We start from the raw sequence: 72,089 nt of genomic DNA on the forward strand, positions 1-72,089 counted from the left end.
TCCATGATTAAATGAAAATACTCGATAGCTTCAATGAATCCCCGAATCCAAACAGGCCCTGAGCTACACTCCACAACCCATAAGCCACCTAAAAAGAGTACAATCCCCGAATGATTGACAGTTAAGCAAAATTGTTCTGTACCAGTTTACAGAATAGACTGCTCACAGTTAACAAAAAACATGAAATAAAGCAAGTAGATTATGATCCAAGTTTATAGAAATTACAATATATAGGGAAATGACGGTGCTACAGAGAACATTAAGGAAATCAAACAGTTTTAAAGTCTGTACTGAAACCCAACCAAAATCCTAGTTTTCAGAAAACACAGATTATAGTTAACATGGAGCAGAACATGAGGCAGTAACATGAGAACATAAGTTAATAGAAAATGCTTGAATTAAAAGATGAATCACATCAAAATCCTTGAAAATGAAAATCCTGGGGAATATACATTGAAATGTCAGAGTTAAAGCATGAACATGAACTGTGTCATCCTCTGTTTATCTGACAAACATGAGGGTAATCCCATTCCATGTCAACAAGCTCATCATCTAAGAAGCACAAAACACATGAAGATGAAAATGAACCAGTTATATGGGGCATTGAAATGAAACAATTACTTAAACTAAATGAACTGACACAGAAATTCATATGATGTTCTAGACTAGATTATAGAATATATATACATCTGTTTCAGAGATTTATAGGAATCCCTGGGAAGTAACACATGTAGATTAAAAACAGAGGGAAGCTCATGATTTTCACGCAAGTAACAGATATTGGCTTCAGTAACCACATGCATGTAACCCATCCATATCCCATTTGCAAGCTCATGATTTCCATACACGGATAAAATATAGTCATAGAAAGCATCCCACCAAGATTTACAAGAACATGTCAATCTTGAAAATCCAGTGAACTATCATGCACATCATCTAGGTAGCAAACCCCCAATTTTAAAGAAAAATTTATCAGGGTTGTTTAACGAACTCGGGATACATTGATACAAATGCATCTAATACACGATGAAAGTGGCGGCTAACGGTTTCACCTGATCGAATAAATCTGTGTCATATTACCCAATTGTGAACGTTATGGCTTACAATGTGTAGGAAAATAACTAATTGTTCTTCAAGACTCACACTACGAGTATCGCGCAAATGTGTCTTCTCACGTAGTTTAGAACATAAATTTTTTTTTAAAAAGCATCTCAAGTCATCCTGACTTAAGTTACACAATCTCTGTCAGTGGCCCGAATGATAGAGTTGATGAACATCGCCTGCTCATCATCCCGGTGTCATGCCGGTTGTTTGAACATGTATACGCGACAGTATTTCCCAACAGCTGATACACGAGCTGTCATCACTTGAACGACAACAGACCTTTCCATATCTTCGTCCTCTTTAGTATCCATCACTAATTGTTCACCTACACGTGTATGTAGGAGTGTGTTTTTAATATCAATCTTAAATCTCTCGCTTACTCTATTTCCCAAACTGGTAATCTTACCATGGGGATTATCTGATCAAATTGATTTAAAGGTGAGCTATCTTGAGGGATAAACATGACTTAGAGGTGATTACATATAGCTACGTCATTTTTTTATACAAGATTTTAATTCCAACAATTAAATATATATCAGAGCCTCAAAGCATTTTGACAAATGAAACTGCTATATTTACAACATATATCCAAACATTTTTCTAAAACTGATATGAAATTACGATGTGTTTGGAAAAGTGATAATAGAGAGTGGAAGTAAAAACAATTCAGTCATTAGTAGAGATGTAGATGCCAGAATACATATCCGAAATTTCGCTGAACGTGGCCAATGCGAAATAAATTCCTAAGAACCACACAATAAAACCTCGTAGTGTCACGCCCCAAACTCAGAAATCAGGCTCACAAAATTTTTGATTGCCCAATCTAGTGCCGACAGCCTCCGTAGTACCCCATTCTCGGCACCTAGCGTCCATATGCCAGATTCCGATCCTAGAATCCTACAGGGAGGATTTTTATTTTTATTTTGTTTTTCACAGAGCACGTCCAGACGTGCTTTATACACCCCACTGTCTGTGCATACTTCGCTGGTCCACGTCCAGCGTCCAGGGATGCTGGACGGATGATGAATACGTTTCATTAAGGTGGGTCCCACATGGATGTGGCCCACTTGATAGGATCAACTCGATATGCGTGTTTTCCCATCATCCAGACTCTCCAAGAAGGGTAGCAAAGCGGTTTGGTCCCCATGTTTGGACAGCCGTGGGGTCCATTTAATGGACGGTTTGGACACCACCTACACTCATTGAATGGGCCAAAAAATAAAGGAAGGAGAGAGAGAGAGAGAGAGAAGCACCCACATCAAGATCTTCCCCTTCAACTTCTACCCTTATGCTCCAACGCCCTTACGAAGCTTCCTCAACGGTGGAGATAATTATATAAAGGTTGGATTGGTGAGGATCTAAGGTGGAAGATGGTTGGAATTTTGGAATGGGTTAGACGTTCATGGTTCTTGTGAAGGAGAATGAGGAAGAAAGAGGGAGGGAGAGAGATAAGAGAGAGAGATAGAAGTTATGGCTTGAATTAATGATGTAAGGCCATCATTAATTGCTTGGTAAGGGAGAGTGTTGACTTTTGAAAAAAGGAAAGGAAATGATTACATAACACATCACCCCATGGTGGCTTAGAAAATTGTGCTATTGCAATTGGTGGGTCACGCAACGTGCAGTCTACAGTCATTACAATGTGCGGGCCACAACTTATGATCTAAGCGTCGCATTGACGCACGAGACGCGACGTTGGAACCGCGGCGACAATGCAGTCATGACGGTACAAGTTTCGAGTTGAGCCAACTCAGATATACTGGACAAGTGTCAAGATCGCGCGCAAATACTGATAACAGATCGCAGGTTCCCGGATTTAGACCGACAGGACCGCGGAAGCTTATGGAACGATATAATATAAGATACGGGTCTTACAACTCTCACCACCTAATAAAAATTATCCTCGAAATTTACTATCACATAGGACGAGGCAAGGGGAGAGGAAGCATCGATATAAACATATACAAGGCATAATCAATCTACAAAAGGATAAAGATAACGCTCTCTATTCTCAGCCTTGTGCTCGCAAGATGCCTCCTTAACAGAATGGTGAACCATACTAATCTTCGGATCCCGGATCAGAAATGATTAAAACAGGAATACTATGCAGCCTCATAATCTAAACAGCTGGGAGCTATATCAGAAAATCTCTAAGTTATTCGAATCTCGAGGATCTAGCCATTCTAAGTTCTCAACAATCATAGAGTGAATGGTAACTATTAGTAGATATGTGATGTTATCTTCAGGTATTCCCAAGTTATGCTTTGATACCAACTTCTGTCATGCCCCATACTCAGAAACCGGGCTCACAAAATTTTCAATCGCCGAACCCGGTGCCGACAGCCTCCATAGTACCCCATTCTCAGCACCTAACGTCCATACGCCAGATTCTGAACTTGAAATCCTACAAGGATGATTTTTTAATTTTTATACTTTTCATAGAGCACGTCCAGACGTGCTTTATACACCCCACTATCTGTGCATACTTCACTGACGGTGAATACGTTTCATCAAGGTGGGTCCCACATGGACGTGGCCCACTTGATTGGATCAACTCGATATGCATGTTTTCCCATCATCCAGACTCTCCAAGAGGGGTAGCAAAGTGGTTTGGTCCCCATGTTTAGACAGTTGTGGGGTCCATTTAATGGACGGTTTGGACACCACCAACACTCATTGAATGGGCCACAAAATAAAGGAAGGAGAGAGAGAGAGAGAGAGAGAGAGAGAGAGAGAGAGAGAAGCACCCACATCAAGATCTTCCCCTTCAACTTCTACCCTTATGCCCTAACGCCCTTACGAAGCTTCCTCAACGGTGGAGATGATGATATAAAGGTTGGATTGGTGAGGATCTAAGGTGGAAGATGGTTGGATTTTTGGGATGGGTTGGACTTCCATGATTCTTGTGAAGGAGAATGAGGAAGAAAGAGGGAGGGAGAGAGATAAGAGAGAGAGAGATAGAAGTTATGGCTTGAATTAATGATGTAAGACCATCATTAATTGCTTGGTAAGGGAGGGTGTTGACTTTTGAGAAAAGGAGAGGAAATGATTACCTAACACATCACTTAATGATGGCTTAGAAAATTGTGCCATTGCAATTGGTGGGTCCCGCAACGTGTAGTCTACAGTCATTACAATGTGTGGGCTACAACTTATGATCTAAGCGTCGCATTGACACACGAGACGCAGCGTTGGAACCACGACGACAATGCGATCATGACGGTGCAAGTTTTGAGTCGAGCCGACTTAGATATACTGGACACGATTCAAGATCGTGCACAAATGCCGATAACATATTGCGGGTCGCCGGATTTCGACCGATAGGACCGTAGAAGCCTACGGAACGATACAGTATAGGATACGGGTCTTACACGTAGCCTGAACTTGATGAATTATGTCAGTTTATTTTGAATGGAATCACAAAATTTGGATATTGAAGATAGCGATTTCATTACATAAACATATCTTAATGACACAGTTACATTGAACTAGAAAAACTATAATTTATTCTCAAAGTTGTGTTTTTTTCAGAACCAGAAAATCATTTAAAATAGAAGATGCCTTTCAATACTCTACAGAAAATGCTTAAAACATAAGATAATTTAGATATAAATCATTGAAATTGAAAATCCTAGAGGGATATACATTGAAATGTCACAGTTGAAGCATGAACATGAAGGAGATCAGTATGAAACACATGGAGATAAAAAAGAACCAATTACATGGGGTAAGGGAATGAAAAAGTTACCTAGAATAAACGAAACAACACATAAATAACAAAATTGTTCTGGACCAATTTACATAATAGACTACTCACAGTTAACAAAAAACATGAAATAAAGCAAATAGATTAGGATCCAATTTTACAGAAATTACAATATACAGGGAAACGATAGTACTAAATAGAATATGAAGGAAATCAAACAGTTTCAAAGTTTGTACTGAAACTGTAAAAATCTTAGTTTTTAAAATACACTATTTATAATTAACATGGAGCAGAACATGAAGCAGTAACATGAGAACATAAGTTAATAGAAAATGCTTGAATCGGAAGATGAAACAGATCAAAATCCTTGAAAATGAAAATATAGGAAATGAAACAGTTACCTAGAATAAACGAAATGACATAGGGCAGTCTACTTGACTGTCACCAGTCTGCTTGTTAAAATAGATGAAGTACGACTCTTCATTCATCAGCTTTGGACATGACGCATATACCTGCTGCTTTTAAGATGGCTTCAACATTGGACTTGTAGACCGCATCTTGTTTCTTGCATTTCTAAGAAAATCAAATTGCTCAAATAAACTGCAAAATCCACTAATGAACCTAGAATCTGGAATCCTGGAGAGCTTGCTTGCTGGTCTTGGTATATGCACCAAGTTTCTTTGGAGAAGTCAATGAAAAGAAGATGGCATATGGTATTAGGGGAGTGAGGATAAAAAAACTAACCGGCCCAATTATTGGCCTCGGTCAAGCTAAGAGCCTGTTTGGGATCAGGAAAACGGGAATATAGATTTGTAAATCCATGCCTTTGAAAAATTTATTGATTTGCTTGGGAAAGGGATTTGGCAAATCCTAAGGCCCGTTGTTTAGTAACCAAGCTACAAATCTATGGGATTTGGTGAGGATTTATTCAAGAGGAGCTTTTATTGCTTTTGGGAGTCTCAATCATTTTGATGATTCAGTAAATAACTTTTGGAGGATTTTTCTTTCTTGGCAAATCCATGATTAAATGGAAATACTTGATAGCTTCAATGAATCCCTGAATCCAAACAGGCCCTGAGCTACACTCCACAACCCATAAGCCACCTAAAAAGAGTACAATCCCCAGCTAATTGACAGTCAAGCAAACTGCCCAGTTCATTAGAATAAACAAAATGACACAGAAATTCAAAATTGTTCTGTACCAGTTTACAGAATAGATTGCTCACAGTTAACAAAGAACACGAAATAAAGTAAGTAGATTAGGATCTAAGTTTACAGAAATTACAATATACAGGGAAATGACGGTGCTACATAGAACATTAAGGAAATCAAACAGTTTTAAAGTATGTACTGAAACCCAACCAAAATCCTAGCTTTCGGAAAACACGGATTATAGTTAACATGGAGCAGAACATGAGGCAATAACATGAGAACATAAGTTAACAAAAAATGCTTGAATTAGAAGATGAATCAGATCAAAATCCTCGAAAATGAAAATCCTGGGGGAATATACATTGAAATGTCAAAGTTAAAGCATGAACATGAATTGTGTCACCCTCTGTTTATCTCACAAACATGAGGGTAATCCCATTCCATGTCAACAAGCTCATCATCTAAGAAGCACGAAACACATGAAGATGAAAATGAACCAGTTACATGGGGCATCGAAATGAAACAGTTACTTAAACTAAAGGAACTGACACAGAAATTCACATGATGTTCTAGACCAGTTTATAGAATATATATACATCAGTTTCAGAGATTTATAGGAATCCATGGAAAGTAACACATGTAGATTAAAAACGGAGAGAAGCTCATGATTTTCACGCAAATAACACATATTGGCTTCAGTGACCACATGCATGTAATCCATCCATATCCCATTTGCAAGCTCATGATTTCCATACACGGATAAAATATAGTCATAGAAAGCATCCCACCAAGATTTACAAGAACATGTCAATCCTGAAAATCCAGTGAACTACCATGCACATCATCTACGCAGCAAACCCCCAATTTTAAAGAAAAAATCATACAGTCTCGAAAATCAAGTGAACTACCATGCACATCGTCTAGGCAGCAAACCCCCAAATTTTGAGAAAAAAATCCAAAGTTCCGAAAATCATGTGAACTACCATGCACATCGTCTAGACAATAAACCCCCATTTTTTAAAGAAAAAATCCATATAGTCCTGAAAATCAAGTGAACTACCAATCACATCATCTAGGCAGCAAACCCCCAATTTCTAAGAAAAATTCCATAAGTGTCAAAAATTAGAAAGCATCGCACCAAGAATCAGAGGAAGATATCAGTGCCGAGAAAACCATAAATCAGACAATGTTGGTTTCGGAAGAGAAGAATGAGACTTACCTCTGCTATATTAGGGTTTGGTGTTGTCGTTACTCACCTCTTCTCCACCGAAGCACGTCTGAGGATGACCATAAATCACAAACATCTCTATAAATAAACCTTATTTTGGCGCCAACATTTCCACTCCCGCCATCTCGCCCAGCCACCTCTACCTAAAACCTCTCATCGCGTCGATCTGTACGATGGGTCGAGGAAGATTGTGGGATGAGCTCGATGCTGGCAGCAGTCCGGGCATTGAATCCAAGGAGGGATTTTGCAATTCCTCCATTTACACCGAAATTCCCAAACGTTTTGAGATGGATTGATATCCACCCGCCCAAATAGGCACTATAATAGGTTAGGAGGGATATTACAATACTATCCCTCTTAATCCTGTTGAATTCCGCAGGTTGAACACGCCTTAAGGAATTTTATAGAGAATGAAAGATCTTGCATTTTTGTAAAGAAACATTTTCTAAAAATATATCTGAAACCATTCACAACAGTCAATTATTTAAGAAGAAATGTGGCTTAACTCACAATGGCCAAAGTAATCATTTATTATAATGGTTGGATCTTGACAGCCGAACTATCACAACATTTAAAATCTATTAATCGATCAGTGTGTTGGTTGGAATCCACCAGCCGTTCCTGACAGCGGAAACACCCAACTGACCGAAACATAGTAACGATCGAAATCCATTAGTTGATTGACGACTATCATCATGCTCTTCGAGCACATAAGCACTTATCTGTTTAGTATATTTTAATTATCTAGCAAATGAACCATACTATATTAAGGGCATACTTCGTTTTTCAAAATACAATATAAATACATCGTAATTAAGTCATTGTTACTTACATATGTAATTACGACAACAACTCTAAAGCTGATATTGAGAGCTATCGTATTTAGGCGGTTTTCAACTCTAAAAGAGACAAAAAATAAAATAAATGAGTACACAAAAATTGTGAGGCCCATTGTGATTTATATGTTATAACTATGCCATTCATTAGTTCTATGAGCTAATTTTAGGGAATGAGCGAAGAAAAAGGCAGATCCAAAGCTTAAGTGAACCACACCACAGTAAACAATGGGAATTAAATGCCTAGCATTGATAACTTCTTAGGGACTATAAGAGCTTTGGATCAAACTAATATTTGTGTTTTACAACCTTGTAAACAAGTTTGATGAGAAATAAATATCATTGTAAGCCTTAGAAAGGTTTTATCTTTCAAGGATTGATATCTGTTAAGGTCATTATTTCCTTTGGTGGAGTCCACTTGAGCAATGGATCTACTCCTGCCTTAAAATAAGTTGGCGGCAATGTTGTCAAAATCATTATCATATTGCAAATTGTAATAGAGGTCGAATCATATCATAAATCGTAAGATTTTTTTAAATGATTTTCTTAAAATATGAAAAATCTAAATAAATTAGGAAAAGTTAAAAAACATAATAATTATCTTGTTGCCATCAAGCCACTCCGAGTTTATACCATGTCATGATAGTAATAAAGATTATTATCTTTCCTTTTAAAAATATCATTCAAGAAACTTTCCTTACAAACATACAGAAATCCCTTAATAATTTATATTCTTATTACCTTTCTCATGTGTATACATTGGAAAAATAATATTTGATTTTATAGATCGACAAAAAAAAATTATATTTTTTAATTTTTAACCATCATTCCATAGTACATAAGTCAATATGCCTGTAACCATCCATAAAACTATTCCAAATAAGTCGTACATCAATTTGATATTTTTGACCAGTTAGAAATCAAGTGTTTTTTTTTTTAAAAAAAACTACTTGGACCAATAAGATGTCTCTATATGTCATCATTACGAGCTTAATAATAACAAAATCATACTCGTGTGCGAAGATATCTTTTACTTATTTTCCTTCAGCAATACACCTTATGTCATAAACATGTTGGCGCAGAACCGTAGGCATGCTTTTAGAGGAATGAAACATCGAATGATATGTAGCCATAATTCGTATAAACACGTGACCAATGAACCGTACCTAACGTATCTATAAAAAAAATCTACCGAACTAAGGATCCTATCACAAATCCTAATATGCTTGATAAGACCGTCTCTTACAATCCTTTTAAAATGGGAAATCTTCTCAGAGATGTTTGGAACTCTCATGACAATTATGAAAATTTTGATTATATGAAGATTGAATTAATATTTGGGGAGATTGAAACCAATGGATTGGGGCCCGATATGGATATGGTGGGACCAGTTCCACAAATATTTATGGTCACAATAAGGGATCTCCGAAGATGGCTCTGATTGAGCCACATTTCTTGAAAATAATTTTTGATATACAAAAATCATAGTAGCCACACTGGTAAAAGATTTGAAAACTGGTTTCATATTTATGGAGATCTCTTGTGAGAGATCACATGAAAAGCCATGGCTACGAAGGAACCTAAAACGATAAGGAAACCAAACGAGAATTTTACTGCCTCCATAAGCTATAAAAGGAGAACGCAATGAAGAGCTCCAGGTGCACGCCAAACACAATCTATCTACATAGACTTTATCTTTATATTTCTTAACACAAGCTTTGCCTAGTCATGACTTATGTGGTTACTCTTTAGTGTCATCATTGCAAACACGACAGGAGTAGAGTAAATGCATGTAACCATTCGTTGTCAGATTCTGATTAACTGAGTTTTTGCTTAGAAGCTCAAATACCCAGGTCACATCCTTCTGACCATTTACTTGTATTGCTTCCTCATACGGGTGGGTAAGATATTTATCTTTCATTCTGTTGTATTCTCTAGATTATTTGACACTGCTGATTGCAATGAGCATCACCTATGAATCAACAAAATTAACATTGACTTAACATCTTTCTATTTTATTTGTCCATATTTACTCCTATGAGAAATATATTGCCTATAATTACCAGTGAAAGAATAAGCTGTTAAGACACGCGGTAAAAAGAATCCGTAAAAAATGACTAACCCATATCCATCCACAAATCACCTATCGTTGTTATAACTAGTGGTTGATGAGGGTGGTTGGATTCTAGAATATGGTCTTGATCGGTTCATCTCAGCGCGGAGGCACTGGTGTTCAATTAAACATAGTCAAGTACAACTCTTGCATTATAATCACATGCGTAAACTGAATATAAGCCCCTGTTTACACGGGTGGCCTCGTGTTTGATTGAATCGTGCAAATAATAAGAAATCATAAAAACAAATCTACGGTTTAATATTAAATACAAAAAATTAGTTGTTATAAATGAATATTTTTTTAAAGGTTTTTTTTTTTTTTTTCCTTAAATGATTATTAAAGCTCTCACTAATTCAAAAACATAAAATGAAAGCTAAATGAAGCTTTTTAAAAAACAAGGATAATTTAAATCGTAAACCGGGAGATTTAAATAATAAATTGTAAGATTTAAACCATAAAATCATAAATTCATATAAAAATGAACTTAAATGTGGGATTCAAATAGTTTTGTTTAAGATTCGACACAAATTGTATATCATAAGATTTTGACAACATTGGCCGACAGAACAAATGAATGACATGGATATAATATATACATCACGATGGGTCTTACAACTTTTATCAATACAGAAACACATGGAATTCGCTAACACGGATGTTGGGCTAGAATTTGGCCATGTAGTGCAAGCGTATAGTTTGCGAGTGTGTCAAAATTAATTGTGGTCCAATTTAAACTGAACTCCATTGACTCCCAATGTTAAGATAGAGCGGTGGAATTAAATTGCGGTATACCAACCACCTATTATACCAACCGTCAAGTGCGTTATCAAGCGATTTGTGGAAGATGAGGCTTTTCCTTCAATGGGCTCTTTTTTGTATTAAAAATCAATGACTTTTGAAAGTGCAACAAGTATTGCTCAAACATAAATTAACAACCAAGCTTGAAGTCAAAAATAAAACTCACCACTATTTAAGGATTGCTGTCCAAACTAAGAATAGCGGGGTGCTTAATTGAGCACTGCGCTGATGAGTAAGGAATAGGTGATACCAATATCATATACTATTATCGACATCATATACTATTATCGACTAAATGTATGAGTGTAGGCGAACGATTCATAAGACTGAGGTTTTCTTTCGGATTTCGGACATAGGCACACATGGAAGGGAATTACAATTACGAGCTACAACTAAGTCGATTATGTGTAGAGTGAGGATGGGTGAGACTATTCTTAAATACTAAGGGGTCCACGTTGAAGAGTGTTGGAGAGGATAAGTGTCCCAAGGGACGCAGGAATTGATTTATTTAATTGAAGTTTTTTATTAATGATTTGATTCATTCTCTAATGCGATCTCCTTTGTTATTTATATATTTTCCAATGACATTGTGAGAATATCCACTGCTAGGTAGCGATGTTCTATACTATCAACTATAAAGTGTTGTCTTTAGTCATTTGTGTTTTGCCTTCGTCGAATATTTACTTATCAAGAGGTAATCTTAATAATTCCTCGTTCTTATCCACGGGTTATTCGTATGATTCTCTAAAACCTGGTCGTAAACGAGCCTTCCTTTGCACTATGCAAAGATCTCACGCATGCCATATGGTTGCATTTGCATCGTCAGATTCCGCGTTGCCAGATATTTGCCTCAATATAGTTTTCAAGGAAACATTTTCTCCCTTGAAGAAGCAAACTCTAGTAGAGAGAACATAATTTTCAAGGTAACATTTTGTCCCAAGGGGGTGTTTGGAGCATAGTTTTAGATGAGTTTAAGTGGGATAGAATTACCAAAATGTAATGATTACATTGTGTAAGGGATTGTCTCTTAAACCCATGGATTGAGGCCATCCCGCTCAATGTTTGGGAAACGGATTTGCATCTCATCTTGCTAATATCGGTCGGTGCTCTGTGGGCCCCACCATGATGTATGTGTTTCATCCGTGCCATCCACCCGTTCTTCCATGTCATTTTATGGTATAAGCCCAAAAATAAGTTTGATACAAATCTCAAGTGGACCGCACAGTTAGCCCTACGAGGTTTTTAATGGTGTAATTCAATCACTACTGTTTTCCCATGGTGTGGTCGACCTTAGATTTATATCTACGTCATTTTTGGGGTGAAGCCCAAAAATTATATTTCAAAATAGATGGATGGCATGGATAAAACACATATATCATGCTAGGGTCCACATAACATCGACCACTAGCTATACGAAATCCAAAATATGGTGGTAGAAACTCTTTGATTCCAAGAAGGGCTTCACAACCCATACCGTGTGTGATTCCCAGACACACCTTGCAATGATCTGTTGGATCCTGAAACCCACTTCCACCACATCCCACATAAACCCATGCCCCAAACGCCCCCTCAAGGAAGCAAACCCTAGTAAGAAATAATTAAACCAAAGAAGCCCCGAGCCCAATGGATCTAACAGGGCCCGTTTACACCACGTATCAAAGTGGCACGCTTCCGTACGATCTAATCCATCCATTTTGGTGGGACTGGCCATGTAAAATGCCATTACTTGACCAGGACCCAACCCGGCCCGCTCGAAATCAAGGTCCACAGACCCGATGGGTATCCGGAACGTGGTCGAATCGTGGGTTTATCTACTAAAAAATCAAGACCTTCAGCAGGGAATGCAGGAACTGTATCTTCCTTCCCAGACTCTCCCATTTCCACTTGCTATTAGTTTATCGTCTGGCAGGAAATTCACCCTCTCTTTTCGACCAAATTTCCAAAAATGACCCTATCCCTTCAAGCGACCGCTTCTTCCCATCTGCACTCTCTAAACGGGGACTCTCACCCTTCTTTGAGGTACCTTTCTTCATATATTCACACAATCTCAAGAAATCTCGATCGTCTGAATCTCAGTCCATCTTGTTTTTGCTGTTGTTGCAGCTGTATGAGCAAGGTCTTTGTCGGATTGAAACCTCAATCAACGGGTAGGATTTAATTCCCCTGCTCTGGAGTATCTTCCACCTGCGATTTCAACGATTCTGCAGCATTGTTCATTTATTTATGCTGTGCAGGTTCTTTTGGGTTTGGGAAACCTAACTTGACTGTTGAATTTCACGACAGAGTTCAGCAGAGCCTCAAATCCAGGTAATTGCTTGCCGCGCCATTGTTCTTTTTTCCTTTTCTTTTCAAAGAACCAACGGTCGTGATGATTCTTTGCGTACCGTTTTCCATTCCTTATTGTTTAGGGTGTGTTTGGATGCATTATTGAATTGAATTGGGATTATTAGTCTAATGGAATGGAGTAAAAACAATTTGGGATTTCCTTCCATCGCACTTACATTGAAGGCATGGGGTCTAGACTGTGTTATGTGACTTTCATGTTAGATGGAAAAGGGTGGGATAACTGGCCAATTCCTCCTCATGGATATTAGGAACTTAAGGGGACATTTGGATGCCTAGTTTTTAAGTTGTAAGAGACTTTCATATGAAAGTCACTAACATGCTGCCTGTTTGGATGTAAGCTGTAAGTCACACACACAGAAGGAGGGAGGGGGGCTTTTACAAGTTTTAAAAGCAAAATGGTAAATTTTTTAAAAAGCAATTTTGTGCACCATTCACGCAGTCAACAATAATCGCAATTCGATAACTATACATTTCCTGTGGGTTTGTGGTTTGGGGCTATGATTTGCATTTCATACATATACAATATGATTCAAATCATAAATCGTATGATTTTTACAACCTTCGTCTCACAGTATACCAGACCATGGCTGCTCTAGATTCTTTCAACAATGATGTTCAACTCTATTGCACTTGAACATGGTGTCGTTATGGTGAACTTCTAGTATGTTCTGAGGAAATGGTTCTTTGTTTAATCTTGCAGTATGTGAAGTTGAGAGAGGCAGTTTCATGAGTGTTAAGATATGGGTTTGAGTTTGTCTAGTCGTGATTTCTGTGTGTGAAAGAATTATCAGACCTATGAAGGAAGTGGTCAAGACCCAAGAAATTGCACTTGGGCATGATTTGAGTCATTTTTGCCTTGATGATATGAACAATAATAAGAACAAACACTAACCATATGGTCAAAGTGTTTAGGATTTTAATGAACAATATATTGTGTGACCAAATTCTTGTAACTTGCTATCTTGGTATGCCTGACATGCGAGTGTGTTTTGTCTGTAAATCCCCTTTTCCATCAGAAGTTATTGTAGCTAAGAAAAATCCCAGTGTGTTACCTATTCACCCTCCTCTCAAGGCCATCCTCCCTTTTTTCTGTCACTAAATCCATATATTCCTTGGTGGCTACATGACTGCTTAATTTTCTCGGTATTCTCTTGGAAAGGTTAAGGGCCTGTTTGGATGTATGCCAGAGTGGAAGTGATGGACCGAGGTTCAACCCATCAAATTTGTGGAGTTGGAGCTGTTTAGTTTGTCCCTCAAAATGTGGATGGCTGGATGTGCTAATTGTTTCCATCTGAAAAACCTTCACCGCAAAGGCAATGTAATAATAATGGGTGGGCTTGTTGACAGTGGAAGCAAGGATCTGCCTGTGTTTTTCGGCCCCAACCAGTGTTAAACTTTTGTCCTCCCATTCTAAACTTACCATCAATAGGGGTAAATCTAAGCGTCCCTCTAGCTTATTTGCCATTTATTCAGTAATATTCTTCTTCTTTTTTGAAAAATATAGTATTCTTCAGGATATGGGGCTCCACAAATAAAAATTCTCAAAACCAGGCAAAAGTGTGCATATTAATTTTTGTGAAGGAAAAAATTATCTGACTTTTGGATGCAGATAATACCAATTACTCTTCCTTGGTTTGTGTTTTATCGTCATCATCATCTAAGCCTTATACCAACTTATTGGGTTGGCTACACGAATCCTGTTCCACCATTCTACTCTATCAAGGACCATTTCCTCATTTAACCAAAGCCTTTTGGGTCTCTCCCTTTCCCTTTTAGGGCGTTCAACTTGGCTAACTCACTCCCAACCAGTGCAGTTCTTGGTCTCCATTGCACATGGCCAAACCATCTAAAGTCTACCTCCTTCATCTATTTATCTGTCAGTGCTACTCCTAAGTTCTCTCAAATGCATTCATTTCTATTTCTATCCTTTCTAGTCTTGTCCCTCATCCGACATCCTCATTTCAGCTACACTCATCGTATGAACATGAATCCATAAAACTCTAGAGATCATCTCCAGAGATCTTTGCTGGGTGTTTGCTTAAATAAAAATTTACAGTTAAAGTTAGGCACATCTTCAGGCACATAGGACATTTTTAATAATCCTTCAAACACGAAGATTCCTCATAGTTAAATTTCTGTATTGCTACTTTCAGCTTTGCATGGCTTAACCATTTTTTTCGGCTTTGTTTCAATCAGTCTGGATTAACTTGTTGCCAAATGAGTAACTTCCACTACATTTTACTGTTGAATTATTGGCACATATATGATACTTTGTAGAAAACTACACTTCCTTGTTCAAGGATTGGTACGTGTATCATATTACATGCATGATAGTCTGCAACTGCAGGCTTTTAAGCAAGAAAGCAACACGTGCACGGTTTGGAATGATGCCCATAGGTACGCCTAGAGTACCTTACAGAACTCCCGGTGAAGGGACTTGGCAATGGGTTGATCTGTGGAATGCTCTTGTAAGTTAAAGTCATAGTAATTTTGGATCAATTTCCATTGCATGAGTCAAGTTCCATTAGCTATTTTATTGTTCAAATACCTGCAAGAAATCCAACTGTGGGGCTCCTGATTTGCAGTACCGAGAACGTGTTATTTTTATCGGCCAACATATAGATGAGGAGTTTAGCAACCAGGTACTGGCGACCATGCTTTACCTTGATAGCATGGACTCTTCCAAAAAGCTATATCTTTACATCAATGGTCCAGGTGGAGATGTGAGTCCATTTTATATTATGTATTCGTCTTTCTTTCCTGCATTGCTGAATATACGAGGCCATTTTTTACCCAGATGGAATCTCATGTACTCAGCTATTTTTAAGTATAAAACTGCATGCTTTACAGCTTACTCCAAGCATGGCCATCTACGATACGATGCAAAGCTTGAAAAGTCCAGTTGCTACGCAATGTGTGGGTTTTGCATATAATCTAGCTGGGTTTCTTCTTGCTGCTGGAGAGAAGGTTTGTATGTTTGTTTGGAACTTTATAATACCCTTGTTCAGCATAATACCTTGATTTGTGTTATTATCCTTTTAGAATTGCTCCTTAGTTCTTTTACACCGTTTTTTGTGCCTTATTTAAGGGTAGCCGCGTTGCCATGCCTCTTTCAAGAATTGCGCTGCAGTCTCCTGCTGGGGCAGCTCGTGGCCAGGTTCCTCTTCAGCTCTCCTTATCATGGAATAGTAGCATGACAATGGGTCTTGTTCAAGCATTGTCATATTCTCATGCAAGATGATCTGAACTCGCTTCTTGAAACTGGTATTGACAGGCTGATGATATTCAAAACGAAGCAAAAGAACTCCTGAGAATTAAAGACTACCTGTTTGAAGAATTGGCAACAAAGACTGGTCAGTCTGTTGATAAGGTATTATCCCATCATCCTCGTTGAAAGATATTGGTTTTCTTTTTAGCCAAGCTTGATAAGTTGTTGCAGTGTTATATTTTTCTTTCGGTTGTTTATCATTCTTCTTTAGTGAATATTAACTAATGATAGTATTTAAGATAGAGTTCTAAGCTGCTGAAATGGTATGGTGCTGAATGCTGGCCATTTCATTGCTTGGTTCCATGAATTCTGCTATCCAGGTTTTTCTTGTGTGTTGTGTTGTGGTTGTTAGCTGTTAGCCTGCTAGTGTGTTAGAAGGGTGCATCTCATTTGCCTTCTTAGCTCCAACAGGTTGCTGAGAGGATCCAGGGAATTGAATATTCATACATTACAATTCGGTTAAGCTTCACCAATTCATCTTCCATCACATCAAATTGTGTTTCTAGTTCTCGAGCAAAATCTCTTCAGCAAATCTGTAATGGTTCTGGAGCCCTTAATCTCATCGGAGATGAAAGATGCATGGTGGCATGTATAGTTTATTATACTTCATATGCTTTAGAAAGTTTCTCCCTCAGGTCATCTTCTTCTAAGAGTGCATTTATCACTAATAGGCAGATTATCAATGGTGCTTTAATAGCTCATGAATGCATCGATTCTCAATTTTGGGCTGGCAAAAAAAAGGTTAGTCTGCAAGTTAGACCTTGAAAAGGCTTATGATCATGTTGATTGGCAGTTTCTGGACTATATGTTGCGACAGGTAGGGTGTGGGGAGAATTGGAGAACGTGGATGAGGTCATGTGTTAGTTCTGCACAATTTTCTATTCTCATTAATGGTTCTACAATCGGGTTCTTCAAAGCTTCTAGGGTTCTTCGGCAAGGAGATCCCCTTTCCCCTTTCCTTTTCCTGGTTGTCTCAGAAGCTCTCAACAAACTGCTCTCTAAGGGTCAGTTGGTGGGCCTGTTTGGGGGTTCAAAGTTGGCAGCGCCAATCAGCCTGTTTCTCATCCTTAGTTTGTGGATGACATGCTCATCTTCTGCGAAGTAGGGATGAGTCTAAGGTTGATAATTCGAGAAAAATCATCAGATGTTTTGAGGTTGTATCTAGTTAGAAAGTTAACCTCCTCAAGCGTGTCATTCTTGGGGTCCATATGTTGCCGGAGGAAGTGGCCAGCATGGCTGAGGTGTTCGGGTGTACCTCCAGATCGTTTCCTTCCTCTTATTTAGGCCTGCCCCTTTGTATCAGGAAGCCCGCTAAGCATCTCTGGAATGTAGTTTTGGAAAGAATGGAAAGAAAGCTCTCACCTTGGAAAAGTAAACTTCTCTTGCTTGGAGGTAGGTTAACCTTAATCAAGTTAGCCCTCTCCAATCTCCCCGTGTATTATGTCCCTATTTCACTGTCTTAAATTGGTAATCCTATGTATTGAGAAATTGCACAGAGATTTCCTATGGCAGGTTGGGGCATCTAAGGGCAAATTCCACTTGTTAGAGTGGGGAGAGGTCTTTAAGCCGGCTAGGGAAGGTGGAGTGGGCATTAGCAGTCTTGTAGAGGTTACTTCAACCCTCTTAGGGAAATGAGTTTGGAGTTTTGGTTACGAAGAAGAGAGCCTTTGGAGATTTGTTATCTTGGACAACTATGGCTTTTGTAGGAAGGGCTGGTAGACTAGGCAGTCCTCTCTCTATCGTGTTTCCTACTGTTGGAAGTCTATTGCTAAGTTGGCGCCTTGAGTCTTTGAGGGGATCGGGTTTTCTGTTGGAGATGGGGAAAGAATTTGTTTCTAGGATGATGTTTGGTGTGAGGATTCTTCCCTTCACTCAGATTTCCCCAATACTGCCAGTCTTTGCCCTGTTAAGGATAATTCTGCGTTGTGGTTCTTTTTAGATGGAGTTAGGCTGCCCTCTGCCAGTGACATCTTCGGGATGATGAAGTGCTGGAATTATCCACCTTCTTACCCATTTAGAAGGTTATCGCCCAGTGGCGGGATCCAAGGACTCCTTGTTCTGGCATTGCGACCGATCTGGGTGTTTCTTGGTGCGCTCCCTCCTGAGATTGCAGTCTCTACCTAGGCCTTCTCAGTCTAGAGATCATGTTGACAGCTTGGTGTTACGGCACCCTGCCTAAGGTGGTTGCGTTCGGGTGGCTAGCTGGCCATAGCAGGGTGCTAATCATAGACAATCTTTTGAAGAGAGGTTTGGTGTTGCTGAATTGCTGTCTCTTGTGTAAAGGGGACTTGGAATTGGCGGTGCACCTTTTTATCCTTTGCCTGTTTGCGTGGGAGGTGTGATCGGGCATTCTCTCATTCTTCAAGATTCTTTGGGTGATGCCCAATTCCATGGAGGGTCTCTTCCTTTTGTGGCACGAGGGCAGTCCTCACTCCATAGACAAGTCTAATTGGAGGTTGGTGCTGCTTTGGCCTATTTGGGGGAAAAGGAGTAGCCTATGCTTCTGTAATTGTAGCTATATGTCAGGCCAGGTGGTTTTGGAGGTGCTCTCCATGGTTAGGGAGTGGGAATGTTGAGTTTGCTGGGTGTTGGTTTGGCTAGTTAAATTTTTTTTTTTCCCCCTCAGCCTTTTTGTTTTTTGGCCTTTGTGCTTCTTAATAAAATCTTCATCTTAAAAAAGAAGAAGAAGAAGAAGAAGAAGCCAATCTGTGTTATTGTCATAAAAGCAATGAAAAAACCTTTATTTTCTAGTCAACTTGTCATATTTATTGTTATTGGATGACTCGACTCATCCCAAATGAATTACAGGATACTTGACCTGAGGCTTTGCACAATATCCTCAGCTTTTCAGTTCTGACCAATGGAGTGTATGGTTTATTGGTCTGCTGTTGCTTCCCATTGCCAATGGACCATGTGCCAAGTATCTACGTGATTGGAAGATCTTAGGCGCTCAGGACTGTTTTCCAGTTGAATGTGGACAGTTGATGTATTTCTTACACACACACATGCACATTCACAGAGGGAAGGAGGGAGGATCCAAATAGTGTCGACTGCATGTTAGCTTATCATGCAGTCAAGCTGTGTGGGGCTGGGGCAAAAAATAGGCTAATCTGTGAATCAGGTGGGCTCCACTGTGATGTGTGCATGGCATTGAATCTGACAATCACGTGCATCCCTCTGATTTAGGCTCAGGGCCACAAAATCAGGCCAATCTGTGAATCAGGTTGGCGAGAGAACGAAAGGGAAACAGTTGGGAGGGGATGCCTACCCTTGATTGCACCGGGGTTCACCTGAGTTCCAAATTGGCCTTCTTCTTCTTCTTTTTGGCGCGAGTCTTCATCCATTCCAGATGAACCGGTCGAGTGGCCTGGATTTCATATACACAATCACTGGAGGGCATCCCCCCCCCCAAAAACAACTGTTTCCCTTGGCGTGGCTGGTCCGAGTACCAGGCCAGCCTGATTTTTGGGCCCCTGGACTGCAATAACCAGGCATCTGAGATGGTCAGCCTGGATTTCGCTCGAACTTCCAGTGGGGGTCCACAGCACTCGACTACATGATAACTTACCATGTATTCGACTTCATATGATCATTCCCAATAGTCTATTTGTAGGTCACGAATCAAAAGGATAGTATCGTCCTATCAAGGAGATTTTTGAGACGGTCTATACACATTGGCAGCTGGCCCCAATTAGTTGGTATAAGGTTTAAGATGATGATGAGTCTAAACCCTAGAGACATTGGCATGCAATGGGGCAAGGTTCTGGATTACTAGACCATGGCCCCACTTTTTTCCTTTAACTGGCAACAGAAACTTTATTTAAAGAAGCAGAACTTACAACCATATCCATTAATGCAATGGATAATGGAAACCTATAAAGTGTCTGATTCGTAAGGCGTAGACCTTTGCAAGAGAATGTGCAATGGGATCGGCATCTTTCTGCAAATGACTGAACTCAACCATTAAGGATGCAAAACTGTTTAACATATCATTTACAAGAAAAGGCCACTTCCAAGGAGCCCAGCATTTTCTAGAAATCCAAGCTCTTAACATTCCTAGAGTCAGCTTCATAGATTATAGGACCTCAAAACGCCAACTTTTTCTCACCTTGATGGTCATGGAGACGATTCTAGGGTTTCATCAATCTGTATTCAACTTCAGTAGAAGGGATCCAAGCAAGGTATTTCATAACAGTAATGGTGGCCGTAACTGCCATATTATTATTATTATTATTATTTTCTTGAAAAAACCAATTTCGGCCCTGTAATAGACCGTTATAGGGCCATTACGGCCGTTTCCCCATAACACATAATGGTTACCACCATCCTATTTATGTAACTGTTTTGGAGTACCTTGGATCCAAGGAGTTGACCTCTTGATTGCATTCCAACCACTTTGGAAGTTGGCAAGTTTTCACGTCTTTGGATTCTCTTTTGTTAAACTAGATTTATTTGCAAGAACTTAACATGCTGTCCCAAAGACTAAGAAGGCCCAGAATGATCCTACAAAATTCTACAATTCCTTCCCTTTCACATGCCCGACATGATGAAAGAGGAAGCAATCTCCATAGCACACTTCCCCCATGCTTGAATGGAACCCAAACATGAACACTGCCACTGAGGATAGAAGCATCCAATACACGTGGGGTAAAAAAACAAAACAGATATCCCTGGTTGCTTCATGGTGACTAAAAATGCAACAAACTGACTTGACCTCTTTACATTACAACTCACAAAGAACAAATTCGGAAGGGAAAATTTCCTCCACTCTAGTTGGTCAGAAGTGAAGAATCTTGTTCACAGCCGCTGTTCAGCAGAAAGCTTCAACTTGAGGAGTGCAAGAGCCCAAGTCTCGGTGCAAGGGGGCTTGGAAGGGTCAAGGGTTTTCCATGATGAGGAGCCTTGCAAAGCTCTTTAGCCGAAAACTTCCCAGAAGGTGCATGGGCACAAATGCACTAATCTTCTTTCATAGGAAACTGGACCTCTTCAAGCACCCTGAGAAGGGTTCCAATCCCTCAAGCTCAAAATCCCTCAGGTGGTGAAAATCAAGCTCCACGCAGATCTCCTCCCCCATAGTAATATTTGACAAGGAACCTTTCTTTGGGAGGGAGTAGTCTTGGAAAGTGTGTTGCAAGCTTTAACATCTCCAACCCAAAGATCTCCCCAAAATCAAATTCTATAACCCAAACCAATCTTGTACCTCATTCCTTTGGGATTTTTTTTTTCCACCCTTCTTGGCCCATCCCCAAACTTGGAAATAGCTTTCCATACAACCGATGCTCTCCCTCTAAAGACACACCCCGGAGTTCAACGCCCTTTTGCCATGTTTACTAGTGATACTTTTCCTCCAAAGAGCTTCACCCCTAATACTGAATCTCAACCATTGCCCCACTTGTCAGAACTGAAAAAACAGGAGCACATTGTGCAAAGCTTCGGGTCAAGGATCCTACAATTCCTCTTTATCCCATTGGAAGTAGGACAAATAGCCTTCATTTAGATCAAATTACCTTCTCCAGGATATGACCAAATACCTGTATCTGTTAAGGTTTTTTTTTTTTTTTTCCAAGAGAAATTTTCTTTAAATGATTTCTATTTTCTCAGAACATTTTGCTCATAGGAAAAATTCTATTTACCTCCAATCTGTTTTAGACATTGACAACTTCGCACATTAGGTTTGTGGCCAAATTGTCTTTAACCAACTTGTAGCTATAATATTAGTACTGAAAAGGATGGGAAGCAAAACTAAAAAGGCCTTAGCTGGGATCTACTTTTACTTCTCAAAATTTAATATGCTAGCGTCTGCTTGCTTGTAGCCAATTTTCACTAGAGTCGCTGGTTGATCATGACTCTTTACAATGTTAGTCTTTTAACAAATTCATCAGTTATAGAAAAGATCATTACTATCTCTCTTGGGTGGTGATCGGAAGCACAAGGGAGTTAAAGAGTCTAGAATGCTTTGTTTAATCAAAGAGGAAATGTAAAAACTTAATGGTGTTTCCTAGTATCATGATAAAGATGTGGCCATTGTATTGCGATTTCGTTCCATTCATGACATACTGGAGCTCTGCCCCTCAATGTGAATGTGATTGGAGGACATACCAATTTGGTTATTTTCACCTTCAAGAGCAAAATACTAGCAATTCAGTTCTCTAGTTTGTCCAGATGCACATTCGATGTTATTTTTCTTTGTTGCCTTTTATTTTACAAATTTGGATAAAATGCACTTTGCATAGGAATGCATGCGTGTCTCCAATTTCCATGGTACTCTTCAAGCTGTTCTAGTTTCAAAAATGAAAGATCTGTTTGAATGTGGAAATGCACACAGCTAAAATAAACCTGTTGAGCGACAGAGGTTAATCTTTTCTATTGATTTTATTTGTGGGTGGTGCAGATCAACAAGGATCTGAGTCGAATGAAGCGCTTCAACGCGCAGGAGGCTCTTGAGTATGGGCTCATAGATCGTGTACTCAGGCCACCACGCATTAAGGCCGACGCTCCACGCAAGGAAAATTCAGGGGTGGGCCTTGGTTAGTTGCCTTCCTGCTCCCAACCAAACAGCGGACATTGTAGTATTTCAATTTCCAAGGTCTTTTTATAAAAAGGTGGAGGTGGTTACGATCATTCCAAAATCTTCAGGGGTAAAACAGGCTGATTTTATTTCATTTTGTTCATTTTCTTTTCCTAATGGCATGATTAGAAGACAAGGTTGCTTATGTTGAGGTGTAATATGATGAGCTCAATCGAAAGCAACGGTGGGATTTGCCCCATCCTCCAATCCTGCAACGCACATGCATCTGCTGGGACCTTATCATGAAATGGGGCACGCCCCAACATCTCTCCTATCAGATGATCCGATAGCCATCTCATTCGCGGCTTGCAAATGTATGCTCAGAGCCAGTGGGTAGCATTTAAAGAGGAAAAGGGCAGCCTTAATACCCTTAAAGATAAAAGGGGGCCCCATATTAGATGGTCGGGATTATCTTGAGGTTTTTTCGAGTTCTCTCATCCAAGGTATGGCCCACCATGTGACACGTTTGGTGAGCCACGCCTGTAGTTTGTTTACCCAAGCAAACCGTTCGCCCAGTGAGCATTATATATTTACTTCATTTACTCTGCCCCCAAATGTGTGAGGCATTAGCACTATCCGAAGTATCGGTATCGCTACAAGTTTTGCTGGACAGGGATACGGAAACAATATTGATATCGTCGATAATTGGAAATGTGGGGAAACATGAAAAAAACGGTGGAATTTTTAGTGAAAATTTAGGAGATGTTAAAATGTACATATTAGCATGTCTAGAAATAAAAAATTGTAAAAAAAAAAGAAAAAAGAAAAAGAAAAAGAAAAAAAGAAAAAGGCATACATAACAAGTTTCCATTTAATGGGTCTTAAAAGCATGTTTTGTTTTAAGAAATCAAACCAACCATCCCATCCGGCCTATTTAATCATCTAACTTTTCATCCAAACAACCATTGATTTTACAAAATATCAACAACACGTGATATTTCACCAAAAAATCATCAATAATTGAAAATGAAACGAAAAATTGTGGCTTCAATGTTGCACATGTGATATCGATAATATCAAGATATTATTAATATTTTCAATGACAAAATTGAACATCATATACAACCATGTATTTATGAAAAAAGTTTAAAATAATTTTTTTTTCTAATAAACAAAATTTTGATGATATTAGTATGTTGGCGATATTATTAAAATATCATCGATACACTTATGATATAAGCATTACCTAGAATTTACATAGTCAAAAATATTGATGAAACATTGGCGATATTGATGCATTTGCAATACAAGCGACACCTTGCATTTACATAGTTAAAAATATTAGTGATTACATTAGTGATATTGGCACTTTGAATTTACGTAGTTAAAAATATTACTGATTATATTAGCGATATTGACACCTTGAATTTACATAGTTAAAAATATTAGTGATTACATTAGCGATATTGATACGTTGGTAATACTTAACGATACATTACTAATACTTGAAATTTCTGATATTACCAGCGTAATCGGTATTACTACTAGTGTTATCAGTATTGCTAAGCTGGAGATAAAAATAATATTAGAGATATTTCAATAATATCGAAGATAATTCAAACACTGGGCTTTAGTGATAGTTTTCTCTATATTTGTGGTTTTGGACTAATGGAGGCCACTGCCTCTGCAAGTCATTGTAGAATAAGCTTACTCTACAAGGGTTGGGTGCATCCATGTTATCCAACCTGTCAAGAAGGGTCGCCCAATCATTAAAGTTGGACACCCGGAAAATCAGGCCGATCCAACGGTCATGTGGCCACCACGGGTATTTGGTGGTTGTCAGCAAGTGAATCACTTTGTATAATAAGCTTATTTCTACAAGGACTTGAATGGAAATTGTTGGCCATTCTATGATTTTAGTCGTTAACGGATCAAATGGCCAGGAATCTATGACAGCTTATACTTCGCCCGTGGCCCATTGGTGGTGAGACCTACCTCTTGAACGGTTCAACTAGGGACTGCCTCTGAGGATTTTAGGACTGACTCTATAAACCACGCGCCTATGGAAGATATGTGAAGTGAGACTGTATACAGCATACACAAGTGGGGCCCGGGGTTTGGCAACTCAGACCGTTGGTCTGTCATTTCCAAGTTCCTCCCTTGGAATTTTCTGGCCGCTAATCTTGGGACCTTTTTCAGTTGGATATGGACAATTGCTGTAAATGTATATTCTCAGCCTGCCTATTTGGAGACCAGATACTGAAGCTAGGTACACAGATGCTCAGAAATTGTACAAGTGGCACAGAAACTGAACGAACTACCTTGTAGGACCCACTGTAGCGATTTCAGAGTCCCAAAATCAGATTGCTTGAGCAATCCTAACCGTTAATTCGTAGGCAATTGTTTGTTGAAGTAGACAATTGGATATATATTTATTTTTTTTTCAGTTTGAACTGTCCAATGAATGTCTACCATTCACAAATCAATAATCAATTATACTTAGTATTATTATTTTTGTGTTTCATGATAAATCTTAAGTGCGACATATAAATGAGACAGTTTAATCTGAATTACATGTGTGCCATGTATTTAATTTCTACGTGGCGGTGTATCATCTATCACACAATACCAAAGTATCAAAGCTCTTCTCCAGAGATTTTTTGGGCCGGTCCATCTGGTAGGGTGCAATGCCTCATCTGTCTAGATTACCTGTCATTGTGACCCACATGTCAGAAGTGACGTGCACAAGTGGAGTCGGACGCGGATTAGCTACTGACAGGTTGAGTAGCAAGACCGGCTACTGAGGTGACGTCACTAAGTTTTGTGAGCCACCATGATGTATGTTTTGTATCCATACCGTCCATCCATCTGAAGAGATAATATGAGGGAATAATTCAAAGAATGAGTCAGATCCAAAGCTCGAGTGGACCCCACCACAAAACAATTGGGAGAATGACGCCCACCATTAGAAAAGTTCTAAGGGCCACGAAATCTTTCGATCAAGCTGATATTTGTGTTTTCCCTTCTTTCATGTCTTCTTTAACACATGAACAGGTTGGATCTCAAATAAACATCATGGTGGACCTTCGGAAGGTTTCAACGGTGGGCGTCACTCTCTCCACCGTTTTCTGTGGTGGGGTCCACTCCAGCTTTGGATCTGCCTCGTTCTTTGCATCATGCCCTAAAATGATATCTCAAAATGGATGGACGGTGTGGATACAACAAATACATCGCCCACGTAACTTGGTGACGTCACTTCAGTAGCCGGACTCGCTACTCAACCTGACCGAATCCAATCCGCATCCAGTGGAGTCCAGCAGGCAGCAGCACATGCTTGTGATAATTGACAAGAGTTCTCGCTTTGGTCTAGCATCAGTGAGGGCACCCCAGATTGTGACACGTGGTCCATCACCTTGGAGCTAATAGACATGGCGGTCAGATGATCCAGACCATTTATCTAGGGGGATCTTCCTTTCCTTTAACATCTCTTTGCGGGCTGAGAGGAATTACAACACAAGGGATTCTATGCATGTAGGATCACTTGTTGTTGATACCAACCGTTGCTTTGGTGGGATTCATTGTTGATTAGGATAGCCCGAAAGCATCCAAGATAAAAGATTCTTAAATTTTGATTATTCGACCGTTTACAGTCAACCGTTCATTTGGGAGGCCATTAGGTGTTAGGATCTTCCCATCTGGAAAATTTTGGAAGTGTCCCCCGTCTATGATACAGCCCATCAGATCAAGCGTTTGGATAACAGAACCATGATTGTAAGAATTCTGCAGTATCAGATCAGATACTGCTGGGCCCACCGTGGAAGAGCGCACAATTTCCCAAGGGCTCCTATTTTGGGAAAAGTTGGCGAATTATCACAGTATGTTCTACATATGTAGAGCCCATCGAGAATTCGTGAGTTCCATCTAATCCATCCAATAGATGCAGGCTCCCATTTTAGCCTAGAAATCAAAATTCCGGCCTGATCTATAAATCAGGTGGATCACACCAAAGGGAATAATGGAGGATATTGGGAGTGGTGATGACGACCGTTGAAACTTTCAGATGGAATGTGGGTCCCACAATATTCTCCAGGTATGCCCCAGCAGGATGAAGGCACAGCCAAAACCATTTCAAAAACTGGGTGGGCCACAACAAGTGAATATATAGATTTTTCAGGCGTGGCTGCACATTGATGCCCCTGGTGTGTACCACCTCCGTTTTGGATTTGGATGATTTTTGGGATGTAAGGTAAACATACGGAAGCACACCAGATGTACAATATGACACATGATAGGTGTGGACCCCACAAACTTCGAACGTACGTCACATTCCCTCCCTTAGCCAAGGCCTCGGTGGATCCCTGACCGTGGGTCCCACTCTAATGTATATGTCTTATATCCCACCGTCCATCCGTTTTGCCAGCTTATTTTACGGCATGATCCCAAGATAAAGCCGATCCAAATCTCGGGACCACCACACCACAGGAAAGAGTGGTGATTGAACGCTCACCGTTAAAAACTTCTTAGGGCCTGCAAATGTTTTAGATGTGTAGTCCATCCAGGTCTGCGTAACCTTATCAACACATTGGATGGCAAATAATGATAATGCTGGCCTCCGAGACGTTTTCAACGGTGGGTATTCACTCATCACTGTTTCCTGTGGTGTGGTCCTCCTGAGATTTGGATTGGTTTCATTTCTAGGCTTGCACCCTAAAATGAGCTGGAAAAAAGGATGGACAGCATGGATATAACACATACAACATGGAGGGCCCCACAGTCAGGGATCCACTCGAGGAAGCTGCATCTCCCTCCCTTTATCCCATATCGACTATAACAAGTACGTTTTTAAGTTTATATAAAGTGTACAGTCAAGTAACCGCGAGTCACGAGCGGAGCGGTTTGGCCGTGCCTTTTCCTAGGTAGGCTTAGGAAAGTCCCCGGGCCTCTCATCTGCAGAGATGCAGCCTCCGTAAGGAGGATATTCCGGGTGTGACGCCGGTCGCCTCGTGCGACGAGCTGAGACACGTGTGGAGCTTTGGAGTCCTACCGGAAGATCTTGGCCGATATTCACAGTTATCCGCTCAACCCGACGGGTTAACAGAACGGGGCTTATGATCTCGTGGCTCACCTTTTTTTTTAATTTTTTGGTAAATATAATCCGTCTGATTTTTGGTGATAGCCCATCTCATGCAGGTTAGATTGTCCTTTTTTTTTTTTTTTTTTAAATGTAAATATAATCCGTCTGATTTTTTGTGATAGCCCATCTCGTGGAGGTTAGATTGTCCTGTAGAGGATTTCTTGAGCATTGTCCATCCATGGTAGAAAGCGATAGGCAAGTGTTCTCTATTATCGAATTATGGGGCCCACTTCAAAGTCATGATGCATTGGTATCACTTACTTGGCAAGGTGAGATTTTGAGCTAAGTCAGCAGGAACTCGCTTGTAAGTTGGCTCAGTCAGGACTCATTGGGACAACTAGACCCAACTTCCAGAAACTAGAACCAAGTCATGTGGTTTAATGAAAACTTGGGTCAATGACCCAGTGTTCAAAGCATCAATACCGTAGTATTTCAATTTCCAAGGTCTTTTTATAAAAAGGTGGAGGTGGTTACGATCATTCCAAAATCTTCGGGGGTAAAAGAGGCTGATTTTATTTTATTTTTTTTCATTTTCTTTTCCTAATGGCACGATTAGAAGACAATGGTTGCTTATGTTGAGGCGTAATATGATGAGCTCAATCGAAAGCAACGGTGGGATTTCCCCCACCCTCCAATCCTGCAACGCACATGCATCTGCTGGGACCTTATCATGAAATGGGGCACGCCCCAACATCTCTCCTATCAGATGATCATATAGCTATCTCATTCACGGCTTGCAAATGTATGCTCAGAGCCAGTGGGTAGCATTTAACGAGGAAAAGGACAGCCTTAATACCCTTAAAGATAAAAGGGGGGCCCATATTGGATGGTTGGGATTATCTGGAGGTTTTTTTGGGTTCTCTCTCATCCAAGGTATGGCCCACCATGTGACAGGTTTGGTGAGCCATGCCTGTAGTTTGTTTAGCCAAGCAAACCGTTCGCTCAATCGAGCATTGTATATTTACTTCATTTACTCTGCCCTCAAATGTGTGAGGCTTTAGTGATGGTTTTCTCTGTATTTGTGGTTTTGAACTAATGGACGTCAGTCCCTCTGCGAGTCCTTTGTAGAGCTTATTCTATAAAGGTTGGGTGCATCCATGTTATCCAACCTGTCAAGAAGGGTCGCCCCACCATTAAGTTGGACACACGGAAAATCAGGCTGATCCAACCCATCATGTGGCCACCACGAGTATTTGGAAGTTTTTTGGTGGTTGTCAGTATAAAGGTTTGAGCAAAAACCATCACACACAATCGTGGTGAGTATTTCTTATATATATAGATAATTACAATGTGCATAAGAATAATTACAGATCAGAGTTATAAATGCTAATTACAATAAAAATGGAAAGAATGGATTATTCTATACAAATGAATCTCTCTAAGATTAAGGTCAATATGTCAAGCTGTGGATTAAGGTAACGTATCCTTGGATCGAGGTAGCGTATCCTTGACACCCCCCCGCATGCTGAGCATCGGATTTGAACGGACATGAAGCTTGGTACGAAGGAATTCAAAGAGAGGTCGAGAAACACTCTTGGTGAAGAGATTGGCAACCGGTAGATGAGAGGGCACATATTGAGTGCAAAGTTTACCGGCAACAACAAGATCCCGAAGAAAATGATAATCTAATTCAACATGCTTAACCCGTTTGTGGGAAATGGGATTGGAGCTTAAGAAGATCGCACTTTTGTTGTCAAATAAGAGAATAGGCTTCTAGGAAATAGGAACCTTGAGATCATGAAGTAGATAGGTGAGCCAAGTGAGTTCAGCTGCAATAGTTGCAAGGGTGCGATACTCAGACTCACAACTGGAACGGGAAACAGTGGGTTGCTTCTTGGCACTCCAAGAAACCAAATTATCGCCAAGATAAATGGAGTAGCCAGAGGTGGAACGGCGAGTATCGGGACAACCAGCCCAGTCAGCATCAAAGTAACCAGGGCACCAGAAGTAACAGAAGGACGAAAAATAAGACCAAAGTGAAGTGTGCCCTTGACATAGCGTAAAATGCACTTGACAGCAAGAAAGTGATCTGTAGTAGGGGCATGCAGGAACTGACTAATAGAGTTAACAGCATGAGCGATGTCAGGGCGAGTGATGGTTAAGTACTGAAGGGCACCAACTAGTGAATTGTAGAGAGTGGGGTCCGAGAAAGCAGGACCATCGCCAGTCAGATGCTGAGAGACGACCATAGGAGTGTGAACAGGCTTGTTGTGAAGTAATTGTGCTCGAGTCAGAATATCCTGAGCATATTTCAGCTGACTGATAAAGAGACCATCAATAGTGTATGTAGCCTCCAAACCAAGAAAGCAGATGAGGGAGCCCAAGTCCTTGATGGCAAACTCAGAATTGAGCTTGCGAGCGAAGCTGTCAAGGAGGGAAGAGTTGTTGCCAGTAATAATAATATCATCAACATATAAAAGCAGATAAATAATGTTAGACTGTTGATGAAAGACAGAGAGAGGTGTCTGCACGGCTGCAAGAAAACCCAAGGGGGAGAAGAAAGGAACTGAAACACTGAAACCAGGCACAAGGAGCTTGTTTGAGGCCATAGAGAGCTTTCTTCAGATGGCAAACATGATTCGGGTACCGAGGATCAATGTACCCAGGAGGCTGTTCCATATAAACATTTTCAGTGAGAGTGTCATTGAGAAATGCATTTTTCACATCAAGTTGGCGGAGAGGCCATCTGTTGGTAACAACAAGAGAGAGCACAACACGAACAGTAGTAGCCTTGATAACAGGACTGGAAGTGTCAGTGTAGTCAAGACCAGGTACTTGAGTGTAGCCTTTGGCCACAAGCTGAGCCTTGAGGCGTTCAATGGATCCATTAGGCAGGTATTTGGTTCGAAACACCCATTTGGAACAGACAATATTGGTGTTGGCAGGTCTAGGGACCAAAACCCAAGTGCGGTTATGTTGCAGAGCTTGAACTTCTTCATCCATGGCAATAAGCCATGCAGGATTCTTAGTAGCATATTTGAAACCTTTAGGTGCAGTGGAGGCAAGGAGAGCAGAGAGCAGTCCAGAGGATCCCAAAATACTGAGATTCACCGGATGATGAGTCTTGAAAATGCCAGCTTTGGCTCGTGTGAGCATGGGGATGAGAAATGAACTGAGAAGCTGGAGTAGGAGTGGGATCAGTGAGAAGCGGAGCAACATCAGAGTCAACAGGAGGTGGTTGAGGCTCCTGAGACGGTGGACCTGCAAGAGAGTCAGTAACCTGCAAAGACTCGTCCACTGGGTCAGTACAAATGACACACGGGTTAGATCCGGATGGAGTAATATGCAGAGAATGGTGCAGGGGAGACAGTGGAGGTGGGTCAGTATGGGGCATGCTTGGTTCGAGAAAATTCGAAAAATGGAGAGATGAAGGGGGTTGAGCCTGAGAGCGATCCCGAAAGGGAAAATGGTGTTCATCAAATTGGGCATGGCAGGTAATATAAAGTCTGGAGGTAGTGGGATCAAGACAACGAAATCTTTTATGAGAAGGACTGTATTCTTAAAAAATGCAAGGAATGCTGCGGGGAGAAAATTTGTGAGACATATAATCACGTAAACAAGGATAGACTCGACAACCAAAAGGATGAAAATTCTCATAATTTGGTGAAGAGCCATAAAGAAGCTCAAAAGGAGACATACCTCCAAGAAGCGGTGTGGGCAAGCGATTGATGATGTATGTTGCAGTGCTGAAGGCGTCAACCCAAAAATGAGGAGAAAGATGGGAATGGAAAAAAAGTGTCAATCCTGTCTCGATCACATGTCGGTGTTTTCTTTCAGCGCGGCCATTCTGGGCAGGTGTATATGGGCAAGAGAGTTGATGGTGAATACCCGAGGCGCTAAGGTGCGTTTTGAAGCGATTGCTTGTAAATTCAGCACCACCATCACTTTGGAAAATTTTGATGCGGGTGGAATATTGGTTTTCCACAAGTTTTTGAAAGTGAATAAAAATATCGTAAAATTCAGATTTTAATTTCAAAGGGTAAAGCCAAGTAAAATGAGAATAATCATTAATGAATAACACATAATAAATAAATCCCGAGTTTAACTTGACAGGGGAAGGACCCCAAATATTGCAATGAATAAGATCCAACACATTAGACGATTGACGATCATTACGAGAATAAGGCAATCGATGATTTTTGGCAATTTGACATGTGTAACATAAAGCTGGAGAAGGGAATAAAGAGGTAAGGTAGAGATGGCCATTTTTATTTAAAAAGAAAATAACAGAATGATTTACATGTCCCAGATGAGCATGCCATAAGTCATATGAAGCATGTAAAGCCTTATTTTTAAGAACAAAAATAAAAGCGGAGTTTCCGCGCTCCAGCACATATAGGCCGCCATCTCTCTTACCGGTTGCCACCACACTTCCCGTTTGACGATTCTGGATGAAAAAAAGGTTAGTAGTAAATGTAACAGAGAGAGGAAAATCAGATGTTAATTTACTAATGGACAGGAGATTTTTGGTTAGACGAAGAACAACTAATACATCCAATAAATCAAGTGTTGGGTTAGGAGAGATAGTACCAGTGTGGGTAATGGGTAGGGAAGCACCATTCCCTACAATTACATGATCTTTACTCGTATAATTACTTGCTTGATCCAAGTGGGAGAGGTCTGGTGTCATGTGTGCCGAAGCCCCTGTGTCCAGGTACCAATCACTAGTCTCGGGCCCATTAAGAGAGCAAGAGGCGTTAAAGGCCTCAGTGAGATAAGTTGTGTTGCCGACAACACCTCCTCCCCGTGCATACCTTTGGTTGCACTTATCGATATAGTGCCCTTCTTGCCGGCAGATTTGGCAACGCGGTGGACGGCGTCCCTGCCCTGAGTTTGGACGGCCATTGTTGTGGTTTGAAGAGGGATTTTGTCCCTGGTGGTTGCAATTTGAGTGCCTAGAGTTTGAGTGATGATTGCCGTGATTTATGACTGTGAAAGTAGCGTTTGGTGGAGTAGAGGATTCAAGAGACCGCTGAAAAAGTTCAAAGCTTTCGGCCTTGGAGACCAAATCAGAGAAGGAAGGCAGGGGCGTTTGGGCCATTTGGGCGGTGGAGAAGCTAGTGAACTTCGAACCCAGTCCTCGGAGGAACCAGTGAACCTTGTCGGTGTCGTCGATGGCTCTTCTGATGGCATGGAGTTGATCGCAAAAGGCTTTGAACGCTCGAGCATACTCTGTTATCCATCGAGTCCCACGTTTCATCAGTTGAAGATCGTCCTTGAGACAAATTTCTCTTGCCTTTGATCGGTGACTAAAGGTGTTTTCGAGTGATAACCAAACCTCGCGTGAGGTGGAGAGGCCCACAACCTCGGCCATGGCTTCCTCCGTGAGGGAGGAGAGCAGAAGACTCAAGAGGCGCTAGTCGGTGTTCTTTCACGCCAAGTGTTTGATGCTTGACGACTGAGAGCCAACAGGGTCAAAGCGTAGAGGAGGTTGAAGAGTTCCATCCACATGACCTAGTAGTTCTTGGCTTTCAAGTAGAGGAAGAAGCTGGCTCTTCCATAGGAGATAATTGGAGGATGATAATTTGATGGTTACCATTTGAATCATGGTGTTGAAGGGGAGAAGGGAGGGTGAGTTGTTTTTGGCAGCCTTTGAAGCAAGAGGGATCGATGGAGGCTAATCCTAGAGGGCTCTGATACCATATAAAGGTTTGAACAAAAACCACCACACACAATCATGGTGAGTATTTCTTATATATATAGATAATTACAATGTGCATAAGAATAATTACAGATCAGAGTTATAAATGCTAATTACAATAAAAATGGAAAGAATGGATTATTCTATACAAATGAATCTCTCTAAGATTAAGGCCAATATGTCAAGGCACGGATTGAGGTAACTATCCTTGGATTGAGGTAACGTATCCTTGACACTCAGCAAGTGAATCACTTGTATAATAAGTTTATTTCTATAAGGACTTGAATGGAAATTGTTGGCCATTCTACTATTTTAAGTTGTCAACGGATCAAATGGCGAGGAATCTATGACAGCTTACACTTCGCCCGTGGCCCATTCATGGTGGGATCTACCTCTTGAACGGTTCAACTAGGGGACTGCCTCTGAGGATTTTAGGACTGACTCTATAAACCACGCGCCTATGGAGAATATGTGAAGTGAGGCGGTATACAGCATGCACAAGCCCAGAGTTTGGCAACTCAGACCGTTGGTCTGTCATTTCCCCAAAGTTCCCCCTTGGAATTTTCTAGCCTCTAATCTTGGGACCTTTTTCAGTGGGAAATGGACAATTGCTGTATATGTATATTCTCAGCCTGCCTATTTGGAGACCACAGATACTGAGATAGTGAAGCTCGAGACACAGATACTCAGAAATTGCACAAGTGGCACAGAAACTGAACAAACTACACTGTGGGACCACTGTAGCGATTTCAGTCCCAAAATCAGATTGCTTGAGCAATCCTAACCGTTAATTCGTAGGCAATTGTTTGTTGAAGTAGACCATTGGATATATATATATATATATATATATATATATATATATATATATATATATATATATATATATATATATATATATATATATATATGAGTCCTGGTATCCCGTGCACGAGGCCGCACAGAGCTTTCATGCGAGCATTCATATGAGCTGTTAGATTACACTCACGGTTAGGATTCAACGACATTGAGAATAAGAGTTTCGGAAATTATGATTAGCCGAGACTCACTCGCGCTCACAGGAATGGCTTGCTGTAGGGTCCACTGTAGCGTTTATTTGTCATCAATCTGTTCCTTATGTCACACAGACTTGGATGACGAGAAAACAAAAAATATCCATTTCATCCAACCTGTTCCTTATGTGAATTCAATGTATATCATTGAAAAATAAATAGGGCCCACAAAAGTTATGTATCAAGCTAATATTTGTATCTTTCTTTGCATCCATATCTGTGTGATCTTATGAACAGTTTGGATGACAGATAAACATTATTGTGGGCCCTGGAAAAGTTTCAACGGTGGAAATCATTATTTTCATTGTTTCCTGTGGTATGGTCCACTTGAGCTTTGAATATGCTTCAATTTTGGGCTCAACCATTGAAATGAGATGAAAAATGGATGGACGGCATGGATAAACTACATATATTTATAGTGGTCCCAACCGAGTTTACTTAGTAGGATAAAAGTGTGCGAGTAACTCAGTAGGCAATCCAATTTCACCATGTATGCGAAGGAAGCGGATTGGCTGGTGTACCACACATCACCGATGTGGCTGGTTTGTTGACGTCACCAACTTACGTGGGTCCCATCATGAGGTATGAGTTATATCCAAACCTTACGTCAACTTGGTGATATAGTCTTAATACTTAGAGTCGAAAAGTAAGACATCCAAAAACTAAGTGGACCACAATGTAAAAAGTAGCGGGGGATTGAAGGCGTGCCATTGAAACCTTTTTCGTGGTCACAAAAATCATGGATTAATATGATATTTGTTTTTTTTTCTTCATCCAGGTCTGTATGACCTAATGAAGAGATTGGATGGAAAGTAAACGTCACGGTGGGCCCCACAAATCTTTTAACGATGAGATTCATTGGCCCACGGGTAAAAACTTCTTGAAGGCCACAAGTTTTGGAAGAATTGGATATTTTTATTTTCTCATCATCTATGTCTGTGTGACCTAATAAATAGGTTGGATGACAAATAAATATTATAGTGGGCCCTAGGAAGTTTTTGACGATGGGTGTTCAATCACAATTGTTTTCCTATGGTGAGGTCCATTTGAGATATGGATTTACTTTGTTTCTGAGCTCATGGTTGAAAATGATATGAAAAATTAGATTAATGACATAGATAAAACACATACATTATGATCGAACAAGAGAGTACCGTTCAATAGCTTTCCAAGTTACGCACAACATACAATCCTAATGAGAGAGCGAGTCATTATTTCGGAAGCTCTCTCGTTCTCACGGCTGCTGAATCCTAGCCGTGAGTATAATCTAATAGATCATATGAAAAGCTCGCATAAAATCTCCGCACGGCCTTGTGCACAGGAGACCATCTCTCTCTCTCTCTCTCTCTCTCTCTCTCTCTCTCTATGTGTATATATACGTGTGTGTGTGTGTGGGGGGGGGGGGGAAGGTTATATGCTGTCGAGCTCATGGGAACTTCCATGAGGTCGAGCTGTGTGTTGAACATCTACCCCATCAGCCAGATGCACCTCTCCATGGTGGGCCATGGGCTTAAAATCAAGTCAATCGATGACTTGTGGGCCACACCACATACAAAAGTTGAAAGGGGTTACCCTCCCATTAAAAAATTCATAATCATTTGTTGGGCCCATCAAGATGTGGTTTACAAATCCAGCCCATCCATTATGTGTGCCCCACTTGGATGAGGGGTCAGACCAAGTTTCAGATGCATCCAAATTTTAGGCGGTCCCTACCAAGTGCTTCTATAGATTTTAGGCATGTCTTCACGTGAATTTAGATAGTATAGCCCACTTGAGTTCAGGGCTGATTTTTTGAATATCCCATGATTTAAAGGGGATCCATCAATTGCACGGTGTTGATGTTCGACACACATCACGGTGGGGCCCACACAGCTCGACAGCATAGAATATATATATATATATATATATATATATATATATATACACACACACATGGAAACGCTCACCTGTGAACCAGTTCGTACGTACTACGTACGAACTTTTTTGAGAACCCATCATACATGATGTGGATCCAAAATCTGAACCGTTAATGTGAAGTAGAACCTCGTGAAACCCCCTGGGACCAAGTTTTACTTTGATCTAAAACTTTGATGGGCCATGAAAAATGAAAACAGTTTTCTCCCTTGATTTGCATTTCTCTTTGCTATGGCCCATCAGAATCTTAGATTAGGGCGAAAATTTGTCACAGGAGTTTTCATAGGATTCCGCATCACATGGACCGTTCAGATTAGACACCCATGACACGTGTGCAAAGGTGCGCACGTGCGTAGGTGCGCAGGGGAGCATGACTCTATATATATATATATACACACACACATCGGAAACGCTCACCTGCGAACCAGTTTCTAGGCTTACACCGTTTCCTGTGGTGTGGTTATCCTGCGATTTGGATTGGTTTCATTTCTAGGCTTACACCCTAAAATGAGTTGTAAAAAAGGATGTACGGCATGGATATAAGATATATACAACACGGTGGGCCCCACGGTCAGGGATCCACTCTACGAACCAGCATCTCTTTCCTTTTATCCCATATCGGTTACAACATATAGGTTTTGAAGTTTACATGAAGTGTGGGAGGATGCTATGACGAGCCAAGAGCGGAGCGGTTTGGCCGTGCCTTTTCACATGCAGGCTTTGGAAAGTCCCCGGGCCTTCTTTCTGCAGAGATGCAGTTTCCGTAAGGAGAAATTCTGCGTGGGGCTCCGGTCGCCTCGTGCGACGGGCTGAGACACGTGTGGAGCTATGGAGTCCTACCAGAAGATCTTGGCCGATTGTCACAGTTATCCGCTCAACCTGATGGGTTAACAGAACGGGGCTTATGATCTCGTGGCTCACATTTTTTTTTAAAAACCGGACTGATTTTCAAGGTTACCGAGTATACGAATCACGTCTCACAATGTGAGTTCTGAGCGGAGAACAACACTGTTAGATCTTCGAACAAAAAAAAAGAGGCGATTTCACACCTCAGGTGGACCACACCATATCAGAAAAAGTAAATGGATGAAAGAAAATCTTATACCATCAATTTATTTTGTACACTCGGGCCTATCTGAAGAGTGAAATTCTGTTTTGTTTTGTTTTTTATTTTTTTATTTTTTATTTTATTTTAAATTATGAAGAATATCTAAGCATCATTTCCAATCTCATGGAAAGCTCAGATCTCAAACACCTGTTCCATATCTGCGAGTGTGGATGTGTACGAGTCAACACACGTGTGGAATTAGCAACCTCGTGCAGGTTAGATTGTCCTGGAGAGGATTTCTTGAGCATCGTCCATCCATGGTAGAAAGCGACAGGCAAGTGTTCTCTATTATCGAATTATGGGCCCACTTTTCAGAATCGAAAAAATTAAAAAAAAAAAAATCCATGGCAGTTGGGTTAGTGGTTTGGGCAATCTGGACCACTGATCCGATTGATCCTAAAAATTTCCCAAAATTGAAAACTCCTAACCACCCATCCTGTCTTTCCCATTGAAAATGGTCGTTGCTGTAGGTAGCCTATTTAATGGCTAGGAAGGTCCCATTTGGAAGATTTTTGGAGCATTGTCCATTGACTTTGGGGCCTATCAGATCAACGGTTTGGATCATGTGGACTAATGGTCCCACTAGTTCAAACCCAAAATGATACCATACATGTCCTGACACAAGGATCACATACAAACTTCAAAGCAGAAAGTAGAAGTTTAAACAACAGTGGAAAACCAGGTTTTACACATCTAAAAACATGCAAATGTTAGAACAACAAGGGATGTGATTGCAACAGCTACAGATCATGGCCCACCCAGTCAACCTAAAAGATCAGAATCCCAGCACATGAAATAAGAGGAACAAACCTCAGCTAAGCTTTGAATCGTCTCAAGTGAGCCAGTTTACAAGCAAGTCAGACACAAACATGCAAGAATTCAGTAATTGGTGTAGTTTGCACCAAGCAACCACAGCCAAATACTGATGTGGGTCAGTAAGAAACCATCAGGCCAGCAGCGGGCACCATTCGGACTACCCACCTGGCAATGATATGTTAATATCAGTAGTGTTCCTCGAGTCCGGTAAGGAGTGTAAGGATGCCCAGCTGTCTCCTCGGAAGGAAGAGGAAGCTGTGAGATTCGGCTTTGGGATTGTTGAACTTCTCTGTTCTGGCCTACCATATGACTCATCCATGTCTGTGCTAGAAATGGGAACGGCTGCAGTTGGTGTTGCGGCCGAGGTGGATTCGGTTTTTGGCTTCTTGGGCTTCTGTTCCCGCTGAATGTTGGGCATAAAACTGCCCACGACAACCTAATAAACCCACAAAGATTATGGTTAGGATCAATTTCCACAGTTGTTGGTTCATAAATAGCGGGGAAAGTAGACATTCATGGAAGTCAATTTCATTTGCAAGGTTTTCAATTTCAACATTCCCCCAAAGCTCCCAGCAAGTTGGTTTTTGTTGAAACCATTGTGGGTATGGAAAATAGATGGAATCCACAGGAAATGGAAAACGTTGCATACCACAAGGAGAACCCATGCATTTGGTTTGCAGTGCTGTTTTTGTTAGATTTATGTAGAAATGTGAAAATGTCAACAGTCGAACAATCACTTTTTATTTCCTTTCAGAAGTTAGAAATCTATTTATCAAAATTTTGGAACAATGTTGATTTCTCTGCCTTTTTTACGCCTCTCTCTCTCTCTCTCTCTAGGTTTTTTTTTTTTTTTCCTGCACATGCCCTCACACCCACACACACCACAATGGGTACTCGAACCCATGACCTTAGTGTTGAAATTCTTTTTTTAGGATTCTGTCCCCATAGAAAACTCATAAAAAATAACAAAAATCTAAGCACGTTCCTTGGTTTTTCAGGTATAAACATCAACGAAATAGGAAAAACCTTTTTCAAAGTTGTCTTTTTTCTCATCAATCTTTTGTATCTTGAAACCCCTAGGATTTCCAATGTCCATAGACCAGCAGCTTTACATAATTCCAATCACTGAAACTAGACTAGTTTTAAAGAACTACCTTTACTTTTTACTCTTTTTTCTGGAGTGGAATTCCTGGACTTCCAAGTGTCCAAAAGGTGCAAATTCTTTGCTGGACAAAGTTAGCCACCATTGGATAGTGGGGCTCCACCATGAATTGCACATGGAGCCAAAATCATCCCTGTTGGATGATCACAGCCATCTGATTAATGTGAGAAGAATTCAAGGTGGGCCATTGGATAGTGGGGCTCCACCATGAATTGCACATGGACCCAATATCATCCCTGGTGGATGATCACAGCCATCTGATTAAGGTAAGAAGAATTCTTACTGGATCTTAGCTCCATAGATATAAACCTAAGTACCTAACACGCTTTTTGGACACATGCACACTTTTTTTTCTACTTTTGGATCTTTCCACACACACACACCCCTCTTTCCAGCATGCCAATACTGAAAGTTGTAAAATCAGATGTGTAAAAAAGAACAGGCATAGAAACCTTTTCCTTCAGAATATAGTTTTTAGGCCTCTGCAGATTTTGGCCATTTTCAGAAAAGAGATTATAAGCAATCAATATTGAATTCCACTCCACTAAAAATACTGGGCTCAAAGTGAGTGAATCCTGCACTTCGGAGGATCAAAACTTCAGAGAAAGCAGTATTACCTGAACTGGGCTGGCAGCTACCAATAAACCTGCAACTCCTCCCCCTACAACACGACCATCTGGGCTTGCGAGAGAGACACTCATCCCACCAGATCGGCTTCTTGTTCCTCCACTTTCGGTAGGCATGAAGGATCCAGACAATGAAAGTATCTCAAAGCGACCCTACAAACATAATTGCATGAAATGGATTGTGTATCACTTAGCAAAGGCAATAAACAAATGGCACTATGAAGCATTAAAACATTACAAAATGAAAGGAAGAACCATGTTGTGGAATCTTAGAACCATCATTAGAACTCATGATGATAGATCAATTCATCATCGTCATTTATCCCAACTAATTGTGGTTGGGTACTAGGCTACACAAATCCAGTGCCGCCATTCCACTCTATCAAGGACCATATCCTCATTTAAAAGGATGGGGCAAATAGAACAGAATTTATTGACCAATCAAACTGAGAAATGAAATGATATGAGAGAGAGAGAGAGAGAGAGACCTGTTTTAACTCATCTAGTTTGAGAATACAGTTGAATCCACACTAGTTAAGTAAACAGAGATATTGCTGTCATTGTGTTACTCGGGATCCATGGGTATGATAGTTAGTGAGGTGGGTCACAAGTTTAGTCGTCAAGATGAACCCTTTTTGGCACCTGGCATCACGAGGGGGGTCGAGTGTAGTTTTGGCCTTGGTCATTAGAGATTGCATCTTGTCTTGGAGCTAGCTTGTTGAAAATGGGTAACACTAGGGCTTGATGCAGAAAAGGGTTGCTCGAGGGTCGATGCTAATGGTAGTGACAGCTTGAATTATTTGATTTTGATGAATGCCAAGATGCACTCAGGTGAGTTTCTCAGCTAAAGATAAAGAACCAGAGGAAGAGATTCAACTAATAGACAAACACAAGACATGTTTGATTTGAACATTGCCACAAATGGCGTGGTGTGCACAATATCTGCATTCGTGTAGGGTCATGGGAGACTGTATTCTAATAAATTGGCTCTACATACAGGAAAATGGAATTGGCATCAAGACATGCCATAGTGGGATGTTGCCCATGATGTGAGATGTGAATATCCTACTACAAGAGAGAGGACCTTCCTGAAGCAATTACATGTTTCATGACTCGTATCAGTTCTTGCAAGTTGGTATGTATCATGGAATTTGAAAAGTGGATGTGGTTTTCATGTGTGTGAATGGTAATGATGCATATCAATATAATGATATTTTGTAAAAGAAAAACACATAGCATGACGAATCATATCATGGGACGTAATGAATGATAGCATTAGTAGCACGAAACATGAATTGTTGTGTTTGACAATGTCTAGAGTATAGATCATACCGACGTGGATCACATTTGGTATAAATTTAGTTTCAGAATACAGTACCCTTGCATTTGGCAGGCTTCTTGAGAAAAGTCTTTGTTTTGCAATTTTGTTTTATAAAAGTTGGAACATTCACTTTTAATATAATATCCTTCTCATGAGTAGGAGTCCATATCTTCAGTTTACTGAATCTCAAGCTGCTCTATGCTTTATGCAATCTGACCCTTGGAAATCCATTCTCTTTACTCACCCATTACACCCTTGCCCTATATATTTTCATCCTTACCCTTTCCCTTGTATGAACATATTAAACCCATCTCATATGTCCAGGTATAATGATTTATTTATTTATTTATTATTATTTTTTGAGAGAGAGAGAGGTATAATACTCTTTATTTCTTCTCTTTCTTCTTCTTCTTCTTCTTCTTCTTCTTTTTCCATATTTTAATCAGTTGCATGAGCATTTTCGCCAAGAAAGGTGACATTTCTATATAGACAATTTTCAGAAAGTAGTCATATTTGACAATGTATTCATTTGTGTCCCATAATAACATCCGAATTATACTCAGGTACGTTCTCAACTGCGATAGAAACCTTCTACATTCGTCTCACAGGTGTGACTGGATTCATAGCCAGCTTCCTTTCAACAGAATATAGGCACCACTTCAAAGACATGATGCATTGGTATCACTTACTTGGCAAGGTGAGATTGTGAGCTAAGTCAGCAGGAAACTCACTTGCAAGTTGGCTCAGTCAAGACTCATTGGGACAACTAGACCCAACTTGCAGAAACTAGAACCAAGTCATGTCAATGAAAACTTGGGTCAATGACCCAGTGTTGAAAGCATCAATATCGTTACATGTATCAATGACCGAGGATATGGAAACATGTATCGAATGTTGACGCTACCCAGTCAATTGCACCAGAATCTAGGCACTCACCCCTGACGTATGAACCAGGTGTATCACTCTTGGTGAAAAGGTGGAATGTTTCGGTGAAAGTTCATGAGATGTTAAAATACACTTGTTTAAAAAACAACTATAAATAATAAGTTTTATTTATATGGGAGCCTAAACCACGTGTCGCAGGGGAAAAAACAGTGCAAACAGTGCAATTATGTCCAAAATGAGTTCCCATCATTCAGATACCATATAATGCAAGTATAAAACATCCATTCTCAATTTGTGGGGTAAAAATGGAGGAAATTAAGATTTCCCCAATTTCCCCTATTCACCCACTCAAATGTTAATTTATTTTCCATAAATCCATGTCAATGCAGAGAATCATACATAAACATTGCAGTCCATGCTAATATTTGAAAAAAAGAAAAAAAAAGAAAAAAAAAAGAAGTTTCTATGGATTTTTTGTCTTCTTTGAGTTCTAGCTTCTCTCGTATCAGTCGAGAATTTTCCCCTAAATCCAAGCTTTGATTTAACAGAAACAAAAAAGAGTGGTCAAAATCACCTAAGGAACAAAATCCCTATAAAAAAATAAAAATAAAAATCCCCAAAAGACAATAATTTTCTTTTTTCTTTTTGGGCTTTTTCCGATTTTCTCCTGAATTTTCAGCATTAATACAAGAATCCTTGGTATTGCTGATCCTAAGGAACTTCCATACTCTACAAAGTTCAAAATATTGCTGGCATCGATGGTATCACCAAATATCGCCCATAATATGTTTGAAATTTTCTAGATTACTTGGGGTTTCGTTATAACTAACTTGGTGACACTGATAATATTGCAGACTATCGATATTATCACCAATGTTTAAAACACTGATGACCTCTCAACTATTTTGTTGATAAAAAGGAGGCTGATTAGTTGAATCCATGGCTTCCTCCAAGAAACATAATGCAGGACGTGAAATTCAAGTATGATGTGCAAGAATTCAGGCTTAGATCATACCAATTCAGAAACAATTACACAAATTTCACATCCCACATGATAGTCCAAACATTCAATGAAAGGGGAATCTATGCGGGTCCAGGCCGACACAAGCTAGGGCTGGACCAATAAAAATTATAAGCCAAACAATGTCAAAGGGAAATAAAAATCAACCACACATGCATAAGAATCAGTCCCTAATCCAAGGGATTCCCCAATTTCAATTCAAGGAACCCTAGAGTGAAAAAAAATAGGCAAATAAATTAAGGCTAATGCAAACTAAGGCTAGGGTTTAGGAAATAAGAATGAAAAGAGGAAAACCAGAAGAAAACCTGACCCGGAGAAAGCTCCTGCGTGCAGATGGTGACCCGGAGCTGACGCACGTGCGTAGGTGGGCAGGCCGCACGTGTGATGGAAGCCCGCCTCCCCAAAGTGATAACTAAGCCTTGGTCGGCCGGGAGAGACCTTCAATCCCTCCAAGTTTGACAACGATCCGACGCAAGGTCGAAGCGTAGTGCTCCGCCGAAGTTTCAGCTCTCCTACAGGTCCAGATTATGGAAACTGACTGTAGAGGGATGAATAGCTGCAAAGGCTGGGAATTTCAAAGCAATAATGATGATAAACGATGAGGTATATGGATGGGAGTGGGTAGGGACGGATGGGGATAGATGTGGCTTCACATCACGTAGTTAGCCCTTCGAAAAGAGAGGGCTTCACACCCACTTTTAAACTCTTCTACAACTCACGAAGAGAGCAAAAAAATAAAGCATGAATTTTTTTTTTATATATTAAGCTTGAATTAATGAAAAGAACTACAAGGGGTGCCTATTTATAAGGAAAATCCTATACCCCAAAACTTGCACCATGTGCGCAACCTATTACTTAGTGGTGAAGTAAACTAAAATAAAAACCAAACAAAGAAATCCAAAGCGTTCACGATGTTCTAAATAATAACAATAAGCAAAACCTAAAATATGACATCAATCCGACGAGTGGGCCACGATCATGAGGTCCCATGATGGGCTTTTCTTGACTATCAAGCCCACCCTTTTAAACCAAAACTTCGTCTTCTAGCTAGGAGGCCCTCCCTGGACGTCGTCATCGAACCAAATCGATGGTGGGGCCCTTTTTCTGCGTACGTACGTGCATGAGAGGTGGCGTGCATGCGCGTGTAGGCGGCATGAGCACGATGTCCTCATCAACTCTCCCCGGCTGCGAAGATTTCGCCACTGGCGAAATAAAACTCCTGAACTACTCCAGGATGTTAGGATCAAGTCTCTAAAGCTCCTCATCAGTGAGTCACGTGTTGTCTGAAGGTGGGGCGTGACTTCCATTTAACTAGGTACTTTTGAAACCTGCCATCTGATGTAGAAACTATCTCATGGTCCAAGATATCTTTTATTTCCTCTCTGGGTGTGTGAAGGCTAGGTATGGAAGGCAGAGACTGGGATGAATGGTCGGAAAGAGGCGATGGATTAAGGGGTAAATCTGGGGAATCAGGATGGGTAAGCGAAGGGCCAAACAAAGTATCAGTGGGTCCCTAAAAAGAAACTAAATCCTTTACATTAAATGTGGAACTAATTCCCATGGAAGGTGGAAGATCTACCTCATACGCATTGAGACTGTTTCGCTTTATAATTTTAAAGGGCCTAGCGCTACATGCACGTAACTTACGAACGGCCCCTGGAGGGTACTGCTCGGGCCTGATGCGGACCATTACAAAGTCCCTAATATTGAACTCTTTGAAATGTCTATGTTGGTCTGCAGAAAATTTATAATGTTCATTACTAGTAGTGATCTTTCGCCTAATTTCTTGATGCAATGAATGTATGTGCATCGTAAAAGACCCTGCAGACTCTAATGGCCTATGGAACAATGACATAGGGATAAAATCAATAGGCTTTCTAGGCTTATAACCAGTAACGACTTCAAAAGGACTTAGACCTGTGGACCTATTAACAGAACTATTGTATGCAAACTCGGCAATGGGTAGTACGGTGTCTCATGTCCTGGTATGCACCCCCACTAAACATCGAAATAAACTCCCTAGGCTCCTCTTAACCACCTCAGTCTAGCCATCGATCTGAGGGTGGTAGGCAGAAGAAAATTGGAACCTAGTATTCATCATGTGCCATAGTGTCTTCTAATAGTAACTCATAAAGCGCATGTCACGGTCAGACACTATGGTTTTTGGTAACCCATGCAGTTTGACAACCTCACTAAAGAACAGCTTGGCAACATGAGATGCATTGGAGGTCTTAAAACAAGGAATGAAGTGGGCCATTTTAGAGAAACGGTCCACGACAACAAATATCGAACCGTGTTTTCGAATGGTCTTCAGAAGTCCAAGCACGAAGTCTATACTGATGTCCTGCCAAGGGATGAATAAGACTGGCAAAGGTGTGTATAATCCTGTATTCTGTTTCCTTTGCTTTGCCAATTGACAAGTACGGTATTGCCCTATAATTTTGGTCACGTCTCGCTTGAGGCTTGATCAATAAAACCTATCATCCACTAGGGCAATGGTCTTATCACGACCAAAATGACCTACGACCCCTCCTGAATGTAACTCCCAGATAAGAAAATCGTGGAGGGAGGTGTGTGGTATGCACAAGCGGTCACTCCTAAACAAATATCTGTCCAAAATCAAATATTCACTGTTAGCTCCTGACAGACTCTCTAACAACGACTCGTATACAACTCTGAAATCTAGATATGTAAAATACTCTTCTTTGATGCGCTCAAGGCCTGTAACTTCAACGCTCATGGAGTTAAGTAACGCGACTCGACGACTCAACGCGTCGGCATGCTTATTCTCGACACCGGCCTTGTGCTTAAGCACGAAAGTGTACTCATGAAGGAATTGAACCCACTTGGTATGCTTGGGCTTAATTTTTTCTGAGAGCTCAAGTATCTCAAGGCCTCGTGATTCGAGAATAAGACGAATTCTTGCGGTAATAGGTAATGACACCAATGGCATAGTAATTGCACTACCGCGTAGAATTCCTTATCATAAGTGGAATATCTTTGTTTCACCTCATTCAGTTTCTCACTAAAAAAGGCCACAGGGTGCCCTTCCTAACTAAGTACTCCTCCTATGCCGACTCTTAACGCGTCACATGCGACTTCAAAAGCTTTTGAAAAATTTGAAAGTCGCGTGACTGGAGCTTCAGTCATCCTGACCTTTATCTCCTTGAAGGCCTTCGAGGCGGCCTTTGTCCATTGAAACTCGCTGTGCACCTCATGAATATTGTGGGGTTCAGGCCAATTAACGATGGCCTTGACCTTCTCAGGATCCGCCAATATGCCCTCAGCTGACACAATAAAACCTAAGAAGATCACACTACTAGACAAGAATGCGCACTTCTTTAGGTTGGCGTACAACTTCTCAGCCCTAAACATCCCACAAACCTGTCTCAAATGGTTGAGGTGTTGCTCCTTGGTCATGCTATAAATCAAGATATCATCAAAGTATACAAACAGGAACTTCCCCATGAAGGGTCTCAATACTTGGGTCATCACACGCATGAAAGTGCTTGGGGCATTAGTTAACTCAAAAGGCATAACTAGCCACTCATATAGGCCATCCTTCGTCTTGAAGGCCGTCTTCCACTCATCACCAGGGCGTATACAGATTTGGTGATACCCACTTTTGAGGTTAATTTTTGATAAGATAGTAACATTGGCCATCATATCTAGCATGTCATCAAGACGCGATATGGGAAACCGATACTTGACTTTGATTTTGTTAATGGCCCTACTATCAACACACATCCTCCATGTACCATCCTTCTTAAGTATAAGAAGGGCGGGCACGGCACACGAACTCATGCTCTCTCAAATGAAACCCTTCTCTAGGAGTTCATCAATCTGCCTCTTCAACTCAGCGTGATCCTTTGGGCTCATTATGTAATGTGGGAGGTTTGGTAGAGTCGCCCCAGGAATTAAATCAATGGCATGTTGTATATCCCTCATAGGAGAAAGCTCATTCGGTGGATCATCAGGAAAGACATCACGAAACTCATGTACTACCTGAATGGCCTCAGTGGGTAACTCTACATTAGTCTCTGGTACACTCCCTAGCCACAAAGGCGTATTTCGTCGAGTCCGCCTCCGTTTCTCGCTCAAAGTCTTTGGTATTCAAAATATGGAGTGGTTTGGACTTGGACTTTGACTCTACTTCTTTTGGGCCACTCGCACCACTTTGTGTGGTAGACTCTTTTCCAGTCGTATTCTTGGGTGACAAAGGATCTAGCTTGATTTTCTTGCCCTCAAACCAGAACGTACACACATTTCAACGACCAAATATGGTGACGTCCCTGTCATAGAGCCACGGCCTACCCAAAATGATATGACCCACATCCATAGGAACAACATCACACCAAATTGTTTTTATATGATCCAAACTGAATAGCGACAAGACAACAGTGCGAGACTAGGATGGATGTTTCATCAACCCAAGAGACTCTATAAGGTTGAGGATAGGCTTCCAGCTTCAAACTCAAACGACTCACAGTGCTAGTCGATACCACGTTAGCACAACTACCACTATCCACGATCATCTTACAGCTCTTTTTTCCCACATTTTGCATAAGTGTAGAAGATCGTGTTGTGGCGCCAGTCATCGGTGCTCTTGGCTTAAGCCAAAGCGCAACGCATAATTGTGATAGTCACAGACTCTTGCGTTCCCTCTTCCTCATCACTAGGGGTTTCGACTGGCTCATATTCCTCCTCCTCACCATTACTCTCTGGGGGCACTACTTTTACTTGCCCATTAATAAGGAGTACTTTGGTGCCCTCTTTCGTGCCGCACTGGTGAGCAAAATGACCAAACCCCTGACACCTAAAACACCTAGTGGCCCCGCTTCCACGCGAACTAGACCCGACAATCTCTTTACCCTTATCATCCTTGGGTCTGAGCTGAACATTAGGGGAAGGTTTGTGTTGGAATCCCGTGTTAGGTCTAGCCCCAGAGGGGTTGGCCTTCGCACTGGATTCAGAAAAGTCAAACCGTCTTCCCACAGATGTTTTAAGGTATTGCTCGACATCTAACACTACTTGGTACAATTGTTCAATAGTGTCTATCTCTTTGGCGAGCAATTCTCTCCTGATGTCAGGACGAAGGCCCGTTTTAAAACGAGCAAGGGTAAGTACTGGGTCTTCATCAACCTCACAGCGGGTTGAGTATTCTTCAAACTTCTCAATATAGTCCGCAACACTCATGGAACCCTGTCGAAGAGACTGTCACTCCTCAATCAATCATAAGCGATAAGAGAAAGGGAAGTACTTTTCTTTAAGCGTTTCTTTCATCTCAACCCAATGAACTATTGGGAGTTCCCTCGCTCTTTCTTTCTTTCGCTCAACCGTCACCCAAAATCTCTTTGCTTGACCCACAAGCTTCATCTTGGCGAATCGGACTCGTCGAGCATCTTACATATCATACTACTCAAAATAGTGGTCTATATCCGCCAGCCAATCTAGAAAGGCTTTAGGGTCTAAGTGGTCATCAAATGTAGGGGCATCTACTCTAATTCCCTTGAGGAGTTGTGCATCTGGGTCATATTGATCATAATGTCCCTCACGGGGTGAGTGCACAGGTACGCGCTCATGACTAGTTCCTTGGCCGCCTCCATTCCTTTGTCTAACCTCCTGACCAACTGCCTGAGATTAGGCATCCTCCCCAGTGGTGGGGTTTGCCCTGAAGGAGGCCTTTAGTTCTTCAAGGGGTTTATCTATGCGTTGTTCCAAGTGCTTATTCAAGGACTCAACTTGCTGGGCTAACTTGGCCACTATTTCTTGCAGTTGCTCCATGTTTAGTGTGGGGTGAAACCGAAACCACGACCCGTACGTGTGGGCATACACTGACTTGCTCAACCTAAGGACTTGCTACAACAACTATGTGTGTCTAACAACTAAATGACCCTACGAGACTATATAAAGGAGACTACACATCGTTACGAAAATTCAGTTATATATATATATATATATCAAAGACTACGGTTTACTAGCAGTTATATATGATGGATTGGATGCATGAAGACTCAAACAAACTAAACCCTAAATATGTGGTGAATTCCACTACAAGAACCCTAGGCTTTGATACCAAATTTGATGCAGGACATGAAATTCAAGTATGATGTGCAAGAATTCAAGCTTAGATCATACCAATTTAGAAACAATTACACAAATTCCACATCCCACATGATAGTCCAAACATTCAATGAAAGGGGAATCTACGCGAGTCCAGGCCGACACAGCCTAGGGCTGGTGTTGAGACTCAAATATTGCATAATTTTCCCCATTTATATCTTAGTTTTATGAACATAAATCATCTTAATATTCTATTTTACTCATGTACGTGTTGCAAGGTGAATTTAAGAGCTTGGATTGAAAAAGGGTGCTAAAAAGTAAGAATTTGATGCTCAAAAATCACTAAGCAAGGGATGGATCTTAGGAAACCAAGATTGAAGAATTCACACGCTAAAGATCCAAGAAAACCAAGTGGGGAATGAAAAGAATCGAAGATTTGAAGTGAAGAATCCTGAAATCATCCTGAAAAGTGTATTCTAAAGCTCTGAAGTCTATTTTGAAAAACTACGCAGCAGGAAGTCTGTTTTAAGCGAACTATGTAGCGAGAAGTCTATTTTGGGAAAATACGTATATTTGAGGCGTTTTTTAGGGTTTTCAACTTTGTACGAAAATTGGAGTTCCCTACTTATAAATAGGGCCTCCTAGGGCATTCTTAAACATCATTAGAAGCATTCAAGAGCAATATTTAGGGTTTTAAAGAGTTTTTAGTTTTATTAAAGTTTTATAAGTTATTTTTTTTTATTTTAGATCTTTTCTATTTGCATTTTTTTCTTCTTTCTTTCTTGTTGCTTTTTATTTCTGCAATTTAATTATGTTTTTCTAAGTTCCTTCTAGCCCAAGCTAGAAGGGAAGCACATGGGTTTAATAATTTTTTAAGATTATGATGATTGATTGTTTTAATGATGAGAAGAATGGTGTATGCATGTTATCTATTATTTAGGTTTTGTTTTTTTATCCTCTTGTGAGATCCATATGTTTCCATCATATGAGATCCACATTGATGGATGGGCTTACCCTAGATCAATCAGATTTCCTAGATAGGAGATGTTCTCAACCTGTTATATTTCTTTGATATTCATTATCCTATAGATATTGAATACTTAAAATCACTAGCGCTTGAGAATATATGTCAATGGTGCAAATCCATCATTTTCTAATCTTTTATATCATTTATTAAAATATTTAAACTGTTTTATTTTCTGATTAGGCTGACCATAGTGCTCAGATCCTAGTTATGTTATCCAAGTCATCATGATTTTGGAACATTAACCTATGTGTGGAACTTTGAAGCTTGGGTGTTATTCTATTCAGTTGATTTACATCCATTCAAAAATCCCAAAATCAAATCATCAGATTAATTTTTATTACTTGGTTTGTTTTGCATTTGATTATTTTTTTCTTCTCACAATTCATCTCCCTGTGGGATCGACCCTGTATTCACAGGATACTGGAACCTCTGCACTTGGAGGCAAGCAATCAGCTGGACCAATAAAAACTATAAGTTAAAGGATATCAAAGGGAAATAGAAATCAACCACACATGCATAAGAATCGGTCCCTAATCTAAGGGATTCCCCAATTTCAATTTAAGGAACCCTAGGGTGAAAAAAATGGGCAAATAAATTAGGGCTAATACAAACTAAGGCTGGGGTTTAGGAAATAGGAATGAAAAGAGGAAAACCTGACCCGGAGAAAGCTTTTGCGTGCAGATGGTGACCCGGAGCTGACGCACGTGCGCGGGTGGGCTGGTTGCATGTGTGATGGAAGCCCGCCTCCTCAAAGTGACACCTAGGCCTTGGTCGGCTGGGGGAGACCTCCAATCCCTCCAAGTTTGACGACAATCCAACGTAAGATTGAAGCGTAGTGCTCCGCCGAAGTTTTAGCCCTCCTACAGGTCCAAATTATGGAAACTGGTTGTAGGGGGGTGAATAGTTGCAAAGGTTGGGAATTTCAAAGCAATAATAATGATAAAAGATGAGGTATATGGATAGGAGAGGGTAGGGATGGATGGGGATAGATGCGGCTTCACACCACGTAGTTAGCCCTTTGAAAAGGGAGGGCTTCGCACCCATTTTTGAATTCTTCCACGACTCACGAAGAGAACAGAAAAATAAAGTAGAAATTTTTTTATTAAGCTTGAATGAATGAAAAGAACTACAAGGGGTGCCTATTTATAGGGAAAATCCTATACTCCAAAACTTGCACCATGTGTGCAAACTATTACTTGGCGGTAAAGTAAACTAAAATAAAAACCAAACAAAGAAATCCAAAGCATTCACGATGTTCTAAATAATAACAATAAGCAAAACCTAAAATATAACATCAATCCGACGAGTGGGTCACGATCATGAGGTCCCAAGATGGGCTTTTCTTGACTATTAGGCCCACCCTTTTGAACCAAAACTTCATCTTCTAGCTAGAAGGCTCTCCGTGGACGTCGTTATCGAACTAGATCGATGGCAGGGCCCTCCTTTTGCATACGTATGTGTGTAAGGGGGGTGGCGAGCGTGCGCGTGTAGGCGGCGTGCGCACAATGTCCTAATCAAAACACCCTATCGAACACGCTTGGTAACTTAAATACTTTCGCCACTATAATTTATTTTAGATTCTTTATTTAAGTTATTTACTTAAATATTAAATTCCGAGTCAAATGAAGACTCGGTCATTCTTCGAGTCGACACGGCACGGCTGGACATCAAGTTGAATCAAGTGTACGGGTTTCTGAACTACGGTTGAAACTGAAGTTTAACCACGCTCATATGGAGATGAAGAACGAAGTAGATGATTATCAACAAATGGTGATTCTACAGTCTTTAGTGCTAATTTGGAGCTATTATTAGGCATTCAGGTCAGGTGTAATTTTTGTTAGCCAGCTTCTGGCTGGCTATTATAGATTCTTCTGCTAGTTTGTACTCTTTCTTCTTTTTTTTTCCTTTCAGTCTAATAAATTATGATATCAATAAACTAAAATGTCTTAGTTTGTGTTTCATCCTAGTTAATGTAAAGAAATTTGACCACTATGAATTGGAAGTATCCTGCACCTAATTAGGTTGTCTTAGGAGTCTCAAACAGACTAAATTATCACATGAAGTCCAAATTCCATATGCCAAATCTTAAATAATTTGCAATAAAATCCTTCAAATCATTATCATCATCATCAACAACATCAAAGCATTATCCCAATTGATTGGGGCCTTCAAATAAAAATAATCCAATAAAACAATAATTGTGCACTACAATATGTGTGTTTGTGTGTATTGACAGTTTGACACTCATAAAAGACAACATATACAATTGTACTTATACAATGAAATGAAGTCAGGAGCAAAAACACGAGATTCCTTCATAAATTACATCCGGTTAAGAAATAAGTCCAACCATTTTATGAGAAGAGCAATCAGCTTGACACACCTCATATGTCAAAGTACCCCCAGAAGAATCAGGCTGACGAAGTGTAACATTTGAGATAGCACCATTTGCAGAAAGAATGCAAATAGCTCGAGGCCCTTGTTGAGAAAATGATATGATCTTCATGGTAACATCCTAAAATTTTTTAAAAAGAAGAATATCAGCAATTATATAGAACTCAATACATGACATGGATACAAAAGAAATCAGTAGTGACAAACTAAGAAGCATATTGGTCAAGGGTTCGAGTACCCAGTGGCAGAAAGGAATTTCAACACCTGGTCAAGGGTTCGAGTACCTATGGTGGTGAAATCCCACTGCTGCGTGAGTGTGGTGGTGTGTGTGTGTTAAAAATTAAAAAAAATAAAAAAACTAAGAAGCATATTGTGTTTAAAGTCACATTTCTTTTTCTACTAATCTTCGCTTGGCATTCAAATAAGGGGGCTTTAGTGCAGCTGGCAATGGGCCAGGTCTGGGGTGGGTGAGGATCATCCCAAGCCTGACTCAATTATTAATTGGGCCTAAAATCCAGGCCCGGGCCCAGCCCATTTTAAAATCTGGCCTTTGATATCAAGCACATCCCTGCCCATTAACATCATAAATGAGCCTGCTCTTAAGCACTGTGTGTATTACTCGAGCTTCAAATTTTGGCCCATGCTCAACCCACGGGCCTCTATTACAGGCCAAATCCCTATCTGTATTGGGCTGGGACCGAAAACCTGAGGGGCCAGCCTGTCCATTGCAAACCATGAGTTTTTAGTCCTAGTGCTTCACATTTAGAACAACATTTTACTATTTCATATTCTATGCATATATTTATCAAGAGATAAATCATAAAACAGGTCCATTGCTTAGACCATCAATTTCATACGTTGTGACTAGAGCTATTTGAGTAAAACTTACATTTTCTTCCGACATGTTTGTGCCTGGTTTTAGTTAAGATCATGCAGCAAGGTTCTCAATCATTTCCACAAGCCCTTCATTGCGTTGCGTGAGTTTAACACCATATTTCATTCATCACAATATGCGATGATTACCGCTCTTGAAGAAAGCTCATGCCATAATGTTTGGCATCATCTCATACATGTAAACGAATGTTTCAGTCATTTCTAACCATAGACTACAAATTTCTGGATACTCTATTCCATTAAACTACCCTCATATCAGAAAAGATGTTTTCTCATATCAAGTTAGGAATACCCAATTATGCACACATCAATTATTATGTTCAGCATTTGCAAGATTTTTGACAAACCTATGTGGCACTTTTTACCTTGTGAGGACAAGTGCTTAAAAGAAACGGGATTTCCTTGCCCAAAAGCTTTGAAGGTGGGAGAAAAATCTGTGGAAATATATTTCTCTAATTGCCTCTTAATCTTTTTCTTGAATAGGGATTTCCTACGAGATAAACCCATATGAGCCATTCAGACTATTGTTGTTCACCAAAAAGTCAAAAGATGTTTCAGGTGTAGAAAGATAAGGCTCAGTTAGCAGTCTTTGGCTCTTCATCACACAAAATATGCCAAAAGATCCCTGCTTTAGCTACAATCCACTGAGAGTAAGGCAGTCGATTCACCTTTGTAGTTGGCTTTGCAATTAAACTTCCAAGTTCCAATCCTTAATAGCATCGATATCATTATCCGCTCTTTATTCCATTCTCGGAATCCAAACAATATAAAGAAGAGCAAAACAATCCCACATCATGTACTGAAGCATATATATAAAAGTAAGAACAAGGAATAAGCAGACACCAGAAAATCACATAGGAACTTTGAGATCAGATTTTTACTGAGGTGCTACTTATCCCAATTTGACTGTACCTCGCCAGCAGCAACAGTGATGACGTGGGGCATGAAATCGGCTCCAACAGAGCTCCCTGCCCATTCACCTACAAGGAACATTTGAAGAAAAATATCACTTCGCAGGTGAAATCATCCCCATCTTAACATTACCATCAAATATTGTTCAGTGCTTTAAGAAGAAAAGGTAGTGGTAACAAAACTGTGAAAAGTTTTTACAAAGTGAAATGAAAATTCAAGAAACAAAGACAAAATAAATAATAAATAATAAAAAATGTAACCCTTCAATTGGGTGTTCAAATTAAAAAATGGAGGTTATGCAGATTCTGCAATCAACTGTAAGTAATTACTAAGAAAATTCTCCCATGAATTACCAATTTACTGAAAAAATTGCAATGCACTATATCTATCCCTGTCTTTTCTTACTTGATCTTTCTTGCATAACAGGTTAGGTAGTTTAGCTCCCTCTCTCTCTCTGATGTGTGTGAACCTGTTCATTAATTCTACAGAATTTCATAATTGGTGTAAGAAATTTGAAATACATGCCTTCCAATGAATGGACATTGCTCCTTTCCTTTTTTATTTTTCATTCATTTACGAATGGGGTCAGAAAATCCTAATGCTAAAAAATGAGATAATCTATATTTTTGAAAGAAAGCATCAGATCATAACCTACTATAGCTAGAAAAAACGTATATACAATGGAAATGAAAAATTAACCCAATTGGCGAAAAAACAAAGACCAAATGAGACATACAAAAATGAGATCAAATGGGGCGATGCAGCTTTTTCCTAGAACAGATAGATAGCTACGGCTGGCAAACATAAGGGCTCCCACTCAAGCTTACCAAACATGGGCCACACAAGGAATAATCGAACAAACCAACACAAATATCTCTCCATCTCAGCCAGGCCATATGTCGTTAGAGTTATAAGCAATAAAACCGACTCAAAACCCTTTGATTACTTCAAATTACATCCCAAAACATTACCATTTCTACATGTAAATTAGGACCAAACAACCCTCAGCAAACCCCCCAACCCCCAAAACCGGAAAATTTCTTCTCCTTCCATTTTCATTAAGTGTCCTTAAACCAAAATCATACATTGATTATCCCTTTCCTCAATAACCCAAATAATCAAATCACAAAAAAAAGGAAGAAGAGAGAGGGAGAGAGAGAGAGAGAAAAAAAAAAGACAAGAAAGAAGAGAATAGAATCCTAGTCAGAACAGAGGACCAAAACAGAGTTCCAAAACCAACCCCACAAAAACCCACCTTTTTTTTCTCAGTTTAAAAAAAAAAAAAAAAAAAAACAGCATTTCCAAGTAGATCTCAAGATGAGCATCTCAATTACAGGCCCCACACATCTCCATCAATACAAGAGAGAGATTCAAATAAAATGCAGAACAAACGAAATAGAATTTCAAAAAAAAAAAGGAAAGAAAAGAAAAGAAAAATCCTTTTGAGAAATCTTTTTTTTTTTTCCCTTCTTAATTTCAATTAAATTCATTTACCTGAATCCAAATTAAACTGCTTCGGCCTGTTCACCGAACCCACTGGCCGCCCTCTACCCCGCTTCACTGCCGAGAACTCCCCTGTCGGGGCCGACGCCGAAATCGGCATCGGCGACAGCGCCAACGATACACTCCCGTCCGGCCCATACTTCCTCGGCCTTCCTCTCTTCTTCCTCCCCTCCGCCAGCGACAAGCTCACCGCCGCCGGCGCCCCCGCCGCCGCCGCCGCTTCCCCCTGGCCGGAATCCTCCACCTTCACCACCGTATGGAAACTTCCAGAAGCTTCCGCCGGCATTCCAGAACCCATCCCTTCCCTTCCCTCCATACATAGATTTCCAAAAACGCCCCAAAACCACTTTAATTACCAAAACAAACTTATCCTTCTACAGCCTCAAAGATCAAACCCCGAAGCTCTCATCGCTCGACTTTTTCCTTGAGATTTTCTTCCTTTCCTTCCTTCCATCGGCAGCATTCCTAAAGTCCGATTTCTCTCTCTCAAGCTTCAATGCCTTCTCTTCCGATATCTTCCCACTCCGGTCCGAAAACCGGTTCTCTTATGCCCGAAAAAACCGCTACCGATACCGGATCGGTCGCAGCTGCAGGCCGGTCTGAGAGTTACGAGAGAAAGAAGAAAGGAAAAATGCAGAAAAATAGTGAAAAATGCAGATTGAGAAAATGAGGAATATTTTAATTATTTTAATGGGAGGATCCACGGAATCCGAAAAATACGTTTTGGGTTGGAAAATAATTTCACGTCCGTCACGAGAAATTGAATAAAGAAATGACGGAATTGGAAAAGGAAATGGCTTTTTTTTTCCCTTTTTTTCTTTATTTTTTTCTTTTTCTTCTTTTTTTGGTTTTAAAGCTGACAAGAGAACGTTGGAGGCCCGCCTTTTTACTGTCACTGACCTGCTCCTTGTCCGCTTCCGCATTTGCAAGCCGATGTTTTCTTGTGACTAAAATGCCCCTAATTCTTTTCATGTTTTACCATTTCACCAACATCCTTCCGCTCCCGGCTTTCCTCGTTTTATATCAAGTGCTTTTCTGATTGAGGAGTTTGTTTTTCCTCCGTCGCGGCGGAGGATAGAGCCTGTGTTGGTGCTCACTGGGGCCTTCTTGCTGAGTGGTGTTCTGATCGGAACCGTTCATATTGTGTGAATATATTCGATTAGAATATTTTTGGAAATTTTTATTGTAAATGGATGGTTTTTACGATCACTGACTGCAGATGAATTTGGAACGATGAAGAGAATTTTTCAATGGATCACATTCAGCTTTTAAATCAGAAGGTCAGGATCTTTGATGAAGGTTGATTATGGAATAATTTCTTAGTTATGGAAGTAACTAGAATATGGACGGTTCAGAGCATTGGACCGTCTCAGCATATGGGTCAGGCAAAACGAACTCGTTCTAGAGTGATTTGCTGGGCCAAGAGGGGGGAGCTTTCCTTGTCTTCACATGCGGACGTGAGACATGTGCGAATATGCCTCATGCGCGCAGCTATGGTGGACAGCTCTTCGGGTGCAATCTACTGTATGCATTACAGCAACCAATCACCTACTTGAATGTCCTCTTGTAGACATCCGTACCATGAAAACGGTGGGCCCCACGATGGATATAACTTATCTCTAAAATCAAGCTGATCCACTCGTTAGATGGGCCACAAGTGTCTGTTGAGTCAGACAGTCTGTGTTCCATTGATTCCAACAGTGTGGCCCACCTGACGAGCAGACTTGTCTATTTTTGTTCCAGTTGAACTTCACGATGGGGCCTACCGTTTTGCCTGGTGCAGTGTACCTTTCAAGTGGCACATTGGCGGGAAAGTCCCGCATTCATGACTGCTGACGCTGACGTCCTCCTACGGTGATCATTCTCAGGGATTGCGAATGGGTTGGTCCACTTGTTAGGAAGTCGCACGTGCGTATCGAATGTAGACTGTTAGCTGTTGTCCTTGTACGTGTGGGCTGGTCTAATATGTCGGCCCGGGAGTTTATACAGACGAGCCTACGTTGAATGGCTTGGATCATATGGCTTGTGTGATGCGTGTGGTCTTCGAGACGCTATCAGCGATGGCCCCGGTTGGAAAAAAAATATCCCAGTGGATGATCCTGGCCATTCGATCGGCGACCTTCAAACAATAAACAGTCAACATATAACAGGGAAAGTGATGGCTTGGATCGTGTGATTACTTTATTTTTAAACTATGGTCCGTATGCAAATAGGGCGCTCTACACTGACTGTCCTGATCTACTGCCCCACCTAACACATGTCAGGTATTAAGCGTGCGTTAGTCGCGCCTGGGAAAAAATAAAAATAAATTCTCCTGCCCCTTTGCTGGCTCCAGTCACATCATAGCAACCTCAGGCATTTCAGAGTATATAAGCGGGTCACAGTTTTGACTTGTAAGGTCCGTAGTTCATTAATCTAAACCGTTAATCAATTGTGTCCTACTGGAGATGACTAGTTATAAAAGAATCACACCGAAAAAACCACTTTACCATAGTAGTTTGTGTTGGTCCCATTGAGAAGATGGTAGTTTCAAATTATATATTTATAATTTATGTAATAAAAAAAGAGAAGAAATAAATTAAAAATATTAAAGACACTTAAGCAAGTGTGATTATAATGTTTTTAAAGCATTATTTGTACATTTTAATAGTAATTAAGATTGTTGATAGGTTCTAGGCAAACAATTTTTAGCATACGACGAGTTTGTGTGTGGTCCTGCTTTTTTTTTTTTTTTTTTTGTTAGCTTGCCGGTGCACTCCAGCATCAGTTCACACTTCACTGTTAACCACCCCTACTAGAGAATCGATACCAAGACCTCAGCTCACACTTCACTTTTAACCACCCCTACTAGAGAATTGATACCAAGACCTCATTGTTGAAATGAGGTATCCTTCACTCAATCTGCCACTTGAGCTATGGATCAAGGTGCATGGTTCTGCATTTAGCAAGCACGAAGAAATTACTATTTGAACTTTATAAACACAGTTTGTTGGCAAATGAAACTCAAAGAAAATCCCAAGTTAGATAAAGATAGAAAATTAAATTAAATTATTAGCTTAGACTACTACAATGATCCAGTTCTTGTGAATTTGCTGGCTTAGGTTCGCATTGAACTTTACTTGCTTGATTGGAGAACATTTGGAGCTTTATTAGTTCATATGAAAGATGAGTCAAGTAGTTTGTGATGTTGAAATAAACTAGCTAGGCTCAATTTATAATAGAAGCTAGGGTACTTAAATGTTTTGGTCCAAGGTCATAACTCTAATTGACCATGCTTGACTTTTAGAGAGAAACTACCTATTATTTGACAATTTTTGACCGTGTTGCATGTGGAAAAGCTAGCTGTATATTAGCCGTTTATGTCTATTAAGCTAGTCGCATGCAACAGTTTTTGCATGATCTAATTGAATTCTGCATGAACAGTTACACCAGGCCTTTTAAACAGCTAGTTTTAGCCCCTATATAAGCCATATATGTCTCTCTCATATCTCTTACCCACGACATTCCGAATCTAGCCACCTAACCCATATATCTTAGCCATTTGCAGCATTGGTTTGCACAAGTTTGTGGGGGAGTGACCCATTTGTGACATAATGCTTATGTGCGAAGTGCAAAGTGCACCACTAAGGCTTCTACAACCACACTACCTCACATGCCTATGCCCTCGCATTGAACCTGAAATTGTGTCCAAGCCCGTGCATGTGCACGCGCAAGTCTCGGTACTCCTCTGATTCACCAAGCAAATAGCAAGGTACTCAACACTTTACTTATTAAGAAAAAAATTCTTCTCTCATTTCTGATATGGGAGTATTCCTAAAACACAAAAAAAATTAAGTTTTTCACAAACCTTTTTATATATTTATATATAATTTTTTTATTTAAAATATTTTTAATCAAAACTTTTTCCATAATAGGTCTTTCCGTTTATAGATTTAATCATATGATAAAAGCGGGCATGCCATTATTAAATGTGTGGCTTAATTTAAATTAAACAACTACGACCCCAAGCGTTAAGATAGGTAGATGCGTAATATGTGATCAAGATCAAATAAGATTGAATGCCTTTTCAAAACCACTCTCACAGTGTTTTAAATAATGATAATGTGATAATCAGAGGGTAAGGGTCGTCTTTTAATAATGGATTAAACCTTTGACTTTCATACCGAAGGATTCTTTGTTGTAGATGAAAGAACAAAAAAATATAAAAATCTTACAATTGATCATTGAGAATAACCACAAAATACCTTTATGAACGGAGAGCTTTACTTAATACTAAAACTGATGCAGTATATAAGCATAAGCTCAAATTATAGGTAGAGTTTAATATCTAATTAATTACTGCTATAGATTAAGCTAAGAAATATAAATAGTAAGTAAATGTAAAAATTATACAAATTAATATAAATAATTGGTAATTAACTGATAAATACAACTATATTACTGCATAATTGTAAAGAGCCCCCCGGGTAAGAGGAGTGATTATAAAATTTTCTCGAATGGTCCATGCTTGGTAAGATGAACTGACCTATGGATTGGATTACCAAAATTCGGGCCCACTTGTGGGAATAAAAGACCCAAACAGTCGGGTCACATATGCTACAATTCCTCCGCGTGATCAAGCGGGTCATCTTCTAAAAAAATGATGGTTGCTCCTCAAACGTACACGTGTCATAGTTGTGCAACAATCCAGACTTCACAAATCACTGGCTTAACTGTGCATGGAGCTTAATAGAAAAATTAGAATGAGAATATAATAGTAACCATTTGATTTTCACTTCTGATAGGACAACTTATCGTTTTACTTTTAACTTTGATGGCCATTAATTGGATGGTTAGGATGTCTTAAACTATGTGATTTTAAAAATATGCTTTATCCATGATGGGAATCACAATTTGGACGGTATAGATAGCTGTACATCAGTGCCATATGTGAGGAGAATGAATCGCCACCACTTCCTAAATGTTGCGAAACTCACATTAGAGTCGCCGATCTGGGAGTGTATGGATTGGCCAGACATGATATAGTGAGCTAAAAGTGTACGGCAGTGTTCCTTGCACATGGTTGCACTTTAACTCATTGGCATCCATATCAGCTATCTGAACCGTCCATCAGTTCCAGTCCGCTATTCATCGGCTAGTTTGAAAGATTATACCCAATTGGATGATAAAAACCGTTCATTCAGTGGCATAAAAATGGATGGACAGTTTTATTTGTATAAAATATGTTCAATCTTGGATTTTTACCAGTAAAACTCTGCGATTTTGTCAGGAAAGATGGAAAATAGTGAACTGGACCTAATGGACGGTCCAGATATGAGATATAAACATCAAAGAGTTCAAATGCAATTATCTGCATGGGAAGGTTTGCGTACCCTTAGCCCACTACATCAGCTATTTTAGCAGGAGGTTTGCTCTAATACATCGCGGTGTATTGAAAATTATACGCAGGGACTTTAGCCGTCGGAATTGGATTCTTTTCAATGATACAAACAGTTTATGAGGTAAGGATTCTCTTCCATGACAGATGTCCAAAAAATCTCTAGCGGGGGTGGCTAACGTGGAGTGTGTGTACGGACATAGGTGTGTACTAACAAGCTAACAAACCCCCCCTATCCTGAAAAAAGAAGAAGAAGAAGAAGAAGAAGAAGCCCAAAAAAACTCTCTATTGACTATTTTAATCCTTTGATCATACAAAGGTTATAAAAACCGTCCATTTTTTAAGTAAAAAAAATCCACATTTTAAAGAGTTGATATAATCCAAGTCTAAAGCCTTTATTTATTGTCCATCCATCATAAATGTAAGATTAATCGTGTAAACGGTTTGGATCATTGGAAGATGACCCATATTCAAAGCTAAAGTCCAGATGTATGATATGGCAATACGTTGGGATGTATGGGAGCAAACCTCCCATTCAGGAGGGCTCAGAACAGATAAGCATGCTTGTTAAAGTTATTTTAGTTTTATAAATAATTTGACCATGACCGCAGGATAAGATCTTATCTTCTTATTCTTAATGTACATTGAATTTAGAGAAATGATCCAGTGGTCTCAGTACCGTAAGCTACAGTACTCCTCCTTGCATTGAGGACATTTAGACAGTCCAATCGATCGATCTGGAGTGTTGATTAGGTCCACCCCATTTTTCATTGGTCATCATCAAAGTATCACGCCGAGCAGGTGGGCCACTCTATAGTTAAGTTGGCCTTCTCTTTCATAGCCATCCGTTTTCCAAGCCTTGGATGAGATGGTTAGGATTGGCTGATAAAAAAGAAGCTTTACAATAATAATGGTCCTCCAGAAATTGATAGCTCCATATTGTTGATTGGACATTTTTTACCTAAGCAATCTTGACCGTTCATTTTAGGGGAAACTGAGTAGTTGGTTAGGATCTCCCTATCTGTATGATTTTGGCAGGTAGGACACAAGATGTGTGCCTAACCTAACTGAAAATTCGGATTGATCGATTGAACGGTCCAAGTGTATTGGTGCACTGTAACTTTCAGTTCTCGAAGAGCACTGGATCATTTCTCATGAAGTTAAATTTATAAATCTTTTATAATTAATAGAAATTAATTTGACGTAGAAGGTCTAACCGGTTGGACCACAAGGTATGATCCACCTATCCGATAAATTCCAACTTAATATGTGCATGTGACATCCAACCCTTCCAATATGTTGGATCCACCATGGAGATCATCTAGGATAAAAATTATCCCCATCACTCATCAGGTGGGTCACACCATGTTAAACAATGTTGAGCCATTGATAAATATCAAAATATAACATTGGTCCACTTGATGAGTTGACATGGATGATTTAATCATACAGTAATCTTCATCATAGGGCCAACCTATTGGATGTGTTATATGTAGCACACACATGAAAGGTAAGAAGTTATCCGTTTGAGTGGACTGGAAATTTTAGTCCAGCCCGTTGGACTTAAGACCTTGTCTTCTTGAGGAGATGACCACTATATTCTCCTAAAAAATGGACCGTGGCCCACACATTTTATCACCTGTCAATCTTTTTTTTTTTAGGACGGTGACGAAATTAGAGGAATTATACAATGATCGGCCCAGAGATTATCCCCTACCGTTCAGGTGATCAGTTGGCACAAGTGGGGCACATTGTTTGGTGATCCAAACCGTTGATGTTATAGGCCGGATTGTGAATGGTCCATGTACTAAAAATATTCGTATAGATAAATCTAAACCTTGGCCTATAGGTAAACGGCTAGGAAAGAAGCAACAGCAGCAGCAGCAACAATTTCGTTAAACCAGTAAAAGGCCAAACATTATATGGGTACGATCTTACGTTCTATGAGTTTTTTTTTTTTTTGGGTATGGGCCATCCCCATCGTGCTCTATCATATTAACGGTGCGGATGATTGAACAACAGGATCCGCTCTCGAGTTTCAAAAATTAGTAATAAATCTTCTTAAGTTTTAAATATTTTAATACCAGAAATGATGTAGTGGGCTGTGTATGTAAACCTTTACGTGCACCTCGGTTTTGGATTTCTCCCATCTACATGATCTATTTAGATCGGCCCGTCCGCTCTTCTTCTTCTACTTATAAAAATCATAACAATCATAAGATCCAAATCAATCATTAGTGGCATAGAGAAATGGACGGTCAAGATCATTCATAGAAGATAGGTCCAGCAGCGAATGCTTACAACCATTCAATCGCCGGGATTTATGTGGAGTAGTGGAAGAAGGGTGGACAGGACCTTATGGAGGGTCCCATAAAGGTGCATGGAAATGATTCTATACACTCAGTCCACTGGATCATCTCTCTAATGTCTTAGATTTAAGGTGGCAAGTGCCATGGCCCATCTACGGTGGAGTCTGATGGATGGTTCAAATCACTGTACACATGAGATACACCCATCCCAGCATACGATTGCATCCCAAAAACAGAACGGGAATATGTACAAAGGTACGGGAGTAGATGCCAGACATCATCTCTATATTTTTTGAGTCAGAGTTATTTAATACTCTGGCAGAGTATGGCACCTAGTACACGGGCACTCATAAGTTGTACACGTGGCACACATTAACTCAAATTAAATTGATTAAATTAAGAGCCCACTTTTGAATAGTAAAAGTGATTCTTAGACAATTATTTTTTAAAAGAGTACCGTTTGAGTTTTTCATTTTTCATTATATACGTTGAATAGATGTCCACCAATCCATAGTTCGATAACAAAAGGGTGTTATCATCTAAACAATGCCACTTGTGCAATTTCTACGAGTGCCTGCTATTATCTTACACCGGCAGATTATCAAAGTTTCTCTTTTGTAGTGGTACAACTCACTCCTTTCTAGTTAAAACAAGCTTGGATTATGTCCATCGGATCTGGGGTAATTTTTACTTTTATTTATTTATTATTATTTTTTTGTGATCTAAACCGTTTATACTATGAAATTATCCATGGGTGGGAGACTAAAAAGAAACTATAAGATTGAAATGTTTCAACTGTTGATCACCGGACCTTTTTTTTAATGGGCTATTTAAAAAGAATATAATACTTAAAGATCCATGGAGAGAGGTGTATGACAGCTAAATAAGTACATTTCTGTGTCTCTTAGTTAGGACGGTGAACATCACATCCATGTTTATACAAGTCCCTTCGATTACAAAATTTCGTTTATGTAAGGATGAAGGGTATCTAATTTCGTTTTTGTAAAGAAGAAGCTTTCTTTGTCATATGTTCCAGATTTATTTAACACTCTGGAGTGATGTGATGGTTGATATGCAGGCACTCAGGGATTGTATAGGGCACAGATGAATCTAGACAAAGTAGAGGAATACTGTAGATAAGTCATCATCGGAAAATCAAGACATCCGGATGATAGCTATATGGGCGTGGATGCAAGAATCCGGTTGCCGGCCGGCCGTATTGCAATCACCTCAGGAGAGAGAAGTAGTTTAAAAAAAAAATAGTAACAGGGAATTAAATAAGGGAAATGCTCCAGTGCTCTTAGAGCATTATAAGTCCTAGTGCTCTTAGTTTCATTGGTTCCTTCCACAGTTTAATCGTTTCATCTGAAACGTCTATTAAGTCCATGCCACATCTCATGGCCCACCATAAAAAAACTCCCATCTTTCAACCATACTTGATTTGGCTTTATTTTCTGTATTAGTCTGTTTTTTAAGCTATGGATGGAATGGTTATGACCGCCTAACACAAGTGATACGTGGAAAACTATGGATGAGATGGTTATGATTACCTAACTAAAGTGATGCTTAGGAATCATAAGCAATCCATGATGGTTCTGACTAAAAGATTGTCTGGACTGATTTTTGTGTAAACACTCCTAACCCTTCTAACCCTTCATATTGAAGGCCATTGGTCAAATGGTTAATATTTCTTAGAATTGAGTGATGTTTGCATAGTAGCCCATCAAATGTGCATTGAATGCAATGAACGGTCTAGATCAATTGATTGAACTAAGTGTCCAAATGCAAGTATGGAGCACTGTAAGTTATAGTGCTCAGAGAGCACTGGAGTATCTCTTATTAAAAAATAATCAAAATTCAGCTTTTCTTGGTTAAGACATTAACTATTAAAAAAGCATTTCCAATTTCTATTTCTTAACCAAAATGCGTAATTAAGGGAGAACCAGTTATGGTTGTATCCAACCAATAAATCACTTAAATATAGCCAAAAAGTGACTTAAATATAAAATAGAAAAAGGGATCACATGCAGCTGAGGTACGCTAGCTTGTGGTCCAACAACATCTCCCCGCAAATATGCCACTTCTCTGGTAAATCCGTACCACGCAAGGGTGGGCCCCACCATGAGAATCAACTGGAACAAAAATAGGTGGGATACAATACATAGGTGTGTCTCAATTTATGGACCTACTTGCCTAATTTTCGTGAGAGGGGATCATTGCGATGGGCCCTTTCATTTGCATGGTGGTGATCTTGCATGGATGTAGCGGTGAGTTAGGCATTTGTTGTATGCAAAGTTTTAAATATCTACAACATCGATCGATATATTCCACAATATATCTTGTATCCTATTCTGCACATTACAAAACATATAGGTAATGTTGATATATCCCACATATTTGATTAGGTGAATGTTTTAAATTTTTAATTCTTTTTTTATATTAAAATTAAGTTAAACCAATATATAATGGTTATAAATATATTGGTTTTCCATGTTTTGCATGGAAAGTCAATGAACTAGAGCTTTAATTTCGATATTTATTGGTTTTTTATTCTCTCTCTCTCTCTCTCTCTCTCTCTCTCTATATATATATATATAAAATTACATAAGTCATAAATTTGAAATTTGAGGGCAGCTGGTCTGATTTGGAAAAAATTAGAAAAAATTTAAAAAATTTCAAATTTCTTCAAATTGTTTGCAATATTGTACTTCAAACATGAAATCATGCGGGGTGATCCACTGATTTGTTAAAAATTAATAAAAAATAAAAAAATATTAATATTTTTCAAAAAATTTCTTCACAATTAACTATTAAGAAATTATGATTTAAAAGCATGTATTAAAACTTTTTTTAAAAAATAATTTTTGAAGTTTTGTAGAAACATTTAACCATTTTTCAAATAAGTTTTTATGTTTTCCAATGGGTATGATAAATAATTTACCTTATGCAACAACCAATATGTTTTTGTATTTTAATAATAAAATAAGTATCAATATTCGAAACATTGACTGTACGTTACGATATATCAAAATTCAAAATTAAATAAGATGTGCGGCCCCACACGTCGGTCAACATGCATTCAAGCATGTAAGGCTGGCTCTCCAGTGAAATATCCGGGCCAGGTATCAGGTGGGAGTGGAACCGACCGTGTAGCTAATCTAGGCAAAATCTATGTCTGACGATCACGTAGGCACGTGCGTACGAGCAAAAAATGAAAGGTCTGAAAAGCTCGCAAGTTTTCCACTCCATCGTAACATGTTTCGCCAATCTGATATTTTAGGAGCCTGAAAATCTCCCGGATCATCCATACGGTGGGTCCAACTTCATACACGGTTTGTTCTCTACACGTGTAGAGTTGTGCGTGTGGAGCTAGCTAACCTCATGTGATATTGACAATGAGGGTTTGGTAGGATACGGCCTATATGTAGTGCAACAGAACACGTGGGACTATAGTCATTGGAACCGGGTCATGTATCCAAGTTGATCATCCAACAAAATATGATGATGAAGGTGGCTGGCTCAGATGGTAGAATCAATGCAATGGTGAGGATCATCTTATAAACGGTTTAGATCACAAAAGATGGCCCAGATATAATGGCTAGAGTCCCATGTATCATATTGTAATATGCCAGGATTAGGGTGGCAATGGGCCAGATTGCTCGACCTGGCCTTATTCTAGCCTTGGTTTAGCCCCCCTCTTTAGGGCGAGGCCAGGGTGGGGTCACGGCCAATCATGGCCGAACCTTTCATGTTATGAAATCTATTCTTTTTAGGACCATGCGAAACTTACGCTGAGCAGATTTATCGGATGACTGTGACAGTCTGGAGATGAATGTAGAATAATGAAAAGAAATTTTTTATTGACTTTGATTCAATTGTAAAAATCAACGGTTAGGATCATCAGTTAAGCTTGATTACAAAACAATAGCTTATTTATGGTAGTAACAACAACATGGACGGCTGGAATCATGTGGACCCCATGCGTCGCGAGAGAGACAAAACGAAGTGAAAATGAGAGTGAGGGCATTTCAGTGGTTACATTAGAAAGCAATGGCATTTTTGTCCACACAAAAGTCTGGGGGAAACAACATGATGCCGCTTTGACCCGCCTTGTGGCTGGGACGGAGGGAGAGTGAAGGAGCGTTTAGCCACGTGGGCTATTGGATGTGCGCAAATGATGATGACGTGGCGTGTGACCCACTTGCTGCGCCGCATCTGTATACAAAGTGCAGATCTTGTCCAATCATCGCTGCGCATGATAGCAATGATTGCTTCATATCCTTCCAACGTGGCAGCATCATCGACGGGATCTCGAAGCTGCATGCGCTTCGTACGACGTTGTTAGCCTGCCTTGCATTTTGGAGCCATTAGAGCCCCGAGGCCGGCTCTGGACCGTCGCGCGGGATGAGGACCTGATGCTGCACTTTGAGGTTTGTTAATTCCACACGCACGTCATAGTCGTAAACATTCAGAAGTGGGTCGCATGTGTTACAATGTAATGCGCGTATGAAATCTGAGCACTTCAGACAGCTTAACAACGCTGTTTATTTCTCTTGCATAAGAATCAGGCTGTTTCACATAGGTGGGCCATGACATATCAAAACAAATGAATGTCCAGGGAAAAGATCATAGCCGTGGATTTACTTCTAATTCTGTGGTCCAAATGAAGGGAAAAGTTATCTGATTTTGTGGCCAAAAAGTCTAAGCACTATTTCCAACCTTATGGAAAGATGAGATCTTCCATACATTTTTCATATTTGCACTTCTGCCTATACGTGGATGTGTACGTCGATAGACTTCAGTTGACAGTGACACAATATGGAGGAAGCGGTTTGGATGGTGACCCAACACCAGGCAGCTAGATGGCATCAAAGCTCTGTGCCCAAACTATGATGCATGTGTTTTATCCACCCTGTCCATCCATTTTTCAAAGGTCATTTCAGGGCATCAACCCAAAATTGAATCATATCCAAAGCTCACGTGGACCACATTATAAAAAAAATCTACGATGAAACTTTCCTAGGGCTTACAGCGATGTTTATTTGACATCAATCCTTACTTTTTCCCCTGTGGTATGGTTTAAAATGAGCTGAAAGAATGGACGGAAGGAATGGATAAAACACATATATCCTGGTAGGGCCACAAAGCTTTGACACCTGCTAGCTGGCTGGCGTTGGGTCACCAGCTAAGCCGCGTCCCAAAATGGAGGACTCCAGCCATTAGTATTTTTTTTAGTATTTTTATTTTTTTTTCCTATTGAATCTACTTCATCATGTTCGTTTGAAAGCCAGCATCCAATGGAAAAGATCTGAATTAACAAGCGAGCCTCATCATCTGCTTAAGGGAGCGGATAAGGTGTGGTCCCGGTCCTACCCAAGGCAGTGCGGCCCTGACCGTAGGGATCAGCTAGATGTATCTATTGAATATCCATACTGTCCATCCGTTTTTCCATATCATTTATGGCAAGATCTTAAAAATGAAGCAGATCCAAATCTCATGTGGACCACAAAATATGAAACAGTGGTGACTGACCGTTAAAAACCTACTGTGGGCTATAAAAGTTTTTCATCAAGATGAATATTATTTATCCCTTCATCCAGGTCTGCTTGACCTTATCAAAAGGTAGGATGGAAAATAAACATTACAGTGGGCATTAATGTGGGCCCTATAAAGTTTTTATTGGTGGGCGTTCAATAAAAATAGTTTCCTATGGTGTGGTCCACCTGAGAATATATTTCTTAATTTTGCAGATTATAATGTAAAATGATCTTTAAAAACAGATGGACGGCATGGATATACAATAAATAAATCAAGGTGGGCCTCAAGTCCGGGGTCGCACCGTGTTGTGTGCGGCCTGGGCTGTATTTAATCCACTACCGCGCGCCGAAGCCAAATCCTCCTTAGCTCCCGACACAAGAGACGGAAGTTTCACATCTTTCACTGTTCCAGGATTCTCATGAAAACGATACAATAAACCGTTCCGTGCAAACTTCCATTCAATCTACCACCCACCTTACACGTGGCAGACTGCAACGAGATTCACCCATCTAGTGGGACCAACGATGGATGGATCCCTTATCAAAAACGAGGCGGATCAGATGATGCCATCCATCACTTTGGTGGACTTAAGATGTACGGTAATAAAAGATTAATGATCCATAAGCAATCGGTAAAAATCATAGTTACGATTATCTGATTGGCGTTGCTATTGAACTTTTATCCATAAACGACAGGTTCGCTAGATGACATCATATCCCCTCCATCGATCCCACGCGCGACGTGACAAGAGAGATTGGATATGGTGGAGCCAGAAGAATTGTAATATGGTAGATCCATTGCTCCTGACGACGAATGGCTGGGTGATGTTTAAATCATTTTCGCCATCCATACCTTTAATGGTTTATGTCTCAAAAAATCTACCAGGCAATCATATTCATTTGATCTGTGGCTTAATGGTGGAAAATAAAAATAAGCAATGGTCAAATATGTATTAGGATATATTAGAGAAAAAGCATGAACTTCCTTAGAAATATCTCTTTAGTTTAAAAAACTTAAAAAGCCAGTGAGAGTGAATGGTACATCTCAGCGCAATTCCGTTATGGTCGTGGGTTGTCTGTGAAAGCCTTTTGCATGAACTTTGTGTGACTAGAAGCTAGGTGGGATCACCATGATGTTTGTGAGAAATCCACAATACTCATCCATTTTACTATATCATGTTAGGACATGTAAAACAACATAAAGACAAATTCAAAACTCAAGTAGGCCACATGGTATAGGACTGAACTCTCATTGTTGATACATCCGTGCGGTCACAATCGTTTTTTATCATGCTAGGATTGAACTTTCGTTTTTGAAACATTCACCGGGCCATGATAGTTTTTTATCAGGCTATTTTATCTTGTATTTCAACTACATATCTTAATAAAATAATTTTATGAACATGGCATATAAACATCACAATGGATCTTAGGGAGGTTTCATTAATGGAAGGTATTTTACCTACACAAGGCTTACTTGAGTTCTGGATTCGCATTATTTTTGGTGCATGTAGTTTTCCGTGCTCACCGAAAGTTCCCGTCAAAGGCTTTCACAAGAACTCCATGTCCCTACTTAGATCAATACATAACCTTGCAATATGACATGTAGAGGGATGGGTCTACCGAATTATTACAGTTTTTCTGGCTCCAAATCATCTCCAATGGGATAAATCTTTTTCTGGCACTAAAGTTTTTAGTATATCTTAGAGTTGGATTTTTATTATGACATTGTTGGAAAACTATTGTTAAAAACAAAATAAAAAAATATTTATTATAAATTAATAAATAATTTTAAAAATTTAAATATATTAGCTTACAATAAATCAATTTAACTATTGAATAACTTTCACACTGAAATCATGTTGCGAAGATTAAAAACTTGCAAGATTTCAAAAATCTTGCAATTTAAGCATGATAGTATTGTTTAATCACTTTACCTAAAGATATCTCAAGATTCTTATCTTGATGGCCATAGATAGAGTGCGAGGCAAGTTGCATATAACACAATGTGACATCATTTGCGTGCTAACGTGGAAATGATACTTTCTCTCTCTCTCTCTCTCTCTCTCTCTCTCAGCCAAATGCCACGTGTTTTTTAATCAATTTCTCATTCTTAAATCTCATCAATCATGCTATCATAGATCTAAACCGTGCATCATATCACTTTTCCTATTTATTATTTGCCACGCTAAAAAAATTCACTGTTGACAGATAAGTTTAATTGTTCAATCAATGGCTAGAGAACTGGATGATTCATATTGATTATATTCTCAATTATTGATTCGGGCCATCTATAACATAACCCTTGCCTTTGATCGATGGACTTGCCTTAGT

At 39.9% G+C, this 72,089-nt stretch overlaps 2 protein-coding genes across 2 annotated transcripts; one reads left to right on the forward strand and one right to left on the reverse strand.

Moving 5' to 3' along the window:
• The first annotated feature begins 12,771 nt into the window (after positions 1 to 12,771).
• On the forward strand, positions 12,772 to 23,175 carry LOC131233031 (ATP-dependent Clp protease proteolytic subunit-related protein 2, chloroplastic). The gene is made up of 9 exons (XM_058229595.1): positions 12,772 to 12,959; positions 13,044 to 13,087; positions 13,175 to 13,247; positions 15,634 to 15,754; positions 15,872 to 16,009; positions 16,137 to 16,253; positions 16,375 to 16,443; positions 16,561 to 16,656; positions 22,946 to 23,175. The coding sequence occupies exons 1-9, from the start codon at positions 12,886 to 12,888 to the stop codon at positions 23,084 to 23,086; spliced, it is 873 nt and encodes a 290-aa protein (XP_058085578.1). The 5' UTR covers positions 12,772 to 12,885; the 3' UTR covers positions 23,087 to 23,175.
• Positions 23,176 to 38,547: 15,372 nt separating this feature from the next.
• On the reverse strand, positions 38,548 to 57,413 carry LOC131233006 (AT-hook motif nuclear-localized protein 1). Its single transcript, XM_058229559.1, has 5 exons — positions 56,524 to 57,413; positions 55,030 to 55,097; positions 53,213 to 53,344; positions 40,504 to 40,665; positions 38,548 to 39,160 (listed from the first exon to the last, which is right to left on the reverse strand). The coding sequence occupies exons 1-5, from the start codon at positions 56,846 to 56,848 to the stop codon at positions 38,882 to 38,884; spliced, it is 966 nt and encodes a 321-aa protein (XP_058085542.1). The 5' UTR covers positions 56,849 to 57,413; the 3' UTR covers positions 38,548 to 38,881.
• Between the last annotated feature and the right edge of the window lie 14,676 nt (positions 57,414 to 72,089).

Source organism: Magnolia sinica, chromosome 18 (assembly GCF_029962835.1).
Source record: "Magnolia sinica isolate HGM2019 chromosome 18, MsV1, whole genome shotgun sequence".
Taxonomy (NCBI): Eukaryota; Viridiplantae; Streptophyta; class Magnoliopsida; order Magnoliales; family Magnoliaceae; genus Magnolia; species Magnolia sinica.

Coding starts and splice junctions, on each gene's coding strand:
- LOC131233031 (XM_058229595.1), top strand. CDS start 12,886: ATGACCCTATCCCTTCAAGCGACCGCTTCTTCCCATCTGCACTCTCTA. Junction 13,248..15,633: donor CAGCAGAGCCTCAAATCCAG/GTAATTGCTTGC, acceptor CTGCAACTGCAG/GCTTTTAAGCAAGAAAGCAA. Junction 16,657..22,945: donor CTGGTCAGTCTGTTGATAAG/GTATTATCCCAT, acceptor TGGGTGGTGCAG/ATCAACAAGGATCTGAGTCG.
- LOC131233006 (XM_058229559.1), bottom strand. CDS start 56,848: ATGGAGGGAAGGGAAGGGATGGGTTCTGGAATGCCGGCGGAAGCTTCT. Junction 55,098..56,523: donor GCAGTTTAATTTGGATTCAG/GTAAATGAATTT, acceptor TGTTCCTTGTAG/GTGAATGGGCAGGGAGCTCT. Junction 39,161..40,503: donor TAGCTGCCAGCCCAGTTCAG/GTAATACTGCTT, acceptor TGGGTTTATTAG/GTTGTCGTGGGCAGTTTTAT.